This window comes from Thunnus maccoyii, chromosome 7 (assembly GCF_910596095.1).
Source record: "Thunnus maccoyii chromosome 7, fThuMac1.1, whole genome shotgun sequence".
NCBI lineage: Eukaryota > Metazoa > Chordata > Actinopteri > Scombriformes > Scombridae > Thunnus > Thunnus maccoyii.
This window is the reverse complement of record NC_056539.1, coordinates 18,455,808-18,521,907: the sequence shown is the minus strand read 5'-3', so window position 1 is coordinate 18,521,907 and position 66,100 is coordinate 18,455,808. Positions and strand designations below refer to the sequence as shown.

Sequence of the window (66,100 nt, the reverse complement as noted above, 5' to 3'; positions counted from 1 at the left end):
AGGCTGGAGCTCACTGCACTACACTGAGATCAGGGACAGATAATGTGCTGATGATACAACCAGCAGGGCAAATTTATTTATCTTTGTTACGACATTGCTGGTATATTTCCTAATTATACCGTTTTACTGTCAGGAGCTCTCCAAGGTCCTGACCCTGCTGCTGTCAGTGAGAGGGAGCTGGACTAGGATACTGACCCTGGATCACAGCAGCGCTACTTGTTACTGTTAGTGGAAAGTTTCATGCAAATAATAAACCTGTGTATTGATTAGACTCATGTGTTTGTGTGGTTAAACCCTGTGTTTTCTCCACTGTCTGAGTCTTGTGTTCTTCCTGAGTCCTGTTAGTGCGACAGCTCAGAGTTTATTTAAGTCAGCTTCTGTTTGTTGATTTCTGCGCTGTTAGTGTGACGGTTGTCAAAATTCAAGTCTTAACTCTGGTTTAGTTTTTGGTTGAGATGAAAAGAAATCCTGTTTGAGATCATCTTCAGTGTCCTGGGTTTTTATCTCCACTTGGCTTTTGACCTGATCATTGTGTATTGTTATTATTAGAAGTGTTGGTAATGATTGACCACATTATGTTAATCATGTTAAACATTTAACCAAGCATGTGAGTTTGTAATGAAGTATTTGTAATTCAAGATTCAAGAACTTTATTGTCATTATGCAAGCACAATGAAATTGCAATTGCATCAACCTCAAATGGTGCATTTGTATTTAAGACTTCACACATATTTACTTCACACATTTTTACAAAGAATAAATAAGACAGAAGTATAAAAAATATCAATACAACAAAAATCCAACTAACAAGGTGCAAAAGCATCAGCAGCAGAAATACAGTAGTGATGGTGTATTGGGGTGTTGGATGACATGTAGTTGGTATGATCAGGGGCTTAAAGTGATATGTAAGTAAATGAATATAACACATGCCCAGTGATGGCAGCTCATCTGAGTTCAATAGTTCCAAAACTTTTGGGAAGAAGCTGTTTTTAAGTCTATTTGTGTGTGCAGGTAACAATTATTTTCAGTATTGATTCATTTGCACATTATTTTCTTGATTTTCTCTCCGGAGGCCTAGTGGTTAACACACATATCATAAATCTGAAAACTCCCTAGTTTGATTATGACTGGGACCTTTGTTTCATGTCATACCTCTCTCTCTCTCTGTCTCCCCATGTTTCTTGTCCATATTTCCACTGTAAGATTGAATAAAGGCCAAACAAAATGTCAAAACATGGTTATAAAATAATCACCTCAAATATTCTCCATAGCCCAAGATGACATTTTGAAATTGCTTGTTTTAGCAGACAAACAGTCCAAAACCCAAACATATTTAGTTTATGATTATATAAGACAAAGTATCTGATCCTTACTTTGGACAAGCTGAAACCAGTGAATGTTTGGCATTTTTGCTTGAAAAATGATCCAAACTAATCGACAAGTGACCAATCTTTTTGGCTATATTTTGGAAGACATCAGAAATGATTAAAAATACCATGCATGCCAAACCCTTGGGTCATTTTTTTCCTTCTGTCCCAGGTTTGTTTCCAGTCTTGCTCAATGTCTGTGTGACAGTAGTTATGACTGAGATTTTCTCCTATTAGAACTTTCTAGGAAGCCCTGTGTTTCTGTCAGAAAAATGGCAAAACACTGATATTTATACTAATCTCCAGCACATTATGTGTCCATTATGTGACACTCTAGTTCCTGATAGCTTAAAAAGCTTCCTCACAGCTGCGCCACTGGAATGACTTACACGGTATGTCTGGTTTGTGTCACTGTTGACCCTTGCTGACAGCTTCTTGGCTCTTCGGCTTCACTCACTGACCACCAGCGCACACCGAGCATGATGAGATAACAAGCTGCAGGGCACTACGGTATCCTGGACTTCTCAAAGGGCCACCGACTTAGCAGCACGGTGGTCTGTGACAGAGGCTTTTCTACTCCATTTCTCTCTGAATATCTCACCTACTCCAGGATGAGACATTCATGAAGGGTTTAAAGGGTTTACGCAGCCAGGCGTCACTGTTGATGAGTGTAGCAAAGGAATTTTCCTTCCCTTTTATAGGCATGTCAGAAATGAAAAAGTATTAAATTAAAAATAAAAAGGCTCTTGGTAGAGTGCAAATGTCTGCAAACCCTGAACAATTCTTAAACTTGCAGAGCAGCAGCCTCTATCATTTATCATTATCATAGTTATGGCTGATAAATCAAAACTATTCAGTTCAGTTGCAGAAACACTAGGCCCAGATCAACACAAAAATGAACTGAATGTAAAAGCCAGTAATATCAGCAGGCAGAAATAGCAGACATATTCAAAACAGGATCGGTAAAACTGGAATAAAACAGCTTTTAAAAGTCTAATTTTGCCAACAGAAGTTGAAATCATGAGGATTAGAGGAAAACATCTGTGTTATTTCTCCCTGGTCATATGTCAGTCTATCATTCTCTTCATGATAAACATGTACTTTCCAAATTCTACAGAAATAACTGTGGCAGATCCAGACGGTTCTGAGGGAGGGGAGACTCTGAGGAGACTGTGGCAGCTGAGATGATGCTTCACTATTTCGGTCCATCATTCTCATCCTCAAAATAGCATTCTCATGTATTTCACTATAACACCAAAATAATAGATTCCCAGCCTTCTGAACACCCACATATGCACCACAGGCCCAGAGGGACATCCAGAATATTATTATTTAAAATATTTTTTAGAGCATTAAAATTAAAAGGAACATTTGGATGTGAGGTTCTGTCATAGAAGAAAAGTATTATGGTTGATTAAAGTAAAATAGTTTGGTAGTTTATTCTGTATAATAGGCTAAATTGCTGTGAAACAGATGAAATGACTACAGTTTGCTGTGTTTCTATGAATACTAACCCACAGAATATACAACAAGTGCTGAACTCTAATCAATACAGTTTGCAATTCAGAGATGTGGAAAACCTTGAGTACTGGACTTTTAGGATGCTAACTTGTAACCACAAATACCCAATCCTACACAATTACGTTCATTTGGCATTCTGGACAAGGAAATCTCCAGTTGAAGAGGAATCAGACATTTGCACAGTATGTTGTTCAGACATCTTAAAGAACAAAACAATCTTAACACATATTAACAAACATTCCTTCAGAGAGGATGCAGGAAAAACATTGTATTTTAAAATTCAAGTCACAAGCCAAGCCAGGTCGCTCTCTTTATTTAATTGTGTCATTCTAAGCAGCAGCTGCATCCTCTCAGAGTCCTGCCCTGTATAACCTTGAGCTGGGTGTCCTGGATGCTATATGTTGTTCATATGGCCTGACTACATGAATCACTGCAAACCTGATCAAGGCTGGAAACCTACAGAGCATTTATATTCCTTCACACAGGGAATGTGCCTGCAGCACTGGCTGTAAAAGTATCTCACTAAATCCTGACGTATGCTTCACTTACTCCCTGACATTTGGTAAGAATACAGCCAAGTCAGTGGCGCACTAAAGGAAAAAAAGCTTCTTTTTTTTAAAAAAATGATTAGGTCAATACATCAAGTAACACTCTTCCACCAGAGGATTGTTTACAAGAGGCATGTTTCATTTGATTAATTACTTTTCCCCCAACAGTAATGCACTTCTGAGAGGCACACAAAATGCTCCTCTTCTGAAAACCGTGTGGTGCCTAATTATTTCTGCTCAGCTGTGAAGAAGCTCCTGGATTCCCACACTTTTATCAGGACGCTGCATTGGCTCTTTGAAATAAAAGGGAATTAAGTTTGTGATAGGATTCTTTTCAATGAAGTCAAGCTACACAACTGGAATTTGACAATGATAAATTATATAATCTTCTGTTAACAGGAAAAGGGGGATAAGAATGTACAAAAGGAAAATAGATTAATCTTCCACAGACTGGAAGTCCATAACAGTGGTAAAGCTGTCGTCAGCGAGGTTCTTGTGTGATGGTTACAGTTGAAATCTTTGGTGTGAAGCATTCACCTATCAACCCAACACCAATACTGTCATTTTTTCTTCTTTGGTTTCTGTACAAACTAGGGAAATGCCTGTATCTATCTGCTGAGCCATTGCAGCTATTAACTGAGATATAAATCCAGTGACAAAGGGTTTAAACTACACTACTGATGAACAATGAATGAGTAATTCTTTTAGCAGCAAGATTGTTTTTAAATCAGAAACAAAGTCTCTGCTCACTGAGTGAAAAGTATGTTAATAAAAATAAAAATGGCTTCTTCCGGTTTTTCATCTGCATCATCTACACTACAGTGCTATAGAAGACAAAATGTATCACCTCTGTCACGTACTCCCTTAAATCTTACTTTTCTGCAGCCGACAGTATAATTTAGTATATCTGTGTTGCTTGATTTCATTTCTGTGAAAAAGGGATTTTCACATAATAGAGCTCTTCAACAACAATCTGCTGTCTGGCTTGATTGCTGTGTTTTGGCAGAATTTGACAGTATAATTGAGATTCATGCATGACTGACAGGACTGTAAAACACTAGTTTCAAAAATAACTTGGATACACCAATCAAGCTGGAAAGTATGACGCTGATTAAACACATATTAAAACCTCAGAAAACCAGTGAAGGAAAAGTTTCTTTAAGAAATCCCACAATTATTTCAGGCTGTTGGATCCTATTAATGATCCGTCTGAGACAGTTAAATTTTTGGCTGGATTAGCAACGGACCAGCCCTATAACTGCGGTGGTCCATGAGTGAGTGAGTGAGTGAGTGAGTGAGTGATGAAGTTACACCATTGTTTGGCTGGCCAAGTGTTGGGGTTTCCTCATTTGCTGTTGCTCGTTCAAACCGAATCAGTGCAAGATGATGGAAGCGGAGGACAGCAGCACGATGCAGAGTAACTGTGTTTCTGCTCTGAGCTCTGACGCTTTCAGCTCCACTGTTAAATACAGTGAAGTTGGCTAAACTCCTGTTAAATAGACACGTACCAGTGTCTCTACCATCTCTTCCTCTACCATCCAGTGTGATTGACTCTCCGGCTGACAGCGCTGTCAGCAGCGGCAGGAGAGACGCTTCATGCTCTGCTTTTATAACTGAAATAATACCAGGATGCAAGCATTTTTATCTCTCCGACATTTTCACATCACAAATGATGAACAGCAGCATTGAACCACGAGTCTTGCAGGTAGAACATGCAACTCATGTAGCTGTTATATCAGTTTAGTGTGCGGCTGCTGCTCTGCAGGTGCGCTTGATTTGACTGTAACTGCGGTAACCAGGCGGAGATAAAGCCTCCTGAATTTGCAAACAAAATGCTGTCAGAACTTTCATTTACAATTTCCACCACAGCCTCCATGATCATCGACAGGGAAAGAGGCAGAAGAAAGGCACATAGAGGCATGAAGGAGAGCGCACAGTTAAAGTGCCCCACATAACCATCACTCTGACAAAACACTCAGTGCAGAGTGAAAAATGAGAGACATCTGCAAAGTGAAACAGATAATAGAGCAGGGGAAGTTGACAGATAATAAGAATAGTTAGCATTAAAATAAGTTTTAATTCTTTCTATTCCTTTTATGACTCAAACGTAGCTCAGTCATTTCATGTGATATTCTACTTCAGTACACTTTACCAGCAAATATTGCTGGGACCACTACAGAAAATTGCAGATGAACATTTAATATCCTGGAATTCATATTATAGACACTATCACTGAATATACACGGTCCAGCCATATACTAGCTTTTGACCTAGTCTTGTTCATTAATGACAGATACACATATTAATATTTTACTAAGTTTAAATCTACATAATGCATTGTATTAAAGGGGCATTTCGTTTATTTATCCCATTAAGAATTTAACACCTTCATGCTTTCCCTGTGGAGAACAGGGGGTGGACAAAATAATAGGAATACAGGGCTGTTTGTTGGAGGCTCAATCGAATAAAAGGACCATTTTCATTAACACTGAATCACCATCCTTCCTGGTTGAGTGGTTCAGCACTTCAAAACCAGAGACAACAGAGTGAGAAATATGTTCTGCAGGCCAGAAAGCTCAGCACATTGTGAAATAATTGCTGAGTCATTGACTTTTATCAATAATCCTGGCAGTAAAAGTGTTCCTTATTGTCTCAATCATCAGATGGTCTTCCAATATAATGTATTTCATCTTTTGTGGGACATTGATTCTTATAGCCTTCTTCTCTGATGGCAGGTAGTACACATTACTTAAAATATTGATTATAAGTGTCAGTAAATGAGAGGTGAATCATCGTACTTTGGTACTGGCTTCAGTTTAGCCTTCAAATGTCAATGTATGTTCACTGTTATTCAGTTTGACTGCATGTGAGAAAATTCCATCAGGACGGATTAGACCAAATACTTTTCTTCACATTTCAGTGTTTTTGAACTGGCACCTGTGACCGGCACACTCAAGAGAACCTTTGAAATAAACTAAGCTCACATTTAAATTTCAATCACGCAATCTGCCCTTAAAATGAGTCAGCATCCTCTGCAACCCTTGCTTTGATAACAGCAAAGGTAATTTCAGGAGTAAATGCTCCTGGGAGCCATTATGCCCTCTTGGCAGGGATAAATGCAATAAGACAAGCGGGTTTCCAACTTCACTGCAGACTGCCAGACTGAGAGAAACCTGGAAATCCTTGAGATTGGATTGTTATATCTTGTACGATAAGGAATAAAGATGCAGGGGTTGACATTAACATGGCTTGGTCTGCATGTCTTAATGGGAAAATCTTAGTCCCCCCTCCTCCTCCCAATTGTGGTCTGTGGGACAGATTAAAAAAGATAGCAGGATGCACAGCTTTTGTTGGACAGCAGTCAAGACAAAAAACCTCGGAACAGAAAAATGTCCTCCAATTTTGGAGATAGATTGTATTGTTCTGAGTTGATGTCGATGTTGTTTGTCAGCTTATAAAAGCAACATCCACAAAAACCAGAGGGACTTAGAGACTTAGAAACCAGAGCTGCTCTACCCTCAACTTCCCTGACTTCCTCTGCTGAGCATTTCAAAAGCTTCATTGTATCAACTGTCAACCTGCCTGTCTTTATTAGTTTCACATGTCACACTGTCAATAAGTATTATTGCCAGGTGAATTTAATTCTTCCTTGGAAATGCAACAATAAGTGCGAGAAATCTTTCAGTCAAAATATCACTAGATCAATAAATCCTAAAAGATTGTTAGTTCATGATTAGCATGATGGTGTTTAAAAGTCTTTGCCAAGGCTCCAGCAAAAAGGCAGCTAAATAGAGATGATGAAAATGTTGGTTTGTTGCAGCACAGCTGCTGTTTTTGATCCTATACCTTTATTTTGACATGTCTGTGAGGTGAAAACACTCAGTTTAATTCATCAAGAAGATCAGTTTTCCATCCTTTTCCTTCCTCTGAAATAATAGACGGATAATGTGTTTATCCGGGAGGAAAATTCAATTGTAACAGCAGCAGAAAACTTGGATCACAATAAACAACATAACACACTGGTGAAAATGGGCAAACCTGACAGAAACTCGATGTCTACCTATGCTTCAGCTGCTTGGCTTTGTGTTGCCCTGCAAGAACAAAACATAACAGCTGTTTTCCACCCGAGTAGCTGCTAAGAACAGTTGGCATATAGGAAAAAACATTTTAAAAACAAAGATAGTATTGTAGGACAGTAATAGATTGTATCCAGTCCCATTGTCCAAGCACGTACATGAGATTTACAGCTAAACATATTTACAAAGATAGTATTGTAGGACAGTAACAGATTGTCTTTAGTCCCACTGATCAAGCACGCACATGACATTTACAGCTACAGCACAACATCCAAGGGCAGGTGAATAGGTACATGAAAGATGTATAGGTAATGAAAAGTCAGGTACAGTTACTCTAAAGCTATCTAAGCTATCTGAATTACCAGTATGTAAAGAATTTGCCAGGAAACTCCAAGTGGATGGGTGGTCTTGTGTAGAGTGTAGCAGGGTAGCTGTTGGGCAACCATCAGTTTTCAAATAATCCTCCTTAATCATCGTCTTTAGTTGCTGATACCTGATATGATCGGGTGGTGGGTTTCAGCACACTACCACCCAAAACTTAGAGCTGAGTTGACTTAAACTTATATAAAGTAAAACAACTACAGTACCAGTCAAAAGTTTGGACACACTCTCTCATTCAGGGGAATGGGAAGGTGTGTCCAAACTTTTGATTGATTCTGTATTTCAGGGAAAAAGATTGGTTGTATTTCACACAGCGAACGCCACATATTTATTGAGTGTGGCTATTGCGAAGGCTGTAATCAACTAGATCAATTAAACTAAACTAATCACAAGTCGAGATACGTCAGGATCTGGGTGGTTTACCACCTTGGCTAAACAGTTCCCTGGGGGAATCCTGGCATGCATGTATATACAAGGGCTCGGCGATATGGCAAAAAATATGATCACAATACTTTTTTCCATATTGATCAATATCGATACTTATCATGATATATAATTTGATAATGCTGCCAGTTTGAAGAGTATCCTGATAATGACTGAAGCCTGAAGAAACCAGAGGGTTCATTATAGTTAAACTTTAGAATAGTTTATTAACATAAAAAATAGAATAACGTAATGTAAACATTTAACATTGCAAACAGGCTTTATCTCGGGGACGAGGACTCTGTAGTCCTACTAATGTTAGCACTAGCGTAGCCTCGTCGGCAGATGCGGTGGAGTTTGTCCCTCTTTGCCAGCCTGGGTTCACTGTTTACCCGGGGACAGACTCCAACATAGAGGCTATTCTGAGGGTGCTGCAGTATCACTTTTGTGCCACTCAGTTACACTCTTTTTCTTTTTTTTACTCTTTTCCAGAAGACATGCACTCTCTTCACTAGTGGCTCGAACAATGCTTTGCGGTAGGAAATGGGCGTGTACTTTGATGTTCAAGCAAAAAACTGCAGACTGACTGGCTGTTGTTGCATTTATTTCTGCTGTGTGATTGGCTGCTAGATCTATCGAGTTAGAATTGTTCTAAGTTTATAATCGTAATAGACATGACGTTTATTGCAATCCTGTATCGAGATCGTTTTATCGCACAGCCCTAGTATATACAGACACATGAATGGATAATATTTTATAATTGTTGAGGATTTCCCTAAAGTTAACCTCACAGTGTACAGTGCAAATAGAGTCTGTTTATATCAGATTGCTTGTAGCTGACCATTGATTAATTAAATTAAACTAAATCAAGAAAGGTGTGAGCTGGTCCACATATCAAAGTTTTCTTGAGCTAGACAATGATCCTCTGAACTGCTCCCCTTGACCAGGCCAGTGTTATATGTGTGTACGTGGTTGAATATGAAACACTATAAAACACTTTGCACTACTCTCAGGTTAAAGGTACTACATGAATGAAGTCTATTTGCCATCTGTTTAATCCCACATCTGTTGTGCGTCTCTGGCAATGATGAACAAAAATCCAATCTATTTTGCACTTCTGCCTTTGAAAGCTATTTAAAGGCACCCAGGACATTTATGACAGCCAGTCTTAGTGCAGACATTTCAGATGATGGAGTATTTTATTATATTTTATTTAACTTGTACTGCTAAGTTAAATTGACTGACATAAGAATTTTCTGTATTTACACTATGTACTCTAAATATCAAGTCAGTTCTGTGAAATCCTCAGAATATTATTTATCATATTATAACATACTTGCAAAAACATTTGCAATGTACATTTAACTCTAGACGGACAGACAGATCAGACAGACGGTAGCTGTTCATTAAGCAGAGTGTTACTCATTACTCCCATTTGGTAGCAAATGTGCCAAGGAAATGACATTTTGGGCAGATTAATGAATGCCTCATTTCTATTCCTACGTTGCATTACAAAATGTTATATTATATTCTCCCGCTGGAAGGTGTAAAATTGCTGTTATTAAATGGATGTAAGTTAGAGCCGTGACGACAATTCAGGAAATTGTTTTTCCTGTTGTATTATGAAATGTGCGAGGTGCAGGCAAAGGCTCTCATCACAAAAACCTACAAAACAAGCTTGAGCTAATGTTTTTGTGAACCCACCCACATACATATTTCCACTACAGAGCAATAAATGACAATATATTCTATGATATGATATGTGGGATTAATGATGTCTCAGAAAACAACAGGGTAATGTGATTAAAGCCATTAGAGATTCCATAGTCACATTACTGTGAGTATAAACCCGCCTGCGATTCTCCCAGACAGCACTGCTCTTTGTTATCCTCACAGTATTACAATGTTTACTCCAGTATACTCTTAAAGAATGAGGTTTTTGTCTGCTTGTACACCCTCCCACCCTGTGGCCTCTAGTTGCTGTGCTTTTTGAAAACACGTGACCCTAACTTGACCTTACTTGTTCAGCCCTTGCCTGTGTGTCTTGGAAAATTTTTATCAATCCCTGCATTTTCCTGCCAAACAGCCTCCGTCATGATAATACAAGCATGTAAATATGTCTTGCTGTAACACAAACAGTAGTTTTGATTTCACCTTGGAATTAGAGTTGTATCGTTGTAAGTGTACTCATCACATGCCAATGAGTGAGAGCAATCTGACACAAAAAAACAGCATCACTAGTTGTAAAAATAGTCAGATGGATGGACGGAAGGACAGACAGATAGGAGGGATTTAATCACTCTCTGTGGACATTTTGATGCTTAGGATGCTTCATTGAAATCCACTATAACCAGTACAATTTATGCTGAAAGCCGGCACATTTCTTTGTGAAGGACAAAACCACAAACTGACTGCCAAGTTAAACTTCACAGACTGTGATTTAGAGACAATAGGCTACTGTGCTACTTTTCTCTGTGCTTGTACAAGTGTTCCAAGTTGGATTCACTAAAACCTCTTAACTGCACAGACTTTTAGTTTTGGTTTGGTTTGATTTGTTGACAACATTTTAATATATGTGTAAAAAAAAAATACAACATATCAGACTTTGTCAGGAATGGAATGATCCTGGACTTGTTAATAAGTCCTCAACTTATTTCCTAACCAGCCTGATGAATGCTACCTGTTCATAAATAGAGAAAGATTTGATCATTTAGCATAATCAACATGCTTAAATTACTATATAAGTCTACGTGTCCAGCTCCATGTGTGGGCAAGTTTCATTCAGAACTGTCACCCTAGAATAAAAAGAACTGCACACAGAGAAGCTTCACATCCTGCTGTCTGAATCAGATAACAGTGTCAGTAATAGAAATAGGAGATCCAAACCAATTCAAAAATATTAAAAAGCTGCCATTGACGTGTAATCACAGCAGTGCTGTACTGTGATGGAAAGAGGGTGTAGTGTGACATGACATTAGATACTAAAAATGGTCCATGACTTAGATGGGAAACAGTCAACAGCCACAGTGATAAGACAATTTTAACCCATACAGGGCTGCATAAAGACCCTGAGACATCTGCCAGAGTGATAGTGTTTTCTTAAATCACTTGTTTCATGTAAGAAAGAATCTGTTCCAGTGAGTGGTTCTTACATGAAGTCTAATGTGTGGTAAACTTTGTGGATGTATTAGTTTGGAAATTGCCTGTAGAGTTTGCATTGAAACTGGACATTTATTTTTGATAGAATTTGTCAGGTTAAATATGCTTAAAATGAGAAAAATGACAGTTATTATGATACTTTTGTAAGGTCTTTGCAACGTGACCAACTATTGCAACACTTTAACTGGCTGTCACACTACTTCCTTCTGGTTAGCAAGATCTGATGCTGACTTCTCAGGAAAGGCCATCCACTCTGGGACAAGTGAAGTTCAACAGAGAAATAATAAGGGACATTGAACAAACGCACAAATTGGCAGCTGTCCCAGAGAAGTTTTGAGGAAACCTTAAGTACTCTGAATTCACATGAGGCTAAAAATAAAAATTAGAATCAGCTGCGGTACTTCCTCAGACTCTGTTTTAAAAGCATGATGTCTATGCAAGGGGATGCTTGATATGTATGTATGATATGACTACAGAGAAGAGACACACGCTCATACACACACAAACATTAGGATTGAGAAAACTCTCAAGTAGCTGACTAGGTACAAGTGCAATGAGAAAGAGTGCTAGACAGACGTTATTTTTTAAAAATATATATATAAAGTAAGAAACAACAGGGAGTAGACAAGTGCATAAGAAATATCATAAGCAACAAGAAGGTGAGGTGTTCATGGAAGAATTGAGTTTTTAGGTGTTTCTTGAATGCACCAAGGAAGTCAGGAGACTGTAGGGAGCATTCATAAGAAATGCTGTAAGAAAATAAACCCTTGGAGACGTTAAGCAACAGATGTTGTTGCCAAAGTTTGCGACTGTTCATCAGAAAGTCTACAATGAAAACTTCCTGTCATTTAATCACAGCGGGTAGACTTGAGACATCAGGCGCACTGTAGGGAAGAGGAAAAATGACTGATAGTCATTGAGAGGTGTGCATGAAAAAGACTCTGGTGTTATAGATTAATAAGACAGAAATCTGAAATAATTTCCTTCAGAGTAAAGGCATGAAATGGAGCATGTTATGAATCATCTGATAAGCAGTGCTGAAACCCTCAAAACTATATAAAGACAAAGGAAGTTACTGTTACTTCTTCTTCTATGGAATCTAAATATAAAGCCAGAATATTGCGGTCTATTAATGTGCATTTGTGTGTGGGTAAATATGTTTGCTGGCGTGCAAGGTTGTGTTTGGTTACTTATGTCTGTGTGGGCAAGCTTGTCATTTTCTGAGTAAAATTTTTAGTCTTCCTCATTTATGTCCCTTTGCTCATTGTCTCACTTACAACCACACCCTGACACTTTGAAAGTGTCAGGGTGTGGTTGCCACCGTTCAGACGGAGCAGCTTGCACAGCAGATGCTCTTTCAGTTACCCATCCCAGAATCCCCCAGGGTATATGAGTTGTAGACAATTTATATTTATTTTCCCAGCACTGTCACCATTTGCGGGTTGTAGGATTATATCATGGTGCAGACGCTCTGACACCTGCACTACTTATGGTTGGTTATGTCATGTTGACAAGGAACTGAAGCACTTTAGCATCCTTTGTTTACAATTTTCATCACTCTAGTATTCAGTCTCAATCTCCAACTTTTGGTCATTATTCTGTGGTCTTTGTGTGAATATTGACATAAAATTGGGTTTTGAAGTGTTGTATTTACAGTCAAATATATAAAATGACCTTTGCTTGGAGAGAGAGACCACTCAGAAGCGCTGGTTGAAGTGCAGGATGTTTGCTGCCTTGAAAGCATTCCTAATAATAATTAAAAAAAAAAAAAAAAAAAAAAAAGACTTGATTTTTGCCTTAGTTTACCCCATAACCACCATTTTAACCTGTTAAATGACACTGTAGACTCTGTAACTTTGGTTCAGGATCACTTATACTCATTCTAACTTTTTGGTTTCTAAAATTTAAAGAGTTACCTTTCAAGTGAGACCAGGGTTATGAACAGTAACCTTTTTATTTTAGGAACATTATTTTAGGGCTTGTGTACAAAAAATGGGTTGCCTGCTAAGAGGTAAAAAAACAAAGCAAAAACAGACCTTTGTGCTTGTTTTCAGCTAACCATTAGCTAAGTTTTGAATGCGATTCAGTTCTTGGTAATAGAACACAATTAATTGTATAACTATTTGATTAAATGGTTAAAAATACACAGAGACAGGAGCCATCAATCCATATACCACAAACCATCACATACATGGTAAAATCAAAGACTCTCTACCTATATTTCAGGTCTCATGACACAAATCGTGTGTTGCTGGCAAGATGGCTCATCCTATCCTGCTCTCCCACTACCTACTGAGCATCTCAAGAGAACTACATTGACATCAACTGCTGCTGCTTAATTTACAACCTCTTGAACAAGCATCTCAGTGGCCAACTGTGTTTGTGCTGACCAGTCGGGGATAAGTCTTTTCCGTGTCACTTCGACTGTGAAGTAGAGCTGTTTTAAAATTAGAATTCATGTTCAGCGAAATGGTTAGAAAACCTAAAAATGCAGCGATGCTTGCAGCTACCTTCTCAGCCCCATTCTGCAACTGAATTGACAAATCCATATTGACGACTCACCTTTAGCCCTGCACACTCGTGCTACGAGCTATTAATTTCCTGCTACAAGCTGTCCGCACTGCCTTTCACTTTCACTTGTCATTAGCACTGCTTCTCAGTTAGGAGTGAATTAGAGTGGGAAATTACTTGCTTTAGCTAAATGACTCTTTGTTGTGGAGTATCATGGTCAGTATATATGTATATGGACTCTGACGCATGCATACTCACACAGGCACAGCTTGGACTTGGGTCATAAACTGGTAACTAATTTATGATGAGATTAATTTGCTGACACTGGCCTTTAAAGATGTTTCTCTTTGTTCAAGATTCTCTGTAAAACCTGCTGAAATTTGGATTTATTAATTCAGTTGTTCAGTAATTTGTTTTGTTGATTAAAATGTTAGAAGTTTAATCTCTACCCCTACAACTGAATACACACAGTGGGTCATTCTGTCTTAAATAACAGCAAAATGTGAAACAAATGACAAATTACAATACAGATTCCAGTGGAGAGATTGGTTTCATGAAAAGACAAAAACTGTTGGGGATGATTTTCAGCCATGAATTTGATGCACTAAGTTATGACTGTGGGACAGTGCTTGTTGGATCGACTTAAAATAGACACAGGCCTTACAGAGGCCATGTTCATTATAATGAAAGAATATGTCACCCAGCGCAATAGTTTGGCTCACTGCAGTGTTTCTAATGTTTAATGGACAGTAATGGAGATTATACAGAGGAATAAGCTACATCAGGCTATGATAATACTTGTTAGTAGGAGACAGTCATTGTTGTTTTATCACATGTCCTTTTAAGTAAAAAGAATGGTTTGGCTTTCAGTAACACACAAGCCAAAATCTATAGCACATGTGATATGACATATAAGACACTCATTTAGACTCAAACCGGACCAAACAAAATACAGGCATGTATCTGCTTACCTGTAAATCTCCCCCTAGACACATAGACACACCATGAGCATAGACAGATCTGACCAGTCACATCGCTCAATGTGGATAAGAACATTAACCTCTAACAATGCTTGCAACTGAGTTGCAGACGTCACGACCCTGCCTTCACTTTGTCAGCTTTTCAAAAGGAGGATCAGTCAAAATCTTTTAGACAATATGTTTCAGTTGCCTCAGAACCTCTCAGAGAGACATTTTATGAGGTTTTGAGGTTAATGAGTCCTGTGATTGAATTTGAGTGGCTGGTTAGTGCCTAGATACTACAATCCTCCCTCTTAATGTGAGTGGTTTGATTTCAGCAGCCTGGTGACAGTTATAATCAGTAATACTCACTGTGTAATCTCCCACGCATTCTCGTATAATTGCCGTACAATAGATTCTGTTTCAACTACTTGATGTAATTGTGTATTGTAACCTGCAGTGTAGTTCCTCCTTGTGCCTCCCACTTCATTGCTTGAACAGAAATGCTTCAGGGTTTCAAGGATAATGGCTTTATCTTTGTGGCAGCTGTTTGTTTTACTTTAGCAAGAATAATGGACCTCCCATTCTCTCACTTTCAACTTCAAACATATATAGGAAGAACAGAAATGCATTTACTACTGAGAAAATGTCATTTACTTCTAAATTCGATTACAAGCTCCCATGAGAAAAACAGAGTGGTGCTGTAGCCGTTTTCCTTTGGTGAGACCGTATTAGGAATATTGGAAAACCCATTACATCTTTAAGAGAACTGAATTATAGATGCCGGGTGGTCGATATATTATGTAAAACAAATAGAACTGTCATTACTGAGAAAGTGAAAAAAACTCAAGCGAATAGGCCATTTCAAAAATGAACAAACCACAAACCATAAATCAGCTGGTATGTGATCTGACTTTCTAAGTGTATGTGGCTGGTGTATTAACACTTCATCAGTGCCATGTCCTTCAAGACTGATGGGTTTTTTTGTTGTTGTTTTTTTTTAATAATATTTGGTCCTTTTCAGTAGTGTATTGATTTGTGGTGATCCCATGATGGCAGTCATGTGGTGATGTCAGTTGGTCCATCAGTGTTAGTGCGACGCTTTGGTCCCAAGCACCATATTTTGACAACGACTCTCCAGATTTCCATGAAATTTGGCATGGATGTTCATGGTCTTAAACGTATCAATCCTAATCATTTTGAAGACTTACAGGACTTTTGTCTAGTGTCACATCAGGCTAAAATGTCTACTTGTACATGGTTAAAAAAAAAAAAAGTAAATAAAATTAGATTGCCGTGAAGTTTTCAAGCACATTCATGCAACCCAGAGAATGAACATTTTCAACATTGGAAACGCCAATTATTTTTCTGTACAGCGCCACCCTCAAGTTAAGATATTAAAAATATTAACATCAATATCATCAACAAACTACTGTATTGTCAATAAATCAGTCTGGAGTTTGACCCAGAACAGCCAAAATATACAGCACAAGAATACTACACTGACCTGGTGAAAATACCCTAACTGTTCCTCAAGACTGAATAATTATGCTTTTAAATTGAAGTTCAAGATGCCGCAAAACAATTAATCAGAACAAAAAAGGTTACAGAGGGTTAAAAAGCATACATAATGTATGAGCATGTATGTAAAATAGAGCTAATGGAGGGGTAAAGGGAATGTCATTAGAATTACCACTTATTATTTAGACCACTCATCAGCATTGCCTTTGATGTAGGAAAAATGTGAGGGAGCCAAGTGCAACAGATCCTGTATAAAAAAGGTACAAAGTGTGATATTTATAGATTTGAAGTACTGTACACACAATCTACATTTTTGACTTTTTTCCAACTGCCGGGTGAGATCTAAACAACAGATTTCCCAGGACTACATCACTGAATGAGATTTACTACAACATACATTACTAGATCAGTGAAACATCAAGGACGTAGGACAAGAGACTGAATAAGCATTGGCAACATACATCTAAACGCCAGACCAAAACCGTTCATAGTCGTCAACACTGAGTCAGTAGACCGCCAGAGAAAGTTCCAGGAGGTTGTTCACATCTAACACCAAAGATCATCTTTGAACAGAGACAGGGGTGATGATCTCCCCTTTCCATATGCAACCACCTGATATCACATGACCCATGTTGCATACTTGGATCATGTGATGACCCATGGGTCATGCAGGTAGACAGTGAGATATGATTGAGAGGTCCAGAAAAAGCTAGTGGACCCTGAATTAAGATTGCATTGTAGTACATGTATTGTTTCACATTAGATTTTTTTCACACTAGTCTCTTATCTATCTTCATAAAATAAAAACCTACAACTACTAATTACAGATCAGTAGTATGGTATAATGACCCACATAACATTCATAGAGGGAAAGTTTTCATCAGAAACTACTGATGTATCAAATACATGAGTTGCACACCCCTCCTATCCTCCTAGATTAACTGACCACATTAAGATTATTACCCATTTTACAGCACAATTTAAGAGCAGAACAATAATTTTTAAAAATCCCACAAGCAACCACAAGACCCCAGCACAGGATACAAACAATGCCAAATAGGTGACTTGACAACTAACAAATAACAAATTAGAGAATTTCTCATTTCCAGTCAATGTACTCAAGTGGGGGATGAGGGAAGAGCCACTCTGCAAGCTGTGTGTAGGGAAAGGAACCATGGTGTACATCCTGTCAGGGTGCGAAACTGCTTTGACTCAGGGGAGACACTGATGATTACATCAGCCAGCCAAGAGTCCAGAGGGCAAAAGACCACCACAGGAAGTCAAAAGCCAGCAATCAGGGGATTCATGGAGGTCAACAGCTAGCAATCAGGGGATTCGTGGATGACCTTATGGTGACCACACCAACCCATGTGCAGGCAAGATGGGTCCTTGCAGAACTTGGTCACCTGGGCATAGATGACATTCAAGCCCAAAAAATCAAGGTACCTGGTAATACAGAAAGGCCAACCAACAAGCAGATTCAAGCTACTGATTCAAGGGGAAGTGATTAAAACAATGCAAAGAAATCCAACCAAATGCCTTGGAAAATGGTACGATGACACTCTAACGGACAAAAACAGGATATCCCACATAGAGAAGCAAGTGGAAGAATGGCTGGAAAATTCAAGTGTTGGATCTACCAACAAGGCTTGCTTCCGAGACTTATGTGGCCCCTTACTGTGTATGAAGTGCCTATGACAACAGTTGAGGGACTGAAGAGAAAGGTCAATAAGCACCTTCACAAATGGTTGGGGATAACCCTAAGCCTTTCATCTATCAGGCTATACATAAGATCTGGAATGCTTCAGCTCCCCCTGTCCTCTGTAGTAGAGGAGTTCAAAGTTGCCAAGTGCAGACTCTCCTTGACATACAGAGACTCCCATGAGTCAAAACTGTTTTGACCCAGGGAAAATACAGATGGCGTGATGATAGGGTGGTGACAACACTCAAAGACATCCTAGAGCAGGAAAGGAGAAAGAGGCATCCAGCCAAAACAACAACCACTGTTGAACACCATCACCTTTATCAAAGAGGGGCAGAGGCCGGTCATTCAGGGTGAAGCCAAACAAAACCTGTTGCAGTCAACCTGGGTAGAAAAACTGTCCACAACCCTGAAACCAGATTATATGGTCTCCTGGAGGAAAGAAATTATCATGGTGAAACTAACAGTTCTTTGGGAAGAGGACTGTGAAGAAGCGGCAGAGAGAAAGAAGACCAAGTACCAACAACTGGTCCGGGATAGCTGGGAAAAAGGATGAACAACATGGCTGTTTACAGTGGAGGTGGGATGTTGTAGATTCCAGCCCAAACTGTATGGAATCTGCTGACAAAAGTAGGAGTGAGGGGCCACGAGAAAAAAACAGCTCCCTGAAGGCTGGAGGAAATGGCGGAAAGAACCTCCTGTTGGCTCTGGCACAAGAAGAAGGACACTAGCTGAAAGCCTGAAGGAGAGGGGCAGTGACTTGGCCACCACTGCCGAACCGCCAACTGGAGAGTGTTGTGGATAAGGATCGTAACACTCTGTGAAGGATGGATACCACCTCATGACCTCTCCTCCGGGCCAAGGCAACATCCATTTAAAAATGGTTGTAACCTCTCCAAAGCCCTGGCAGTCCCTGTCCATGGTCCTGAGTGAATGTGTGGACTGCACACAATGACAAACCCCGACTATAAACACCCACATTCAGACAAACGAGGAATAGGCTATTATGTTTTATCCACGACTAGCAATATAACCACATCAACAAATGAACCAGGAAAGCCACACAGCTAGCAGAGAGCTAGAGGAGAGAGAGTGTTTTTTTCTCACCTATCGCCCGGTATTTGAAGACCAGGAGGACTCCAACGATGTTTTGTGAAGTGCCCAACTTCTCCTTTCCATGTGTTGGTCCTCGTTTGATGTGAGTTTTGGTGTAATGCTGTGGCTTCCCTCCAGTTTTTTTAAAGAGTCTTGGCTGTTTACAATTTTGCAAGAACTTAGTAATCAGAGATGCCAACTTCTCCTGGCTTTCACCACAGGAGCTGACTGGCATGTACCAAACATGCAGTCCAGATGGACGCTGTTTCATCAATAAAAGTTGGGAAGGTCCATTACTTTCTTGATTAGCATACTAACTTTCAGTAGGCCTACTTTTCATTTACTTCCAAAAATGATTCATTTTAAAATTTTCAATGGTATATACCCTTGTAATGAGTTTTTGAGAATTAGGTTTAATTGGGAATATAATTAGTGGACATTTTGTGACAAAGACACTGAATCTCAAGAACACCTGTTTTACACCTGTGGTGTCTTTAATCTCTCTCTCTCTCTCTCTCTTTCTCTCTCTCTTTCTCTCTCTCTCTCTCTCTCTCTCTCTCTCTCTCTCTCTCTCTCTCTCTCTCTCTCTCTCTCTATATATATATATATATATATATATATATATATCTATTTCAGAGGGAAATATTGTACTTTTTATTACATGTATTTGACAGCTGTAGTTACTTTGCAGATTAAACTTTTACATGTTTTACATTTTATTTTAATTGCTATTTTCACTTAAGTAAAAGCTCTGAGTATTTTTTAACATTAGTGCTTCATAAACTTTTTTCAGGATTGGTATATGGCTCAGAATTCAGACAAACTGTCTCTCATTTCACCATGTTTCTCTATTTATGAGAGAAAACCCAGAATTAATTCCTTTCAAGCCACTAGGACAGCCACCATTTTTAAAGAACCAATATGTTATTTTTGCATCATTTCATTTTCATACTGGCCCTGAAATCAGAAGATAATGAGACTGAAACTCCAATATGGTTGGGAACAGGGTAGCAGACGAGGAGGAAGCCGGGCAGAGTGCTATTATAAAGATGTATGTGGTTGGATTTGGCCCGTTAGTGCTAAGGCAGCGCCAAGCAGACTGGAAGATGCAAAGCTCATCGTTTCCTGAGCCAGAGCCATTCACAAGGCACATCACTGCACCCAGCCTCATGGAAAAATATCACATTCTTATGACTTTTGGGCAGCCAGTTTAAAGATCCAGCAGATTGAAAAAAATGGGAAATGTTTAGTGTTTTGGGGGTTTTTTTAGGAACAGAGCTGGAGGGCCCAAAATGGCAAAAGAATCTTACCCAAAGAAAATACTTGAAGCTGCAATGTAGCACTGAGTGACTGTTATTTGTTGTACAATTGTATTACTGTCTTTATTGCAGTGTTGCCCTGGAGAATATGGCTGTATTAAAATGTTGTCATGATTAGTCTATTATGTTGCTTTATTTTACTGCGTTTGTGTATATAGTCAGCAGGGAGCTATTACCACAATGTTTTACGATGTTTCCACTCTTTTTGTTGCTGAATTTAAATAAAGTGTCCCCCAAGTGTAAACAGCACTGTGTGCACTAGGCTTAGGGAAACCTCAACTTTTACAGATTACGTCCTCAAACATGTTGCACTCATTTGTTTTTATATTAATTCAGAAACTGCTCCATCATATAGTTAAGCAGGGGCTATTGACCACAAACAAGGGTCAAGGGCCCCTAGACGCCACTTTGAGAACCACTGTGCTAGTGGCATGGCTTTAGGGATGGTAATGTTGGCTAAGTATATTTACTCAAGTACTGTACTTAAGCACAATGTTAAGGTAATTATACTTTACTCTACTAGTATTTCTATTTTATGCTACTTGATGCTTCTACTCCACTACATTTCAGAGGGAAATGTGAATGGGAAAGTGTGTCCAAACTTTTGACTACTGTACTGTATGTCTCCTTGTTATGTTTCAGATGTTGTTGCTAGCAGCTCCACCAAAGAGACATTTCTTTGCATGGTTTTAAATAAATAACAGTTTGAGACCCAAAGAGGTAAAACTCCCTAGTATTTCACAAAAATGCAAAGATTAAAGAGAAGTTCTGAAGTTCTTTCCTACCCCATGTATCATCTCAGAGTTATCTTGTGACCCTTATAAAGCAGTTCAAACTAACTAATGATGAAATGCTGCTATAAAAATGTTACATTTATTTAATATATCAGTCACAACCACATTTTCTGCAAAACAAATACTTTTACTTTAACACTTTATATCTATTTAGCTGATAATACTTCTATACTTTTACTTTATAGGATTTTGAATGCATGGCTTCTACTTTTCAACAAGCTACTAAACTGCTCCATTATACAGTAGCTGTTATGTTGTCAGCAGTAAAGCCTGTTTGTGCTGTTTGCAAAGGGAAAACATGAAACTCTATGAATGTGAAGCAGGAGACCGCTAAAATATGCGCTTTGAAAACCCAAGACAAATAAATGTTTGATACGTTCTGCAGCCATTCTGTGCCAGATTATATTACACTGTTAATTTGTCAAAACTTTCCTATTAGTTGAGGCAGTAATACAGCCCAGAACAATTTATTGTATGTTTATGTTATTTCAAACTCCACATTAAAATGTCAATTTTAATATTTTCAGATTTAATTTAACACAATTGGCAGTTTCACTGTGTGGCCAGGAGGACTTATCAACAGGCATTAGTGTTGCCATAGCAACAAACCATGATTCAATACCTACTTGTTGCGTTTCCTGAGAGCATTACTTTACTTTAATTCTATTAGATACCACACTGACAAATAACATTGAGAGGGTGAATAAAATCCCACCTGAGTTGTTTCTCTTGCTGGGTTTGTTTGGTGTTGCTGTTATCTTGATGTTAAATGACACAAGGTCATAAAAAGCTTTATTGATAAGCTAATAAAAAAGACAAACAGAACCTCTTAAGCATAACCTTGTAAGTTGCCCTCTCATGACTCTGAATTAACACACACACACACACACACACACACACACACACACACACCCACACACACACCCACACAACCCTTAATCTGTCCATGGGAAAAGCGTATTTCTGGTTACAATTTAATGTTTATCCTCCTGAACACTGACTCCTTTTTTCCCATCAGGTCAAAAAATTGTGATTTCAGTTTTAGAGACCTTTCATGCAAAATAACCTCCTACCATAAACACAATAACTTTTCTTTTGCATTATTGACACTCTGTAATGGCTTTTTTTATTGTGTTTATTTTTATAGCAGCTGGGTTTTATTGCAGCCATGAGAACTGATACAATAAGGTACAGTGCACCAACGCCCATGCTTTCACAGATGGACAGATTATTCCACTCAAATCTTCAAAATGTATCGCAATGTCAAGCGACCTGGTAACCGTTTCTGCAGCACACTGGATTGCTTAAAATTTCCAAAGTTTTGTACCCAATTATTTGACATTTGCTTTTTTGGAACATTGGCACACAGTTTTAACTCTTGTGTTGGTTATGTAAAAGCTAAAATTAATTCTGTGCAGCAAAATAAATGGTACATTTTTGTAAACATGAGCCTTTGTCAGACTAAACCTCCACAGGAACTCAAGAAGGAGAATAAAGTCAGATGTAATGTGCTACTGCAGTGTTTTTCAATCCTGGTCCTGGGGCACCCCTGTCCTGCATGTTTTAGATGTTTCCCTGCTCCAACACACCTGATTCAAATGAATGGGTTGTTTTCAGGCTTCTGCAGAACTATCACTTGAATCAGGTGTGTTGGAGGAGGGAAACATGCAGGGCAGGGGTGCCCAAGGACCAGGATTGAAAAACACTGTGCTACTGTATAATCAATGTCTGCCTGAGGCAAGAACCACAGATGCTATAGCACTGCAACACTGGCCAGAATCAGAGAGCACATTCACACCGATTGTACAAAAATATATGAAAGATCTCTTTACCTAAATCTCCTCCTTTGTGATCATGTAGATTTAATAAAAGTTTTATAATAGTAAATTGATTCTCCTCATCAACCTGCTTCCATAAAAGAAGTTAATGTCTTTAACATGTAACATATTCAGTATAAACTGTACTGAAGCCACATTAAGAGGGTGATAACTGATGACATTACATTACTACTACACTGAGAGAACGACTGAACATAGATGAATGTTTTTGCTGGACTTGAATTGCTAAGCACATATGGAATGGATTTATAGCTTCATTAGTTTGTGTTTGGACAGCAGTGAACAACAGTGGCAGGCTGTGTGGTAGAAACTGATAGGGGTCTCCTGACCACAGTTCAGTCCATGTTTAGATTGAGAGAAAAAAAATGTGGCAATGAAGTACTGAATTTAAATGCTGTAGTGTATATATCCAAGTGAGAGAGATTGCTGAAGTCACTTGAATTTGCTGAAATTATCTACAGCATTTTTATGCATGTGTTTGGTTCCACTGGAAATCACATCTCCTTTCACTTGAATGATGGGTAAACAAGCTTTACATATCTTTTCATTTCATCCTCATTGTCATTCAGAGGGAGTCTCACGGCAGCTAGAATAACATCCATTCTTACATCAACATCACATACCAACCACTATGTTTGGGGCCTTAATGGATTCATCGCTTGAGGACATACAACCAAACCTTATCCACAGTAATCTAAGTAATTGTGTACAGGGACACGGCGCTGCTGCATCCTTTCTGCGGCCAGCAGGCGACCTTTTGACTCATCCTGGTTGTTTATCTGACCTGAGGATACTTGTCCTTGCACAAAGAACAGCAGCACTGTCTCGTCTTATTCCCTCAGCACACAGGCTCACAACAAAGACTTTGTCCATACATTAAAAGCATAAGAAAGGTAAAGTAGTAGCATCCATCACCAGTCGTATTAATTCAGTTAAAGTCATGCCTCCGCTCCTCTGTGAGAGGCCCTGGAGGAGCAATTATGTCATTTAGAGTTAACAGACATTTATCTCTCTTAGCACAATGGTCTATGGAAGAAGGACATTAAGGAAACAATAATCTCTATAAACAGATATCTGCATATGAATGCAGAATCTGTTGGCGACGGGACAAGATTCTGGTTTCCATTTGTAGTCCACGTAGTATTGACCAATCGCGTTTGAGCGGGCTTTGATTACATGCAGGTAAACAGTCCGTGTAGAGAGCAGAAGAGATGGAATGCATTGGCTGAAATGCAATCTTGGAAGCCACTGGCTGTCGTCTGATGATGATTTAGCTTTTCATTAGCTTTTTTCTTTTTTTAAATTATCTGCATTCATATGCAGATATCTGTTTAGAGAGATTAGCTGAAATGTCGTCTGGACCGTCTCAAGTTGCTAATCGGACTGTAAACAAAGACCAGCTGGCTACACGAGCAGCCCCAAAATAATGACTGTTGCCCCCAGAGGCTAAATCATTGTCAGACAGATAGCCGATGGGTTCCGAGATTGAGGAAAAAATGGAAATAGAGACATATTTCAAGATCGCAGTCAAAAAAAAGTGGGAAATTTTGGGTCACCTTTTGCCATATATTTTAATTAAATCAATGACCCTCTCAGTGAGAATAAAATTGATTCAGACTTGGTGCATTTTGTGTCAGTGATGTGAGACTTAACTCCATTAAACCATCAAAACATGAGACTTAATAAATCATTAGAACATTGTTACCTCACCATCGAGATGATTTACCAAACTAGATACACTTTTCTCTTTCCATGTGCCAGTTCACATTTAAAGTGCTTGGTCTTCATGATTGAACCATTACTGGTAAAAGACATTTCTTGTTATCATCACAGAGGGACACTTTTGCTTCAATCAAAACAAAAAAAGATTACAATTTAAGGAAGCATGCATTTGGAGCACCAGCATGTTTTCATCTTTTAAAATTGCCATTTACAATTGCCTCTTATTCACCCTCACAAGCAGCATGTTGTTTCATTTTAAATACGTATTTTTTTCCGTTTTCCCAGCACTTTTTGACACCCTGCAGTTTGTTCAATAAGTTTTATATCTATAATTGATTTTAACACCTATGTAGCACTGTATGTCATGCTTCAGAAGTACTTTTCTCTGTGTTTTCCTCATAAAAAATATACATCCTCAGTCTATTGAGCTTAACGGTGATGAATAATGGAACAATAAAGCCTTTAATGGGCCCACTAGAATTTATCAGTGTCCTCACTCAGCAATAAAACGACTACATGGTGTGCATAGCCCAGACAACGAGCCAGGTGATTTAAACAATTCATTGCTAATTGAATTAAAGCCTCAAAATTAGTCACAGATGTCATCTGATATAAGGCAATGGAAAGGTCTTTTACCTTTATTCATTAAAGGCATATTGACTGAGCACTTCAGGCTCTTTGTCTGCATCCTACTTCAAATCTTTGTTCTACTTCAAATCTACTTCTAAATCTTCTACATCTATGACTCCCTCACAGCTGGGAGTCAAGGTTTCTGGTACTTAGAGCTTCTTTTCATACTCATTAGTGCTTCTGACATTCAGTTGGAGGCTGCTGCAGCTGAATACAGCGACATACCTCATAAACTGTAACCTTAAGTGGCATTTAGCTTCACTGCAAAATATCAGTTTCACCCTCACTTCCAATGCAAGTATTTCATGATGACCAAAAGAACTAATTTGTAATCACAAAATAAATTAAAGAAATGGAATAATGCATAAAGGAGTGGGAGCCCAATAGACATAATGTTTGCTAAAGTTTCAATACCTCAGTCTCTTAAAGTTTGAGTAGTTTGTATATTTTAAACCCCATAAAAGTATGAATAATTCCTATTTGCTTTGAATAAAGTAATAAACAATAATTTAAAGTTTTCTTTTTGCTCCTCTGCAGAAAATGACACAAATACCCATTTATATGTAGGTCTACAGCAATAATTGTTGTATTAAAACATAAGGAGGAGTTTATCTTATAAACGTTACCTTACTGGAAAGGTAGAGCCAGCAATGTGACGTTTTACATGTTGTTTTGCATTTTTGGCCGTGTTAGCGGCAATGCTTTACGGTTGATAATGTTGGTCGACCACTTTGGTCCAGACTGAAATAGCTCAACAATTATTACGTGGATTGGTATGAAATTTTATACAGATATTCGTGGTCCACAGAAGATGAATTTTGGTGACTTTGGTGATCCTTTACATTTTCTTTAGTCCCATCATGAGGTTAGTCCCACCACCTCTGTGGTTCAGAGTGAAATATCTAGAAGTATTAGATGGATCCTTGTGAAATCTTGTGAAAACAGATATTCAAGGTTCCCAGAGGACACGTTCTCATGACTTTGGTGATCCTGACTTTTCCTTTAGTGCCACCATAAGGTTGACTGTTTTAGTTCTTTATTGAAATATCTCAAAAACTATTGAATGGTAGTTTGGTACACACGTTCATGGTCCCCAGCAGATGTAATAACGTTGATCTCCTGACTTTTCATCAACTGTAGCCTATCAAACAGTAATAGCCAGCAGCCAGTGTCATGTATTACAACTCTAAACATGCTGTTAATGTATATGTGCAATGATTAATTTAATACCACACTGTTTCATTTATTGGCCCATGGGAAACAACGATAGAAGCCTACATATGGTCTGCAGCCAGCAGAATTCAATAACAGTCACATTAAACAGCAGTCACATCAATATCATTTAAATTATTCTCAAATGACAGCAGAGAAAATGAGGAGCATGTAAGATAATGTCTGTAACTGAGCGTATATAATATAAGTTATTTATTTTCTCTTTTTGAGGATGTTTCTGCTTCTTCTTTGGTTAAATTGTTGCAAAAGTTTTTATGTAACAGACATGCCACTGTTTCTTTTTTACAGTTTTAAGGATTTGTTGCACATGAAAGGAATTTTAAAAATAAAAAGTAAACCCAAATATTATTCTTATTATTTTTGTGCTTTCATTGTGTGTGTGTGGGGGGGATAAACACAGGAAATGTCCCCCAGGTCCCAGTTTGGACAGACTCAAACTGGGACCTGGGGGAATAGTGTTTTAGATCACTAGACACCAGGATGATCCAATTCCTCAGTTTTTTGACAATATGTATTTTGGCTCAGCCCAACAAGAGTTCACTCAGGAGGCACGCTTCTTGAGAAAACACTGTATACTCCACTTGCATCAGTTACGAATTAGTATGATATAGAGATTTATACATCACAAAGTCACAAAGGCCCAACACATGTTGAAAAGATATGTTCGTATCCTTTAATAGATTTACAACATTACATCACCACATAAGCCAAAGACTCTGCAATTACAAATGAATCAAAAGTGCATTGCATGTTGAACTGACACAAGTCAAGTAGAGGACAAAGACATAAAGTACTGAAAGGACACTTTGATAGGTAGCTAGATATTCTCTTTTCATCACTGCAACATGTTACATAAGCCTATCTCTGACAGATATATCAAAATATCTGAAGGTACAAAAAAGGTTGCAAAATGTACAGCATTCCTCACCTGAACACAGGGTGAAAAGAAAAACAGCTCTGAGAAATAAACAACAGCCCCATGAACGTGCATGGATAGCCCTCATCTGAGAATCGGGTCTCAGAGTTCAGAGTTTAGAAAAATTTCCATCAGAGTGCACGGAGTTCTTGTTTAGCATTCAAAAGCAGAGGCATAAAGGGAGTAAACGATAAGGAGATGGACCTCTGATAGACATTCAGTATTCATTTACATTCATCAGTGAGGCCTTGCCTGCTGGGCCAAACCTGTTTCTATTGTACTGTCTGCACATGTGACACCATTGTGCTTAACATCTTTAAATAGACTTGAGAAGCAATTTGCTAGTTGCACCTGTCAGGCTGGTTCCTTCCCTTTTAACAATGGGTACATTTAATGTTTGGCTTTTTGTGCCATTTTGAAAATGACTTTTATAAACAAAGCTTAAGACTGTTACGTGATTGAAACTCGGCAGCTCCACATGGCATAGAGGAAACGTAATCTTTGCCTTTCAGAGAGGCGCGCAGAAGAATAAGCTGTGAGTTCAAGTAACAAAAATCAGCTCTTGCACACAGTCAACATTTAAAGTGAACAATATATAAGATACTTGATGAATGTCTTGATACTTAATACTTGATAGCACAGAGATAAAAAAAAAGGAAAATATGGCTGCAGTTTTCCAGTTTTTTCTAGAAAGCACACCTGCTCACTGTTGCAAAAACTGACTGTCTGTGTTGAGCTACTATGAGTGAAGATATCCAACAGCTGAATTTAATTTATGCAGACAGTGAAGACTTACAGGATGAGTAAGAATGGGACACTCTTCTATTTATTTACGCAACTTTAGACTGATAATATTCTCTCCTATGGTTTGTGTTAAATATGTTGGACAGAGTAATTGTTATGGCACAAAAGTGGTCATGAATGGATTAATCACTGGAATACAAAAGTAAATGTAGGATTTCTAAAAAATACTAAAACAAATGTGTAAATTTATCCAACCGATACAAGGGATAAACTTTGGAAAAAACATCTCCCCCTCATGTTTTATAGCAGATATGTTTTGTAAAATGCATAGATAAAAAATATCAAGCACAAATGCAAAGTATCAAATGACCAAACATTTTTTAAACATTTGAAATCTCAATACATTCAGTGAATCCTCAGCTTGTGAGGCAATCAGTAAATCACTCCCATGCATTAGTGACTCGAGTGAGCAAGACAGAGCTAACTGGCAACACCGGATTCTCCGAGCACCATAAAGCCTTTTTCAAATCATTATGTAATTGGACCCTTCCTTCAATGCTGGTGCAGGACTCTGGTGTGTAACTGCCTCCTCATTACATGACCTTTTCCTTTCACAAATTGTTGTCAGACAAACAGCCGAACATTTAAGCATGTGTGCAAAACAAACACTGAGAGTCCTGACAATCAAAGCTCGAATCACGTTCTTAGTGTCATGTCTTCAAAGAGGCTTGTGTGTCACTTTGGCATTAATATGCAGAAACATGTTTTCTAGCAGAACGCAAATGACATTCTGACATACGTCTTAATGAAGCCATAAATTAAACATCATCGGCTTTTGAAGATTACACCTTGCTGATCCATAAAATGGAGACTAGAAGATATTTTCATGTCATATCAGCATGTTGTACTCGTGATTCTAATAAACATGTACTGAAGAATCACAGAAAACACTTTCTCTAAATATTTTGTAGGCGTTTACTAAATCTATTAAGGAGGGTATTATGTTTTCTATTGACAAAGAATTACTTCCTCTTCTTCAATTTTCCTTTCCAGTTTTGGGGATGGGTGGGAGAAAATTCACATCCATGTGAAGTGCCAGTTAGCTCTGAGGGGATTTTCCTTTTTGTAATTATTTTTTTTCTCAACTGAAGAGCGGGAAACTTCAGAGTCTCCTGGACAGAGATAATTACATGACGTAGATTCAAGTGGAAACTGATTGAGTCAATTGTAAACCAGCCATGTAATCATTGTTTTAAATGCATGAATTAAACCCCAGATGTTACTGCTCAAGTGTATATTAACTGCTGCACAAGGTGAACATATGCCTGGAATAAATGCTCTTAATACAGAGCCACAAGCTCAATTAGTGGCGCATTCATTAAAATGAGCACTCCTCATATCGATATGATAGCACTTAAACATTAATGAGACTGACTGCTTGTTGAGGAGAACATTAGCATTTTCACATATTAACAAGCAAGGTATAGTATGTAAACCTCACTACACATTTGTAGCTGACAATGCACTTGATAATTAACACAAATAATGCCAAATGATTGGTTTCTTGGTGCAACACACCCTGAACAGTGTTGTTGTTGTTGTTGTTGTTGTTGTTGTTGTTGTTGTTGTTGTAATGTTTCTTTTCTCTCTACAGTTTTGTTTTTCTCTCACCAATCAAGGTTTATTCTTTGAGTTGCTAAGGCAGGTTGGCTTGACAATCAATATTTGCTCTGTCTCTGTTGGCAGATTAACAATAACATGGAAAAATGTAACGCTTATCTGTCACAAGGCTTTCAACGAAAACAGTTTTCTATGGGATCATTATCACTGAGCTTGTATGTATTTTCACATTTACAAGGCAGAGGCAAGACTGGGCAAGGCAGAGAGTACATGAGTCTGATCTTGTTGCTAGATGTGCTAAGAAGGCAGAGCTGCGGTGTGGCAATGTGAGAGATTGTCCCATAACTCGGTTACCATGAGAGCAAAAGTGTCCATCATTGTGGTGTCTTTGACCAAGAAGCTGAACCTCTTTGAAAACATTTACAGTATGTACATCAATAAGATACACAAGACAAATAAGCAAAAAGATAAAAGGATCATTTACATCACTGTAATAGGAGTAGATTGCCACTGCCTGTCAATATCCCTCTCAATAATGTTTAGTCATTTGGCACAGAGAGCAAGCATTTTCCACCTCATTGAATTGTACCTTGAATTAATCTATGAAAGCTGAGAAATTGCACTGTACACGTTAAAGAAAATCAACATCTAATTCTACTTGGAGGTAGCATCAGGACTACAAGGAAAAAATTTGGCTCATAAGAAGAAAAATTATGGAATACTGAATGACACACTCAACATGTCCGAGGCACTCGCTGCAGAATTAAAAGCATAAATTCATACAGAAAAAAACAACAACAAAAGAACTGTTTAACTTTAAAAACCTGTGTACTGGCAGAATATGACTATTAATGTAAAAACAGAGCATTGTTGGCCTACACACTGCTGGAAGCTTGTAAAGCCGCAACACAGTGTATGTAGCAGTTAAACAAGCTACATAAAACTAAATAAAAGGCTTTTGCTCTTTTAAATTATATGGTGACTTTATTTTGGATAATTTGTGCACAATCTTCTGCATGTGATATTTTTCTGCTAGTCAGTCTTGAGTCCACTCTGTCAACTTAGACTGCACCAATTATTATGTATTTTTCTCCAAAACATTCTGGCTGGTGAACTCATAATTTCACATTGAATGCTTGCAGATGAAGAATATTTTCAATCAAATGATGGAGCTGACAGGAAAAGCTCAACGCCACTTTGACAGCTACAGCTCTATAACGATCAGGCAAACTGATCTCATAATGTTTACACCACAGATCAGTCCTTTATCTCACACACTTTGACATTCATAAGAGTGGCCTTGAAGGAATTTGCTGAGAGAATAACTGCACAGCACTTTAAAAGTGCTTTTCATATTCAGAAGGGAAAGTGACAAACTGAAAGCTTCACATTTCACAGTCCTGGCAGCAAGCCGAGGAACACCACATATAATACATTATCATATTTACAGCAACTGACGCCTGATAGGTAGCATCATCAGCATTCAGCAAAGACACAACTAATTTCATAACACTACAAACATCAATAAATAACCTTACAATCAACAAGTGGCTCCAGTTTTATATTTTCTTCTTCTGAATGTCTGCCCATCCATTTTGAAACACTTTATGTAAGATATGGCAAAGCTATTTACAACTTCATAAGGAGTTTTTTTAATTTAAAGACATTCACAAAAAAGTCATTTATCCTTTAGTTGGCTTATGGCTTCAAGTTGTTGAAAGCAATGACTCGGTTTAGAAACTAAAAAAAGACAAACATGAGATGCACCACTTCTGTAAGTCAGTTTACAGTCACACATATTCAGTTCTTGGGTCTGGTAGATGTTATTAAAACTGAAAACTAGCAATGAGGGAGGTCCTGGCAGCCACGGTGCAGACACATGCAAAAGGTGTCGCAGTCATGCGTCCACATGCTGGTTAGGTGACTTTGAATGGAATGTGTTTTAAGCAACAAAAAAAAATCACCCAGAGCAGACTTGGCTGGTTCTCATTAACACTGCAACAGCAACAACTCTGTCTCCTTGTTTCACAATATCCTCCTGACATGTAGAGACATTACATTCCCATTTTTTTTCATCCAAGGCAATGATGTATCCATTTTCACATCCATCCAATCTGTCCCGACTTCAGGTTCGCAAAATGGCGAATTCCTGTTGTCTTCAAAGGTCGACTTAGCTACTCTGTGGTTTATGAAGGCTGTTGTTTTCATGATTCAGCTTGTTTAGAGCGTCCAGCGCCGTCTGAGTCTCCTTCTGTTCCTCTAGGGAGCAGTTGGACACGGCATTAGCCATGATGCAGAACTTGCGGAGGAGGATCTCCCTGAGGAGCAAATAGACCCATGGGTCCAGGATCTGGTTGAGAGAGGCCAGGCGGATGGCCGTCAGAAAGAAATTACAGTCTAACTGGACATCTTGGCCAGCGGTTTGATTAACGGGCACTACTGTTGAATTGCATTGATGGGAGGATACCTGAGTAGAGATCATCCGCAGCATGAGCACCTGAAGAAAAAGGAAGCAGGCACAAGTTTATACTAACAGAGGCATGTTACATGTCTGTATTATGGTAGTAAAACATGGCCTATAATGTTATATTAAGAAATTAACCATTGGGAATTTCATTATAGGAACACTTATTGGCTATTGGAGAGTTTTTGATTTTGTGTGCTGTCTCTGTGACTGACACAAGACAATCCTGAGCAGCTATCAGACAACTAGGAGGAAAACATAACATTCACACTCTACTCTCTCATCCATTTCTGCTACCACTGTCCTGTGCGCTCTATTAATATCCTTGGTGGGACTATTAAATATGTGACTGACAATGCATGACCTCATAGCACACCGAGCAGACCCTCCAAACAGGACTCGGCTAAGTGGATTGTTCCTTAATGGCAAGTGGCAGCCGTGTTTCAAAGGAATCATACATGACAGCTATAATCTGACTTTCAAGTATGGCCTGTGTTTGTGTGAAGGAGGGCAGAGAGGAAAAAACCAGAGTAGAAGAGGGTGAGTGATTAAATGAGTGATTGCAAAAACAGAAAACTTGATTGCTGTGATTTATGGCAACTTTATCATATTAGTAGAGTAAATAATTTAACATCATTGCAAAATATTTTTTTATGATTTGTGCTGTATCCTCAGTTACATGCGCATAAATGGGACTACTGCTATGCTGTGATGAATGTATAGGCTGCAGTCGCCAGTAAACACATACCAGCAGAGGAGACCAGCATATAAGCAGGACGCACATAATCCCTAACAGCTGAATGACGGTCTCCGTGGTGAGCCGTTCCCACTGCTTTGAAGACTGAGATGTGCCAGACTTTGTTTTACACCGGATAATTAAGCCCCGGATCGTCACCACATTGCAGGAAACTGTTATAAGCAGAGAGAAAATCCCAAGTACAGCGAAAGTGATGGAGAAAAACATATTGCCCGTGACTTCTCTGTCCCCGGTGCTGATAAAGCACCAGGTGCCCGGCCACTGGCGTGTGTATTTCCCGACCCCTGCAATGGGCAGCAGCGCGAAGAGCAACACAACACACCATATAGCAGCCAGAGTCTGCTTTGTCACACTTGTCTTCATGTGATTGGAGTACCAGTGGGGGTTTGTTATCGCCATAGCCCTTTCAATTGCCATGGCACTGGCCAAGAAGAGGGCGCACAGGCCAAAAGTTGTCATGCACACACCAAAAAAAGCGCACAAATTGCCCGATGAGTCGATACGCTCCCATTTCAGATCAGCTCGGTAAACTGATATCACTATTGGACTTGTCAAAAGCTGTCCAAACAGGTCAGTCAACGCCAGCGATCCAATGCAAAGTAAGAAAGACTTTTTCCTTTTATTCTCCTTCTTTCTGTAAGAGATACACACCAGAATTAGAGCTAATGAGTTGCCCACCATGCCAGTGATCATCATGGTTATGGGGAAACCAACTGATACATTTCCCAAACTGGAATTCTTGGTGGCATTGCATTCGCGCAATGATTTGGAGACGTTGGTGCCAAGCATCGCTCCAGCGGTGGTTTGCAGGCCCTCAAGAGAATCACAACCGTCCCAAATCATCCTTTCGGAAAGAATAAGTCTAGGTACCGTACATAGCCCATGTGTGTGTCCGGCATCCTTCAGTGCTCCAACTGAATGCAGTGCGTAAAGGCGCGTCAGGTCCTTTCCGCGCTGGAGGCGGGACTACTTGGAAAAGCGCCCAGATGAAACAAACACCCTGAACTGAATATATCCTACTCACTAAATCATAATACTGATCTCTGGTTAGATTTGTTGTCAGATGATTGATTGTGATTGATGATTGTTTTTTTTTCACTTTCTATTTCTACAGGTATAGGGTAAAGCACTTTAAATAAGTGGCTCACATTTCATGGTCCTGAAATGACGCAGCGGACACACAGGAGCCAAACTGAGATTATCATCATATTTTGGTGAAGTCAGCAGACAGGTGGACTCATCCGATGAGATAGGGGATGAAAAAACCTGCTCAGTTCGTTTTTTATTTGGAAATTAACATGAGTAAATCAGGTTAAGCATGAACTACTACTTATCATGCACTTTTAAGCCAGTACGTTGGGTGGCCTTTATGGTTTATCTCTTTATAGAGAGGCGTTTTGTGTTAGCGTCTTCAATAAACTTGTTTACCTATCAGTAAAACTCGTAGTATGGGAAATGGCTGGATTATATAGGCCTATATTATTTTCAGCTAGCAACACACAGACATATAGGAAGCAGAAAGCTTATCACTAGTGCAACATTGTCAAACTATGTAAAAAAAAACAACAACAACTTTCTGGTCAAACTATTTATTTTATCCAGCCTTGAGATTTTGCCTGAGTGACAGGTGTTGTAGTCTAATTTCGCGTAATGCAACTAATAACCTGACTGAACTTAGATGACTTCAGCATACTAAAGTAGAAGGAAGAAGCGCCACCTGTTGATCAGAAAAGGAACCACAACACAAAATGTGTGACGCATCAACACATTGCTCAGTATTCAAGTACTCATATTAACTAACTCACCTGTCTAACTTAATAGCAGTAGATAGCTGAACATTTTAACTAAGCCTGGCGTCGAAATCCCCCCCAAAAGGTGTACCAGAACTTCTGTTTTCTCTTCTAAGTAACAAAGCTAATGTAACTTAATGTTTAAAGCGAAATGGTAACTGGTCGCGGCAACGTTACCGTTAAGTACGTTAACTAGAAAATTCGGTGACGTGATTAACGGCTGCATGTCACTAGCATAACGATGCTAGCTGATGTCGCCTAACGTCTAATTTACTTCATGGGCTGTTCAGAAATTTCTATGATAGTATCGAAAAATGTCCTTCCTGCATTATTGGAAAATAAACTAAACGTAAATACAAGTAAATGCTTACAAATACTTAAACACAAAAGTTTAAGGAAGCTTACATGAGTTCCGCGTAACGTAATATTACTGTCTCAATATAATTTCCCCAACTGATATTGGTAACCTAAGTAACAGTTAGCTAATTTTTGAGACGTTACCGTTGATTTATATCCTTTTCACTGCACATTGGTAGTTTCACCGGAATGTTCCGTTAAATCTTATCAGACCATCTTATGAAATTTATTACCTTATTTAATACAACTTTGTATTTGAGATATCATTAAATAAGAATTCCTTGTCAAATTTAGCAAGCATCCAAACGGGGCTGAATGTGCAGCTGGGTTTTTCTCATGATCTCTCAAACTTATCAAATCAAAACACAGAGAATAAACAAGAAACAATGTCAACAGGATTTTATTTACACGTGTACATTTTAGTTGTTTCACCAATAAAAAGACAGTATTGCCACATTCTACCTTTAATCTGGACATAGGAGGATTTTTGTTACTCTTGCAGCACTAATTTGGAGCACTGAAATCTATCATTTATTGACTTAGTTGGTTTCCCAAGTGACAAATGAGGAATAACTAAGTTGTAAAATAGGCCACAACTGTGAAAAACAAAAAACAAAACACCTAAACCAAATAATGTTGAACTTTCTGCCATTTATGAATATCAAAAAGTAAAATACTTACCTTGATAACACAAAATATATATATATTTATCAACAAAATAAAACAAACAGCCAAAATTCATTGCTACATCTGTTATTTTAAATTGGTGCTTAGGTACTTCACTTTTTATTTAAAAAAAAAAAATGAAGAATGCATTTACTAAAAAAAAAAAAAAAACGACAGGAAGAAAGAAAAACTGACTTTTTTCAAACACATTCTCATATGTTTTCAATGGCCAAAGAAAATAAAAAGGTAATACATTTTTTTTTTAAATTTCCCAAAGATGGGCAGAATAAAATGTACTGCCACTAATATTGAGAGTAAAATGGGTTTAAAATAGGATACAGCCTCATCACAGTATATTTGATTTTCTTATAGGACCAAACATTTATGTTTATTTGACACCTATAGTTACAGACATTTGTCACAGATTGGGGTGTATGTGGATTTAAAAAAAAAAAAAAAGAAGTGAGCATGTAATGATGGGAAACGGCAGAGAGAAGTATGTTGCTGTCTTTTTTTTTTTGCTGAGGGAAGTAAGACTTTGGAGATTCTATGAAAATGAACAGCATACTGTATGGATGTTGTTGCTTTCCTTGCAACATAACATGCACTTGTACTAAGGTTCCTTTTCTTGTTTGTCTTAAAGGCTGTAATAAAGTTATTTCTTTTTTGAACTGGAGCCAGAATGGGAGGATCCAGAGGAGTGGCCGCGGCGCCTGAAATCACACAAACACCATGGGAAGAGAAAAAAGGTCAGCAGGCTCAACTATTAACATTCAATTATACATACTTGAAACAAGTAAAAGGTCACAAGATGTAAAAATGTAAAGCGTTATGACAAATGGAAAATATGGACATATTTCTGTAAATCTGAATTCCCATAAGCGAGGCGATAGATGGCTAATAATAATCAGTGCCATTGTGGTATTCCACAGAAACCCAAACCTTTCGGACGAACGTGATCTAGAACGCCTCCGTTTTCTCCCTCCAGATGAGGACCTGGAGCGACTGCGCTTCTGTCTCCTCTCAGGTGAGGAGGAAGGTGAGCGGGACCTCTTCCGGGGAGAGGAGCCCTTTCCAGACCTGGAGCTGGATCTTTTGGAGGAATAAACCAAGCACTAAGGTCAGTAGGGTCAAGGCAATAGCTCCACCAGGATGGGTATTTATCAAGCTTCTCTGAATAAGAGCACTGAGCTACAGATTTATTGTACTGGGAAAATTTATTCAAGACACTTTAAGGCTCTGTTTCACTACTTTTAAATATAGTGACATTAACTGAGTGGGCACCACTCTGCAGGGATGCTTGATGAAGACCCTAGATTAGTCTATTTAGATTTCTGAGCCTCTGTAACTCAATTCAGGTACTATTTATATTCAGGCCAAACTTAAACCTGAAATGAACCTACATTAGGTGAATGAAAACCAAAATAAAAGCTTATGAGTTTTCCTTATTGTGATTTCGAACCATATGACTATCTGCAGATTAAGGGAAAAAGTAAATAATCACTATGCAGTCTCTGCTAAAATTTAAGATAAGAATTAAGACTGTTCTGGAGCCTTCTGCTCCATACATACACTCTCTAAAGGGAGAGAGTGCATGTCACCTCATTCACCTGGAGTGGGACCTCGAGCGAGATCCAGATCGGGAACTAGATGAGCTCCTAGAGCGGGACCTGAAAGACAAAAAACAAAACCTTTCCAATATTTTCTTCACAACAAACATAGCTACGTGGTTCATATGGCACAGATGTGATAATGAACTGCACTTTCAGTACTTAATGACACTGAGATATATTTAGAGGAGAAACACTATTCTTTCCTTATTGTATGTCATCATTGTTGAGCATATATTTAGACTAAAGTTCAATGGAGTTCATCTAATTTATCTAGTTCAAGATTACAATATGAACAATGCATTCCTTCCATCTGAACGCATAGACATCCGGAAACCCGACGTTTACACAACTCAAGATTATTCACATCAAGTTTCTTACACCACAGAAGGAGAAGGGTTAAGAAAAGAGAAAACAACAAACAGCAAAACAGGACATTTAATTGATGTTGATCAGTAAATCAGAAGGAAGATTGAGCTGATACTGACATTTTGCCCGGAGTTACCCTTGACCTGTACCCTTTTACCTGGACCTCGACCGTGAACTGGAGCTGGAGGAGCGTGAGGATGAGCGAGAACGGGACGAGCCCGAGCGGCTGCCCTTTTTCTTAGCCTGCTTGTCGTCGTCATCATCGCTGGCGTCCAGGTCATACTTTGATAGGTCTCCATCGTCTTCCTCATCATCATCCTGGAGAGGAAGTTTTTTTTTTTTTTTATATTAATATTGTTATCAGCTAGTATAACAATATTTCTGAATTTCTAGCTTGAGGGTCCAATCTTACATCCAGTTTGTATTTGGAAAGGTCACCCTCTTCGTCATCTTCATCATCTTCCTCCTCCTCCTCTTCATCTTTTGGCACTTCTTTCTTTTCACTTTCTTTTGAGGAGGATGTGCTGTTGGTCTTCCCACGATACTTTTTCTTTTTCCTACCAAACTGTAACAACAAAAAGAGAACATAATCCTCATCAATAAAAATTGTAGAGCTGCAACAATTAATTGGTTGATCGATTAGTTGCTGACTATTAAATTAATAGCCTGCTATCTTAATAATTGTTTAATTGTTCCAGCTTCTCAAATGTGAATATTTTCTGGTTTCTTTAGTCTTATATGATAGTAAACTGAATATATTTGAGTTGTGGACAAAACAAGACATTTAAGGACGTTACCCAATCAACATTTTTAAACATTTTCTGACATTTTATGGACCAAACAACTAATCGATTAATCAAGAAATAATCGACAGATTAATCAATAATGCTTCAATTGCGAATCATTACATTATTGATCATTTAGCACCAGTTGGTACCCACCTCATCATATTCACCATCTGATTCCTCTCGTTCAATGTATTCCACATTCTCCCTTTCATTAAATCCTCCACCATACCCTGGACACATAATAGAGGTTTTAAAAAAAAAAATCAATAACTAGTATTCAAAAGCACACCAACAACTGGCAAACTATTTATTTGTTGGGTTACCTGTTCTCTCTTCAAGCTTGGCATATTTCGGTGTGTTACACATGTTGCACTCTGACCTCCTGGCCCAATTCACATTACCACATCTTTATGAAAAGAACAGAGAAGGAAAATAGACATCGGTGATATTTCTGTAACACATTTAAAACTTAACGACTGTAAAGACAGTTTCATATTTAACCCATTAACAAATCTTTTTCTCTTACTTCCTTGGTTCATTACTTTAAAATTCTCTGATTAAATGTACATTCAAATGCATCACCTTCAAGTAAAAAAACACATTTACTCTAACAAATATTAAAAGTATTTAATGATTGCACTGCAGTTCAAAATAAACACTTACGTTTTACACTGCCAATCATTTGCACTGAAGAGGCCTCTGCTCTTCTCAGCTAGAGTTTTCCCAATCTCTGTTCCTCCTGCTTTCATCATCTTTGCCTCTGTGGTTTTCTCTGTGAAAACAGAACAATGATCTTCAGTACAACAGCTTTTTGAAAAGGATGTATTATGCTTCTGCAAGACATAATCATTTGCACAGAAACGGGCTCACCCCTGCCACATCTGTTACAACTAGTTCTTCTTGCAAAGTTCACATTTCCACACCTGCAAAAGCACAAAACATAATGTAACGTTAGATACAGATTTGGCTTGATCTTGATGCGTACTTAATCAGGCATAAGTGTGTTACGAGCAAGTATTGCCGGATGATGTCTGTTTTATTCCCTTTTCATGTGCTACACCATTTGCTAACAGTGTTTCGTAGAACATCCTGTGTCACAGGCCTATGCACTGACAACTGCAGCTGGCTTATCTGTAATGTAGAGCACTCGCAACCTGATATTGCTGACCCCGAGTTAGGACCGTACACTCATGACATCTTGGCTTCTGCAACATAGTAAACATCCGCCACGACAGTGAGTGGACAATCTAAAACCCCAACCCACACATGCTAATGCTAGCTAGCTCAGCGCATACTGACAATGTTCAAAGTCGGTGACGCGTAAACCCAAAACCGCACCCTTAAATCCACAATTGATATGTCGTGTTTATTCTGTTTAATGTAGATAAAATGGTGGGTGTTAGGTAAATAGTTTACTTATCTAGCCAACATTAGCCTAAACTAGACGCTAGGAGGCCTCGCTAGCTAGCTGACGTTGGCCTGTTAGCACAAGCAGAGACTTTAGAAGTCTGCGACTACATTCAACTCAATATAGGGATTTATTTCATGTTTGAGGGGCACTTACTTTTTATCAGGACAAATCCAGTCCCCGTCGCTGACTCGAAAATTCTTCCCCGACATTTTAGTGCCTGTTAACACTGGCTGGCTCGTTAGCAGGGTGCGCACACTGTGCTCATGCAGCAATAGTTGGATCAGCGCCGCCCCCTCTACTGCTGCCTTCAGGTGCCTTTCGGCAGCTCTTTCACCGTAACTTTTTTTTTCGTAATATGAAAACACGTACTGTCTCACATCCTAGGTACAGTAAAAACGGGCCAACGTTGCGCCAGGTAGTTTTTGAAAAAAACACTTCGTTCATCAGTGTAAGAACACAGCAATTATTACATACATAAGCCAACAAAGGTATACACTACTGTCTGTCTTTACCTCCCGTGTCCTAACTGTCACAATTAATGAACAGTGAAATAGGTCATACTTTAAAAAACGTCATAGCCATGTTAAAAAATATTATTTCTGCAAGTTTACCAAACATGTAAACCAAACAACTGAGACAATAATGCACTTTTTAAACCGACCACTTATATTACTGAAAACACGTGAATGCAACATTGACAAAGAGACCAACCGGTTCTTCTTGAGAAACGTTAAACCATGCAAACTAAATATTGTAATCAGAAGATATCGGTTTCCTGCAAATGCAGTGGTGATGATAGGTTTTGTTTTAATGTGTCAAGTTTACATGTCATGCAAATATCATAGTAAACTAGAGGATAATGTACAGTGCAATGTGACTATGAACATGCTATTGAACACCAGGCACATTTTACATCCCTAGAGGTATAACCCTCAGGTGTGTTTGGGAAACCCTCAGCATCACACATTTGAAAAGCAGAGTGGTTATGTGAAAAGAGTGATTAACACATGCACAAACAAAAGGGGCACAGGGTTGAGTTTTGAGATAAAGACTGATGTAAGCCTTCAATTTGTTGTATTGAAATTACTGGCTTTGAATACATAGAGATATCTTCATATGATATTGAAGATATTGAGATTTAGGCTGTAAATGTCCAGTTGACAACATTTTAGCAAATGACTAATTAAAGATCTGTTTTAAATTATGGATATTGTTGACTGTACACACTTTCTTTAGAAATTCACAATCAAAATTTAGCATCTTTAAATCCTTAACTGATCTTGCCAGTAATGTGTTTTTTTTTGTTTTTTTTTTGCAATACAAGTACTGGCCACTAGATGACAGTTAATGCCAACATTTAACACTGCACATGTCCACAGACCCTCCGGTTTTATTTTGTTCTGGCATCTGCTTGCAGTGTGTATGTGTGTGTGTGAGAGAGAGAGAGAGAGCTTACACAAACTGAATCCCACATACAAATGAATCTTATGTTATGCATAATATACACCATAGTAAACCTTTGAGTAATAATATGATAGCTATGATATGACATTTTGTTAGATTTGCATAATCGGCTCTTCTGGGAGTGTCATTGTCACAAAGAAACACATTTAAGAGATATTTATACTGGCCATGTTTGATAATATTATTATATAAATAAAGTGTAGAGGACAAATATAAGTCAAGTTTTTATCCAGGACAAAGTTGTGTCACTACAGTATAGGTAAGTTATACATTTTGAAACATTGTGGTTGTATGTTGGATGATGCCAAACTTTTACACAAAAATAGTCAAATTGTTTTAAAATCAAATGTTAATTTTAGCCTTTAAAAGAATTTTTTTAAATAGTATGTGACAGATGATAAAATTATATAAAAAAGATTTTTAAATGATATGAGCTGTGATATTTTATAGAATTTTTTACAATATTATTCATACATTTCATAGCCCTAAAATCCTTTGCTAGCATGTTTCAAATTGGTCCTTTTATGGAGATGTGTAAGGAAGTATTAAGGAAGTATCAGGTAGTTGGAAGTGTCTGTCAGTAGCACCAGTCTCACTTGAAATCCAATAAGACACTGATCTTTCACAGAATAGCTTAAAAACCAAAGAGCAGGGAGAAAGTCATCACAAGTGGTCGGTGCTGAAATCATAGAGGTAGATAAGGAGTTCAGGTTAATTCAGAGTAGAGGTAAGACATAGATCTAGGTCTGCTATTCTGGATGAGGATCTGGCTTAAGACTGTATTCCATGATTATAACATTCACATATGAAGCATTACCATTTGTACTATATAATCTCATGAATTGTGTGGGTAAAAAACTCCAAATGATCTGAAATTCATACAAGATCCATTCAATAAGTATTAATGTAAGTCACAAATTGCAACATGATTGAATGCTATTATTTCAAAATTTTGCAAACATGTTTTTTTAACTATCAATCAAATTTGGCCTTGCAAGAACAGGGTCAGTCCAATGACACACAAAATGTTTTATAATTACAGATGAGCTGATTTTATAGCTCTTAATGTTAGCATAGTTAAGATGCAGGAGGTAGCACGCCATATGTTGTTGAGATGTAAATGCTATTAATGAGGGAGGGAGGAGGGGGGGGGGGCTTTAAGTTGCAAGTCGGTTATTCTCCTATGTGATAATACTTAACAACTGCTACAATTTAAGAACACACCAGAGCTTAAATTGCTCGCCCTTGTCCACCCAATCTGCTGTCGGTCAAAGTCAAAGACCCTTGGAGGTCTCTGTCACAGCTGGTCCATGACCCCGATGCCACACCAGTAGCCATTTCAGTATTTCAACTATTACTTTCTCTTCTTTGGCCTCAGTTTCCTTTGCCTGTTTTTGACAGGGGTGAAATGACATTGCTGAGGTTTGTCCTTTATGCCTTGGACAAGATGGGTTTATTTAATTGAGTACACTCAAGATGAACTGAACAAGATTTTTTAATCATACATTTTTTTAATCATCATGTATCTGTTAGGGAGACATGCACTTGATTTATGAGCCCTACACAAGGTTTATTAGGACTACGAGGGGGCGGGGGCAGCAAAGATAAGGTATCAGAGGTAAGAGAGGCACATTTTATGATCCAGCCTCTTTCTGTTAAAGGAAATGACTTATGGCCCTTCATCAGTATAATTCATAATATCACATACAGAGGCAAGACGTTTGATATTACATGAAAACAACAGTCTATACACACACTGTTGGTTATTCGTTCATAACAAGGCATCCCCACTGTGCTGTTTGAGTCCTGTTTACTTCATCAGTCACTTTTCATGAAGGAAGCCTCTTCTCACTGGTTGTGCAGGAGCCATCTCTACTCACTGGTTTCAACTGAGTGTGTACATTCTGCTCGCTTTCAGCATTGCACAGAAAAGAATGAAGAGAGATGTGAAGCAAATGAAGCCATGAATAACTAATAAGGAGACATTGCCAGTGCTGTGTTATGTTTGTTTGCAGCACACAGTTGCATGAAAGATTCAGAGAGAAGTCAGGCAATTAAATAGCACTTAGGTAAACATCGCCTCATTACATTAAAGTGGCTTCATTGGCGGTAATGCTTTTTTAACTTTACTGTGTTCTTTCTGGCCAATGTACAGCCCACCATCTGATTGTGTCCTGGGTCAATAACACTACTAAGAGATATTTTTCATGGGTATCAATGAGGCTTTGGCTAGGCTGACACTGTTTTCTAGCCCAGTGGCTGGTTATGGCTGAGGGTTCATGCACAGCAGAGTCTCTGACAGGGAAAGGCAGTCATGTATGTAGGTTTGGATAAACCTACTGCAAGTCACCAGGGCATTCCAATATTGACAGATGGCAGGGAGCTGTTCCCGAAAAAGGGGTAGAGTGAGGGTGAAGAGTTGGAGGCTGGTGGAAGTTGACGCACTCCACTCACCACTCTTATCTCCATACCATGATTCAGCATTAATCAAGGTAGTGATATGTATTTCCCTATGCGCCAAACTATAGTCAACTGTCTGGCTGTTTGTTAACTGGAAATAATTTGATACTTTGCTGTCTATTTATTTCTGTACATTTGTTAGAGGACGGTCCAACACAGCAGGAGAGGTGATCCTGTGTTCACACTTTAGTGGTGATAGGTGAACTGTAAGGTGCCAGTGAACCCCATCAGAGTTATACAGCATAACACAGACTACCGTGCACGCAGTGAAACAGCTCATGCTGGCAGATGTGCCGCTGCATTGTGTTGTATCTCCTTTCCTCTCATCCAGTCCTTATCACTAAAGCGCATTCATTTTTTAAGCCAGAGAGCATGTAGTTTACAATCCAGTCTCATCCTTTCTTTTAAAAGCAATCAACAAAGCATGATTTGATGCGTAAAACTTGAAAGTAATGAATCTAAATGTTAGCAGTAATAAAATGCAAGATGGAACAAGTTGCATGGCATTATCAGTTTTGATTGTGTAAAATGTATTGTACTTTGTATGTTAAGCACTCACCTACTAGTGCTGATAGTTTGGTCATATTGATATACTTTTTGGACTAATTTCATACATTTCTATATTGATTTCAAAGATAATGTTTATCACATACTCTCACGTCTCAGATTGGCAAAAATCCCCTTTGCCTGGAAGTCTATTCCAAAGTCATGTTTTTTATGGGAAAGAAACATGTTTTTCAAAGGAAAAACAACCATCATACTTTGATCTTGCAGGTGATTTTGAGCATTCCTTGCTGACAGTATGAATGTGTCAAGTCCAGCAGATCTAGACAGGCCTGAGAATCGGAGGAGTGATGTAGGCACGAAGTCTGAGACCAGAGATTGTTCTTCAAATGGAATCAGACAATTCCACAGATAAAGTGTTTACCTGGCGATCTCACTTGATGATTCCTGTGTGTCTGCACAAAATGCAATATTCAAAGCCTTACCATCGTTAAGGCAAGGCCAGCGGGACGTTCTCCGATGTCATTTCTCAAATGGTTTTGTCAGGTCTGTCGTGCAGATTCATGTTTAATTGCCGCACATCACTTTTGGGGACCACTTGAAAAAGAAAGAAATCAATGTCCCTCCTGCTGCGTGACTAAAACATGAATTCTAAAAGCTGCTGAATTAAACAGAATACTAGTTCAGTTATGAAATATCTTTTTGTACTTTTGTTAAAGCTAAATTGAGTGAACAGACATATTAGAACAAATGTTTTCATTCATTTGATAGTAATAGAACAGTGAAGATTCTTCAGATTGGATCATAGATTATGAAACGTAATTCATGAAACAATCTTCACAATTTCATATTTCCTTTTGTATGGGATAATATTTCACTCACCATACAGTCCTGTTTTTTTTTATGTTGTGTATTCTTGTGGCAGCAGAGAGAAAATGAAAATGAGATAGGTAGAGCGAAGGGAAATTGACAGATGGACAGACAAAAAGGAAGAGGAGATGGTTTCACAGTAAACAATACTCAGACTGTAATTAAGTGACCTGACTTCAATTAGAAGCATTATGTGGGGAAAATTGTTTTTGTGGTTTGATGCACTCAACCATGCATTTGATCCCACGGTTCTTCTCTGCTTATCTTTAACCCCGCCCTCGATTCAATGCTCTTTATTCACTTCGAATTTCACATCACAACTTCACTGCTGGGCTGACAGTTACTGAAGAGGTATTCTGATTGCTATATAACAATGGCTAATGCAGGAAAATGGCAAGCAGCTTCAGCGCAGCCCCGGCCTATGCGTCATCTGGCTCTACTCTTGGCAGTGACATAGTCCTGGCAGTGGGGTGATTAATGTGATAGGTGGAATTTGTCTCGTTATGTTGACACCGGCTAATAAATGCCTTGTAAACAGCCAGTCACAGCTGTTAATGCATCATCATAATCCAGGATTAGGAGGTGCCAGGCATGGCCAATAAATGCAATTAGGCACTGACAAAATTAATTCGCCCATACTCTGACTTTCCTGCACCCTGTCCATTCTGAGGGAAACTCGAGTGTGTCGTGTGATTCTTCACAGGGTCACAAGGGGATAAACGCACTGAAAAGCTCCCCATTAAATAAGGAATATCTAACTCAATTTGAGTTCACTACAATGCATAATTTGTGGTATATCAACTCCAAGATAGATTGAAATGAAAACAAATATCCCTGCTTTGCTCCTCTAATCTATTTGGAATTATGGAATTATCAACAGAGGAGTCAGCTTGGAGGGGAAAAATCGAAGTAGAAAGCCGTAACACAAGTGAATAGGAGTGCAAAAATATTATTAAGCTGAAACTCATTATGTAAATGCTGTATTTCATACTTACATCCTAATATCTCTTAGAGGAAATACAAGACAGGTGACTTTTAAATGTGACTGGTCAGTAAAGTCGGTCACCAAGACAGCCATTAACTTCCTGTCACTCATCTCCGTCATGCCTCATTGGTGGAAGTTGTGATGCATTTCTTCATGTTTTTACTTACCTCGCTTATTTTTAGCAACTGGGACTTTGGTCTGATGTTTTTCTAAAGATTTTAAAACACCCCCCAGCACCCAGTCAGCCCGTCCTATTACCAGAGTGATGGTCAATTGAGATGATCAATTTGCATAATGGAGCATTAAATTGGGCCCATCACACCCACCTCTCAGCAGCTTGCTCCCATGGAGGGCTCACTGAGAATGGCAATTGCTCTTGAAGGGGTGACATGTATCCTCTTTGCTGGAGTATCCTTTCACCATGCAGACTGAGGCATTTGGCTGGTGAATATACCAGCAGTCACTGAATAATGTAGACTCTTATTCATGAGTAATCTATTGCCGAAATGAAAAGTCCTAATAAAAGAGGAGTGTAATCAAGTCCAAGAATGAAAAAGAATGTTAAAGTTACAATGTTAAAGTTAGAATCAAATCTCAGATTAAGATTTTTTTACTCACCTTTTCCTTTTTATTATTGTCAAACTGCTTTGCCAGAAAAAAACAAACAAATCAGAGCTCTCATAAATGACTGAAAAACCAAACTTGATATTAGTCTTTTTTTTAAAGGAGCATTTTCTTTTAAGTGTCAAAAATCGTTTCATCCTCTGTGCTCATCCATTCCCATTAGCTTAACGACTTGCTTAATTACAACGTCCATCCTCATAGTGACCAGTGGTCATTTCTTGGACACAGAGCAGATCATTTTGATTAACACCCACCAAGGAAATCTAAGACTGTTATCTTAGGCAGATTAGTTGAGCTTTTTAGGAGCATGTCAGCGCCTAAGGACCTGTGACAAATTGCATTCAGAGAGCTGCACAGATCTGAGGCCAGCAGGCTGTGATTGATGTGTGCCATGTGAGTGGCAGGGAGGAATGAGATAGAGCTGTCATGGCTTTCCTCTCCACCATGTTGCCTTTGTTTGAGGGTTTTTCTCTAGGGAGAATGCTGTCCAGAGAACAATATGGCAGAAGCTCCTTGGTGTGCAGGTTTTGTTAACTGGCCATTAGTAAGTGCCCATTTGGCTTGGTGGGAATTAGTGGCTGGCAGCTGAAGCAGATTTCATGAAATTGAGTGCATCGCTAAGATGGACTCAGATGTTTATACAGCTTTGAACATGTTTTCACTTAATTTTAAGTGTTGTAATGTTAAAAATATCTTTTTACTACATTTACTACATTTTAACTACAGTAATTCTCTGTGAAGAGGACACTGGGCATTCAAGTGATTTGCTCATGAGCAGTACCTAGAAAACTTTAATTCCCATGAGAGAGTGCTACCTTTACCTGCCACAGGCAACCCGCTGGGCTTCTACCAGCCTATCAGCTGTGGACTGACAGGTGACTGACATTAAAGAACTAAGGCAATCGGAGGTAGTTGTGAGGCTATGGATTGATACGTTTTATGAAGCTTTTGTCAGATATATGTGTGACATTGCCATTGAATGAAAGGGGTCTGTGGAGTGTGATTTTGCAATTTGATGAGGTTTGTATTCTCATAGGAGCCAAACCAAGGGCGGTTTAATTAAAAATATTTACAAATAAATTGCTCTACAAAATGAGTTATTGGGTGTCTGAAAAATAATGATTATAAGGGCAAATTGAAAACAAAATATGGATATGATACATTTAAGAGGATGATAGTATGTCTGACAAAAGTACTACATATTTACTTGATTGTCAGTACAGTATATATTTATGCTGAACTGAATTTACCCCCTTCATTATAGTAATGTATGGTTCATATATGGTTAAATGACATTATCTGGCAGGCCAAAGGTGGAAGACATCACACCTTCACTTTAGATTATTTGTTATAAAATGATCTTATTCACAAATAACATGTAGCATTTTTTTGGGTGTGCAAATTTGCCTCTCTGCAAATCTGCACATATGTATCTCTCTGGGTGTGCCAGCAAGCCTGTCTGGGTCTGTCTTGCCTATGTGAGTGTGTGTTTAGAGTCTTACACAGTCTGGTTGGTGGAGGGATTAATTGGTAAGGCTCTGCATGCATGAGTGCGATCTAATCAGTTGATACACAATAGTAAAGGTCCCTAAACAGGCAGTGATGAAATACATCTGAAGGTCTCATTCCTGTTCAATGTCTGGTCTGGTTAGTACAAGTGCAACCTGGTGCCTATACTCAAGGCTGTCACTGAGGCCAGAGCAAAAACATCCTGCTGTCTGACTGGAATCTAACTCTTTCTTCATTCCATTTTAAATGTCACACCCAAAAGACAACATGGCTGAGTATTTGCTCCTCTACGCTCCAGATCCATACCATTAGCATAAATGGGGAATCAATTATTTCAGCCCTGATGGAGCTGATTATGCAGAGACAATAAAGGCAGAAGGAAGGAGTCATAATTACAAGATGACCTATGTCGCCTTTCTACCATCACTAGTGTACCAGCACCATGTTGGTATTTCATGGGTGAGCCGGTAATTACCTGATAAGAACTGCCGGAAAAGTGGGAAAACAGATTGGCCCCTTTTGCACGTCTCTTTCGATGCACCACACTTGCATTGCAACATAGACAAACTGCTGGATCTGTGCCTCTACAACCCACTCACATGTCCTCTCTCAACACACAAGCGAGACACACTCATACGCGTGCACAGCAAAAATGTTGACTCTTCAATTTACATAAGATGTCAAATTTAACCAGTGTGTCAGACTCTTGGTACTGCTGCCCATTTGATGATAATATCCAGTGTAGCGCTCTGTGGGCTGAGGAATACAATTCAAATGACTCTATCTCTTGAGGCAGAGGTGCTGTGATGTGCCAGCCGCTCTGTAGAACAGCCCAAAACCAGCTAGTGTAGAGAAGTGGGGCTTACCACTTTCATGTCATGCCTAACAGAATGAGAGATGGGGTAACAGAGAGGCAGATAGAGTGAGCAAGGGCGATATGTGTGAAAGAGAAGAGGGTAAGGGATGGTTGTTGGGGACCAGCTACATGATTTATCTCCGGTGTAGCTTGTGAATAAAAACCCCTACCTCATGAAATCATCTCTGCTGGATGCCAGGAGAAATGTCACAGAGGTAATATTAAAGAGCCACAAATTACTATTTTCTAAATGAGAATTGTGTCTATATCTTTTATATCCATAAGGGCCACAAGCATCCTCTTACCCCTTTACTGGAATCAGCCTTTAGTCCCATCCCCCATTTATGAATCAATGCTGTTTAACAGACCACCAAGCGTTTAAAGTGGGATCTTACTTTTTCCTTGACTTTAAAGCACTGCCAGCCTGCTGGAGTCATAGTGGGAAAAACACGGGGTAGCCCACTGAATTACGATTGAGTGATATTAGCAAATGTGTTGCAAGATGTTATGAATTTTTTACATCGCTGGAAACACAGCATCCTCTTTTGAGGACAACTTTAAAGGCTTTCCTCTTCCTACCCTCGTAATAATGTTGACTATATTAGTGCAAGCAAGCAGCATGCATGTATGTATCAGTCAGAGCAGGAATCAGTGTGAGATCAGACACCACTTCGTCATTTCTACTCCGCCGTCCCACAGCTTGCTTTGAAGTGCCTGGCTGCAAAGAATAATGAGGATGCAAGGTCATTTGGGATGACTTGGGTACCAGCCCACACACACACACAGGCACACACACACACAGAAACATCTCTGAAATCACCACTGAAGATCTAGAGAAATGGTTAGAGGAGGAAGGATACATATAAGTATAGAAGAAAGTATAAGATACATGGTGATCTGACTGTGTAAGAAATGGTTATCTTAAATGAAAGATTGGATCCAAAAGAATGTATTGCGTTGCTGAGTAACATGCATGTTGTTGGAGTGAATAAAAAACATAATGTTGTGTAAGAGAGAGACACAGTTGGCTGTTCTTTTATAATTTAGCTGGTCAAGATTGTACAAAACAGAGGTGGCATGCTTGTTTCCTTGAGGGACATACGAATAAATATGACCTAATGGTGTACCATCCAACTGTTGGAAACTGAATTTTCTTCCAGCACATCCTCAACCCAAAATTCCTTGCAAATCATGCCACATTGCTGCCACCTTTCGGGACAGCTGGGCACAATTGTGTCTGGCAGATGTCAAGGCATCCTGGCAAAGCAACACAAATCTGGGACAGTTGGACTCAGGCAACAAACAGACGGGGACATCTTCTAAATCAATGCCACCACAAGAGGACAGTGTTGATGTATCAGCCCAGAGGCTTGTTTATTAATATTGATGTCCCCACCTTTTTTATAATTTCAGACTACTTGAGTTTAACATAACACGTTTTAGATGAAAAGGTAAGTGGGAATATGTTTTCATCATCATCATTAAATTGGGTTATTAAATAGTTGAGAGGCCTCTTATTTCATACTCTATCTGAGAGCGAGTGTGTGCGTGGAATATAGTGAGGGGCTATATGGCTAACTATTTCACTCTTTAATAACCTCTGTTGAAATGAGAGTTTTGGGGATTGAGATAACAGCCGATTATCACTCTGTGTTATTGTGATAAGCTTGCAAAGAAAACTACACAGAGACACAAGGCATAGCCAATTATGAAAATGAAAACCTATTCATTGAGTCAAGCCCTATTCTTTTCAGACTGTAACAGCCTGACACAATAGATATTCTCCGCTGATTCCCAAATGACTTCCTGTCATGTTGATACAGATACAGGTTTATTTGAAGTCCATGGGTGTGGTGAATTATAAATACGGATTCCTAAACACTAAGCTAACATTATTAGTCTACAGTGCATTACTTCCCTCATTCCCATAAACATTCATATTAATACCGATTCATGCTTCATAATAATTGTGTGGACACCTAGTCACAGAAAATATAAAGAGCTTAGACAGAGTATTCTCTGTGAAGGTTTTCTCATATACACAGACACCTTGTCTCCTTGTATTTCAATCAAACAGATACCAATGTCAGTATTCAGGTGGTCATTGTAGGCGTGTGATGACTGAAAAGAAGGAGCAACAGCACTATATTGTCTACATTTCCATAAATATTCTATCATACTGACACAAACTAAGTTTAGTGGACATGTGTGATTGTGGAGAGTTATTGGTGTGGACACTTAAATACAGTGGCTTCTCCCAACAGTGTCATAAACTTACACTTATACTGATGCACACAGAGGTTCATTGGATATTTGTGGGTTGGGTAAATTGTCAGTATCAACAGTTAAATACAGGTACTTTCTCTTTCTCTAAAATGTCTTATATTGACACAGAAGAGGATTTGTAATTTTGAATGTGAGAAAGTATCATCATAGAAACTTATTAATAAAATACAGATTGGCTGTGTCTCATTCCATACAACAAATTATATATTCATGTCTAATTCTCATAGTATACTGTTTTCACAGTATACTGAAAATCTCTGCACTCAGTTATTTGTACTAATAGGAAAAGATGCCATACATGCACTGACATACATCAATCAGTCTGCAACTCTAGCCACTGACTAATTGGAGTCTCTGTTGGTTGCCTGGCAACCCAATGGTGAAAACGAGACCAGGAGGTCACTGTGCCCAGCCAATAAATAGCCTGGCAAATAACCCCCATCAAACTGAAACACACTTCGGTTTTGTACAGATTAAACAAAAGAGATACAGTATAACAAGCCAGGATACAGGGGCTGTTTCGTCCATTTCTAAACTGTATGCTAAGCTAAGCTAACCAGCTGCTGGCTATTACTCTTTTATTGCACAGATATGATGATGGTGTCAATCCTCTCATCTAACTCTCACTTTTACTGTGTTAATACAATATATAGCTGCTTAAAATTAGTATATAGTATGGAATTAGGATACAACGAGTAATTATTGTAAGAGTACATTCCTAAATTGGGTTCTCAATTACAGTAGAGCATCCAATTGAGGACCCATTACATACCCATTAACATCCATTTAAAACAGATACAGATCTGAGTATAGTGGATTTCTGCAGCTGTTTTACACTACAATTATGGATACCAACCAACCCAACTGAGACAATGTCCTCTCTCCCTGCATTCCCATCAACTTCCACTCACATTAATGCTGAACCTGAAATTAAATGTCAGGATTCAACAGATATCTATTGCTGTCACCACTGAGGAAAAATAGAGGAATGTGTTACACTTTTGCTCTCTAACCTCTGTATAATACTCCATATGCCTCCAATCCACTTTCCACTCGTGCTCCCAGCTTCTTTTCTCTTCGTCACAGAGCAGACACCCATGAATGCATGCTGACCCCATATGCCTCCTCAGTATGCAGGAGATGTATGTGTGTGTGTGTGTGTGTGTGTGTGTGTGTGTGTGTGTGTGTGTGTGTGTGTGTGTGTGTGTGACGGTGTGTGCACAGCAGTTAGTGGGGTGAAGCACAAAATGTGTTATATATCTAGATAGGTGTTGGTTTGTTAAAGAATTTCTGAAGGCTGATACATGTCAGTGATGATTTTAAACTGAAGGTACTGACAACTGATATTTGTGCTATACATTTCTTTCATTGGTCATTTTGTAAGAAAAAATTAACACAATGTCACTTGACCTACAAACAGACTAATGCTCTTAAAGGACTTAAAAGGATATAAGTCTTATCCCTCATTAGGCTTTCCCTAGAGAATATAACAAACATAAAAAACTGTTCAGTGCCTCCTTGACACTTCTATTCTCTGAAACAGCATTGACACCACTGTATGACAGGACACAAGAGTGTCCAAAATCACTCCCTTGTTCATGTATTCCCCATTCACTACATCAATGGTTTCCAGCCTGGGGAATGACCCCAAGGGGTCCCAAGATAAATCCAAGGCATCTAAAAATTCTTCAACTGAAACAATCTGACAAGGAAAAATCATCACTTTTGGTTGAACTACTTATAACTCAAGTGCACACTAAGGACCAGGTTATGTTCAAAAAGAAGTAGCTTGTATGCTGTGCTGTCCATCCTTGTTGGAAATCAAAAGTGTATATAGTTGTTCAGAATGGCCACATTTGGAGGCAGAATGAAAAGCTGCTTGTCTTAAAGAGAGGGGAGACATGATATCATTTACAGCAAACACGGTGGTAATGGTGCGCATTTTCCAGTCTCCTGGAGTACATACATGGTGTTGCACTTGGTTGTTGAGAGGGAAGTTAAAACCCTGGCTCCTTTTTCACCTCAGTACACTTGGCCAATCAGAGCGTGAAAGTGGGTGTGAATGTCAGATTGTCAGTTACAGAAACTGTCGGACACCTTCCCTATAACCTTCCTTAATCCGATGCCGGCAAGGTGTGGGGGTAGAGGGAAAGCATACACCAATGTTATGGCAATAATCTGTGGTGTGGGGTCACAAACAGGCATTGCTATCTATCTATCTATCTATCTATCTATCTATCTATCTATCTATCTATCTATCTATCTGTCTATCTATCTATCTATCTATCTGATTCATATCTCGCTGTAGCTGCACTATAATTTGTGCTATAATCTTTTATCTGTCCTATTCAATTTTTAGCTTATTTTTATTTTTCCATTTAACTCTTTCATTTTCTATTTAGATTTGTCTTCTTATAATACCTTCTCTCTTTTACATTTTATCTTAGTGCAGGTTTTGCAGACTGCAACTCTGATTTTCCTGCAGGCCATTATAGTCTCTATATACAGTATTGGTTGAACCCTATATATTGTATTGTATTGTATTGTATTGTATTGTATTGTCCTGTGTGTATGTGCTTGTGATTGTGCTTGTAAAGCCTGTCTGAATACTAGCACAGAGTGTCTGTGTTTCTCTCTGGCTTATCATTGTATGCGTGTGATTTTGAGTGCTTGCATGTTTGTGTGTACCGCACAGAGCAACTGATGTGGCTGTCAACTTGGCCCAGGCCCAGGAAGCCACATCCAAACATTCACAGCTGTTGTGACTGTCCTCTGTGGCAATCCTGACACACTTTCATTCTGAAATACACACTCACAATTAATTTAGTTTCCATTATGGGCTAACTTCATATCATGTTGGTTATATGAGGAAGAGCAGGAATCGCTGAACGTGAGAGAGCATTGGTTCCTCACATCTCCTATTCATTACAATGCCTTTGATGAGTTCATCACGTCAGGGTTGGCTAATGAGTTTGAAAGGCGAGTGTCTGCTTTGCTCAGGGCTTGCTGACAGCAATAAAAGCCTGTGAGCCCTCTGCAGTGATGCCTTAGATGTGGAGTGGCCTTGTCAGGGGTTGACAGCTCTGCACGATAGAAAAGCAATGCCGAAAACACTCTTTGTTATGAGCTAATCAATTTGAAACTGATCAATAATTTAGTTTCAGTCATTACAGCTGGTCTGATTGCTCTCCTTAGTCGTCTTTGCTTCTTTCTTGTGTGTGTGTGTGTGTGTGTGTGTACAATATTTACTATGTAACTGTCACTGTATCCCTGCCACCTTCTCTTTATATCTCTTTTTATCTGTCTTTGTCTGTTTTTGATCACATCTTTCTGTGTGTTGTTTTTATGATGTGGTGCTAAATCTCTTCCAGACCCACTTTATTTGATTCTCCATCAAAACTATCCACTATCCATCAAACTTGCCATGTATGTCGTAATCAACCATTCTTACTACATTCTCCATTGACTACAGATCGGTCGGTCCTTGTTAAGAGCATCCGTCTTGAAAGGGAGGTTTGTCTTAGTCCATAGAGGTGGTTAGGTCACTTTGACACATTTCATTCTGGGGCACTTGATTGCAGTATACTAAGCAATCCCCATGGAAATAATCTAGGATTATCCTTGTGCAATGCTTATCCCCCACATCTCTGAAATGGATTTTCCCAAGACATCAACCAGCACATGGTCACAGACTGCTTAGACTGCAGTGCCTGTCATCTGTGATTCCATTTTTGTCCATATGTGAGAGTGAGATGGTTTATGCCAAGTGTGGCCCCTGATGATTTCCCTGTCTTTCATGACCAGAGGCAATGGGCAGTGGCGCTACGCCAGTCACCATGGCATATCATTATGTCCATGTGTGAGACCTCAGAGGGTTGCCTGCCAAAGGGCACACACTATGGGCAGTGGGTATCTTAATCACAAAGCATAAACACAAATCCAACTTCTGCCAGCCTTCCTCAGATACTGGACCATGCCAGACACTGCCAGTCAGTACCTTTGTTTTTAGCCCAGCTAGGCTGGGCTTAGATATTAACTTTATTTCCTCATTGTTTTGGGCCTCACATATCCCCACTCCTATATTTCTGGAAATAATGATAATAATTGCAAAATCAACTAATTTACTTCCTTCAAATATATTTAAATCCCTATATATAGAAAAGTATTGGAGTGAAAACCATTCCTTATGCCACAACCTGGGCTTACACATTTGATCAAGGTAACAAAGTACAGTAATGACTGTAAAACATTTACACCAAATAGGGAAATCTTTCATGCTCTTAGGTTATATGGTCTTTGCACAACTATTGTTTGCCAAAAAGTCATTCACAAACAAAGACATGCACAATATGTTATCCTACATACTGACATTATTTCTGTTTGGGGTCAGTTAGACCTTAGAGATGTCCAACTCCCTCTCAGACCGTTCTTATGAACAAATTGTATGTACTGTCCAATAACAGAAATGCAAATTTAATATATTTGGAACTGACCTATTTGGAATTTGGGAGGGATATTGTAGTATAAAAAATATGAAAATCCACTATATTTAACCATTTACTGCTGGGGTGCCTGAGACTATCTATCTATCTATGAAAATGTGTCTTTAATATCAAAGAGACAGTGTCAACCTTTCCAAGTGGCATGGTACAAACAGACGGCATGACTGTTTGTACTGTCCCTTGAATGACAAGTCCGAGTCAAGTGACCAGTGGGAACAGATGGATTGGGTTTAGAGGGGGCCCTGATGAACTTCAGCAGTGTCTCTGTTCCTCACAGTCATACGTCGTCCTGGCAGTCGTGCAGGGATTGTTCGATTTGCGTCATCGGTTCCATGTGGAGGATAGGGGAGTTGATGTAGATGTAAGTCTACTTGATTCCCAACAGTGCTAAATATCTGACCTGTACTGGTTCTGTCAGACTGATTGGTGTTGTCTGCTGCCTCTCACGAACCTGTTTGCGATGGGCATTTTACAATCATGCTGAGAGAATCAGGCCTCTCTGCCTGACACAGATGAGCTCTGGAGCCTGGCCCAGGTAGTGGATGATGTAGGCTAGCCACAGGCCATCGATGAGCAGCTTTTGCTCCCAGTTCCCTCCTTCCATGTTTTCCATTTTCCCCTCCCTCCCTGTCTCTTGCACACTCCTCCCTCCTAGTCTCCTAGGCATGCTGCACCTGTCCCTGCACCAAAAATACCCAGGGATGCCAGCAACCCTGCAATCTGTCACCTCCAGGGCCTCACTGACATTTTTAATCAGAGAGTGATAGGATCACAGGTATAGACGATATTTACCCCCTTAGCAAACACACTCCCCATACTCAAGGCTTAGCTAGGAGTGTGATTTGTGGGGATCATTGTTGTGAGAGTGGTACACACTGGTTTTGGAGAGGTAACAAAAACAGGAGCTGTGTTTCCATCGGAAAGCTTTTTGTCTCTGCATGGTCCGTGGGGTAGACACAGCTTTGTGGTTTTGAAGACAGAAATACATCAAAGGATACATGTGATGGAGTCCAATTATTGGAGTGTCAGGATTAAAAGCCAATATGTAAAACACACTTTGACTTTCCCACCCTTTCATGCTTTCTTAGTCTCACACCAAGGGGGATAATGATTTCTCCACAGCAAAAAAGAGAGGCTGGTAATGGGTAATGCTGTGAAAGCAATACAACAAACATTCAGGATATTAGTGCTTTTAATAAAGATAGTAGATCAGGCTCCAACAGTGTCCATGCAAGTAGCAGAGAGTGTAGGCTGATGAGAAATGTTTTGTTCACACCTAACATACCTCCGTATCTACTTCCGCCAAAAGTTTGTTACATCCCATTGGCAGTTTTTAAAAATGCATGCTGAAGGCAAACTTCTTTGGCCCTCACCATAAAACATTTCTTTTGTATCATGGGATGCTGCAGCCTCGGGAAAAATAACAAAGGATCTCTTGAGCAGGATAGTCCAAATAAATCCCAAAAGGAAAATGCATTTTGTTTTTTACCTCAGTGATGATAATGGATAATTAATGCCACAGTGAACAAGAGAAATGTCCTATATAGTCATTGTCAGGACCCTGCTGAGGAGAAGACTCACACACAGGCAGATGTTACCCTCAGGCGACTGATCTACAATCAGATTCCTCTCTCTTCCCCCATGTTTCTGTGGACAATAAGAGGCAAAATTATAAAATCATCTATATATCTGTGAAAGGAACAGTATTCACCTTCATCAGTACAGCTGTTGGCTGTTGATGCAGACAGGTGAACAGGGTAAGTAATCAAATGAGAAGTTCAAAAATCCACCAAATCCACCAGAGAGATAAACTTCGCTCCTCAGCCGAACTTAGCTGCTGTATAATTAATGGTTATGGAGTGTCTCTCATCTCACTATTTTCTATTGCTCTTTGTCAGGGGCAGCCTATATAGTGTGCTGTGGCTGTGTCCCATTTCCCAGATAAAAAATGTCTGGGTAAGGGAATGGCTGCCATCCCCTCTATGGTTGAATAATGGTGTGATGCCCTTGCTGTGCAGCCCCTTGGGGATTATGTTTCAACAGTAACCTGCCAGAGTAAAGGTTGTGGCAGTAATTAAAACCAAATATTTAAGAGTTGGCCAGCGGTCCAGCGCTGAATTTTCAGATCAATGTGGGCCAAGCCCAAGGACCTTGTTGCCTGCCCAGGGCTCCATGTGCCCCACAGAGAAAGTCAAACAGATTGAGTCAGCTCAACTGCTGGCTAACTCACTGAGCTGTAAGGCTGCATGCCTGCTGGGACCTCTTGTTACAGAGCTGGTTTCTTTTTTCTAATGTTTACTAAGGAGAGGAATGGGATGCACTGCTGACAGCTTTGAGCACAGGGCTTGTTCACTGTGCTGAGTACACTGGATGCTTAAAGTTAATAACATTTTTTACTTCAGTACAAGAGCATTCTGCTTCAAACAAGTTCTTCCCAGCAACAGCAGGAGAATTTCCTCATGCATCTCTTGAAATGCTGTCTAAAAAGTCTCTCTCATGCTGCCACTAGCATAAGGCTGAATGCATGCCAGAGCTGTTTAAACCTAACTAACCCAGACCTTGGGAAAGAGATATTTCACACGCCACTTTGTGATACGAATGCTTTTCTTTTAATGCATTCACAACTCCTTCATACCAGACAGTTAGCAGTGTTATCCCACTGCTCGTTACAGGTCACATAACACCCTGGTCTTCAACCGTAGTTCCATACATATCACTAGTTTACAGTGCAGACTGTGCAGAAGTGGGCTCATTTATTTGGTGTCACATAATGCAACAAACTACAGTAACTACAGTAAGTATTTATTTTTGGTTGAGAGAAGAAAACAACACAATTTGGTAAAATATTATAGTATGTAATAACTATAAAACCTTTTAGTGTAAGTTTCTAGCAATCCTGTGGAAGCTTATGTTCTCCCCCTCCAACCAAAGTGCAGCATTGCCAAACCTGCATCAGAAGGTCAGGATCAGGGTAACAAAGCCAGGTTAGAATTCAGACTGTCCTCTCCACATGTGTCACAGCATTGGTCTGACAGAGGTATAAAAGGCACTTTAGCCATGAGTTTGCTATCTCTACCTATTACATTATTAACTCAAAATGTTCCAGTTATTAATAGACTCATAGAGCATAGTACACGTCAAAGCCAACATGAAAAAGTGCTTAATTGTCATGTGTAATAATGAATATTATGAAAAAAACATCCCAAGAAAAGAGCTTTAGAGATACACTCATCCTAGTCTTCCAGTCCCTTTTGAATTGAGTTGTTCTCTTGAATCACTCACCTTTGTAGTCAAAAGTAATCAGAATCCAAAATCACAGAACAACTGCCAACTCCACTCCCTGGCAGCCATCTCCTGGAGGCACTTAGTGGGCTGGCAGATAACATTCTTTGAGGTTCATCACAACCTCTCCACCATTTCTTCAAGACACTTCCCTTAGGCCAAAAACTTAAGACCCTAACAACCGAGAATATTTTTTTTCAATCATTTATACCCTGTGCATTCACACACCTACAAGCGATGAAAACTGTTGGTTACAACAAACATGCATTAATGTATGATTCCTCAAAGTATTTAAAGGACTTCTGGTTCATTATTTGTTAAATTTCCAGTATGTTAGGTGATATTGTATTGTGTCCATTGTATGCTGAAAGATGTCAGTGAAACAAATGTTGACAAAATGTTAACAAAATCCTTGATAGAAAAATATTAATGAGTTAATTCTCACTTTTATAAGCACTTTGTATGGAATCAACATGGCACATACTGTTAGAAGAACAAATAGTTCGGAATACCATGAAAATGATAATTTGAAGCTGCTGTAGGGAAGTGTGGTGTATGGGTGGATTTTGGGGGAAAAATGAAAACAAGTCCACATTCTTTGTTGTTTAGGGGCTTTTGAGCCTTTTCCTCAAAGCCTTCTCACGAAAGAAGTCCATATGCAAATGCAGGCTGAAAGCTGAAACGCTATGGACTATACAAAAGAAAGAGCAAAACATTATGTTTATGATTAATAAACTACCTGATATTTCATTGAGCACAGTTATTCCTTAAACAAGAGTACATTTTCTGTTTGATCTTTCGTTTTGTCTTTCTTTACAGTCATACACTAACATGCTCCTGTGAGGTGTAACTCCAGACAGCAGGTACAGGTTGGATTCCCTGTACCAGGGCCATTTTTGCCATTTTTGCCTATTTGCATTATGAGTGATTGCAGTGGGCCCCTGTGAGGTGGTATTTTTGGGGGGTTTTTTCACGCCCTCTTAAATGGCTATATTTTATGTAGCACTTTTATTCTATATTTTAGGTTAACTCATGTGCCTGTCAGACTGATTTTGTTTACATTAGTTTATCATTGGTTATACAGCATAGCGGAAGTTCCTGTTGGAGGAAATATGTTAAGTCCTGCTCCTCCCCCAAACTTTGTGGTGAGGAGAGTTGATGAGAGCAGACACAGAGAGGAGAAGAGTGTGAAGTGAGTGAGAAACTCTGTGGATATCATAAAATATAAAAATAATAAAAGTTAATAAATGTGTATGTAAAAACCAAATTTGAGTACAGCAGACAAGTGGAGTGACCAAGTGACCAATCCAGGGACCTGCATGCTGTGGGTTAACTATTCTTTCGTAATGTCATAGTTAGTCAATTTTTCGGCTAAGCTAGTGTAGCTACCTCCTCCATCAGCGGTCGACATGTGGTACTGCAGGGACAGTGTGTATATTCTATGCAGTATGCAATTATTTTTTAATGCTGTTATATTGAGATCACAAGTTAATTTGTCTTGTTATATCGAGAAAACAAAAGGCCCATTTCTCGAGATAATTTATCACAAGATTTATCACGAGTGGAGCTCATTCTCATTTGTTCAACTGTCTCCTCTCCATGTTTTGCTCACATAGATGCACCTATTTAGATCAGGTGCAAGAAGCCTACAGGTGGCTCTCAAATGTGCAGTGTGTAGAATTTAGTGGCATCTAGCGGAAGGGAATTGGCAGAAATGGGATATAATATTCATAAATATGTTTTAATTAGTATATAATCACCTGAAAATAAGAGTAGAGAGTGTGAGGGTATGTCACGCTTCATTGTGTGTTGGGATGGGGGCGCCATCTTTAGAGGAACACACTCTGTTACCTGCCTGTGCCTGCTACGGTGTTATGGTAGTTGCCAGCTTACCTTTTGTTTTGTTTGGCTAAAAAGTTGGTTAAATCGTCAAATAGTTTAAAAGTTACAAATCCCTAGAAGCTCATGAACAGTTTTGCAGTGGCTGGGTGCAAGATATGCTAATTCACAAGCTGGCACACTGCGAGAGCACAGTCATACTCACAAAGGTAAGTTGGCACTCCTCTTTTTGGCTCAATTGTTAAACCAAACAAAATGCAAAACTTACCAGACAGTCAAAGGACAGACAGCAATGAAGTGTCTGTTCAGCGTGAAGAACAATAATTATCTGAACTTAACTGAAGTGTTTTGTGAAGTGACAATAGTAATCATACTGAACAAAAGGGGAAAGTTAGTTGTCTTTTGTATTTCAGTGGTCACATATACTTACATTGAGCTCAAACTGACCTATATAAAATTAATTTACACATGTCATTGTATTTACAGAAGCAGCTTGTGCCACAGTACTGTGCAGCAGATGAGGACACCTCCAGCTACAACATCAGACCCTCTGTTGCTCTTGTCCACTCTGCCTCAGTCTTTGAAAGAAATGTAGAGATGGACAAAAGTTTGAACATTCACAGAAATCAAACATGTATATTTTATTAATGTCCTTGTTACCTGAGCAGACCTGACTGTGATTCTCTCTTCTTTTTCTCAGTATTAATGTGAAAAGTTAACCCCGTATTACACATGTAATTGTTTGAATGTAATGTACAGTAACAACATTAAAGCCAGTGTAATACAAGGCCAGTAGACTTGTCATCGTCGATTATTATTACATTTTTGGTTGATGTGGACACCTGGTAACACAAAGAGCATTAGATTTTTTTCAGTAAACTGTTGCAAATAATCTATGTTCAGGTTCTCTGCAACCATGTTTACACAGAAGTCAAATTCAACACTTAAGTACAGGTAGTGTATAATATGAAGGAAAACCACCACATTAGAATTGTATAGAATAAAACTTTACTTTACAAAAGGAGCATGTGACGGAATACGCTAATATCCAGCAGCCAACCCCTGGATGCTTCTGTCTTAAACTACTGAACAAGCTGAAACTCCCATCAACACACCAACACAGGGCGCCATCACACTGTCTCTCCTAGCTGGGCAGACTGAGTGGAAGATATTCATCTAAGGAACGGTTGCTGGATGTCCTGCAGCTTCTGCTTCAGTTCCACATCAAGCGTCGCTCTCTTCAGGTGTCCCATGTTGCTGCCGTGGTCTTCACTACTCACTGTGATGCAGCTCTGCCCCTCGCTGCAGGCTGTGCGCCTGTTGATGGACAGAAGTATAACACAAGATGTTCCAAAGTTTAAATATTACACATTTGATGTAGACAGTGTAGTAATTGTTCATGAGTAAATATATTCTAAAATGCAGTGGGTCTTGAGTATTGTTCAGTTATATCACTGGTTATCAACAGTAAGTGTCAAATAGCAGTCAAACATTCAAGAACTTCATATTTTTAGGAAGCTATACTAATCTGGTGGATTGTATAACATTGATGGATGTGAATTGAGAGTAAATGGCTGGACATAAAAAAGGTTGTAATGTTACTTTGAGACAAAAAGGCAGACATTTATGAGTTACCAACAAGCAGTTACTAACAGCAAACTGATAGCTGATTACTAAAGCAACCAGGATTAGCTAATGCTAAATCTCAGCCAGTTAGCTTGAGTGAGTTTAGCTCACAGTGAAGCTCTTGCTCTTGGTCCATTCTGGTGCAACATATTTATTCACAGGGGTTACCTTTGCAAAACATATCTAAAACAGTAGTCAGCTTGTTATTCATATCATAGCGTTAGCTCAGCTTGCATCAGCTCTACTATCTCTGAACTGTGAACTTCACTGTAATAACTTTAGCTTACAGCCTTTATATCTACATAGGGAGCAGATCCTCTTCCACAGAGGCTGCCATGTTGTGCTGCCATGTTGCACTGCACTCCACTGTTTCTACAGTAGCCCAGAATGGACAAACTTGAGATAACAAAGCTTGTTTTCTTGAGATAAAACAATTAACTCATGATCTCAAGATAACCCCTCTCAGCTTCCATAGAAATGTGTGAACTACATCTATTAAATTTTACTGCTGTGAGATATTACAGTTGTTGACCTTAAAGGGAAATTCCTGTGGTATTTACTCTGAATGAAAGACTTGAGATGTAAAATGTAGCTCATTTTAATTTGCTAATTGAGCACTTCTGCACTGTGTCATAATGGTGTTATGTGCATAGCAGCATAACCGTTCTAGTTTCTTACTGCTTGTGTGATGAACAATTTTATTTGTGCATAAAGAGATAATATAGAAGTTAAAACACTTATATGTTACTTCTATTATAAAAATTATGACGTGTATAAGAAATAAATGCTGTGTACTCAGTCCATACGTCAGTCCATGATTAAAAATTAAAAAGAGAAGAAACACAGTTCATAGAAGAAGATACTGTACAGATAAAACTATTGAACTCATTGAATTGCTATTATGTTAGAGTGGCATATTCAGAGTTGATTTACTCTGACCATAGATGATGGAGACTTGACCTAAAATAGTAGCCCTGTTGTTATACAGACTAGTTTTTGAGAAGATACTGTTCCTTGGACCTTGAATTCTGGATTCTCAACGAATGAGATGGTCAAGCCACCGTTTGTTCTTCATCTACCCGGAGGAAGACACCTCATCCCTTTATGTGGTCACACTACTGTGTTAGGACTGTGTTACAAGCCCCACAATCCCTTTGCTTTTATTACCAGGTGCACCCAGAACTTGAAACTGACCTCAGAACTAAGAACAGATCCAAAACTGACTGAACCTGACCTAAACACTGAATAGACAGACTACTGACTGACTGCCTAGGGACTGAGGAAACTTGAACATACCAAAGAGGAACTAAGGACATCCGTATGGTTTATTAAGAGGCTGAATAGATTTAAGTTTGTCTGTTATGGGTTTTGTAAAGGCCTACTGTGAAACTGTTTCATTGCACTTGAAGCAGGTTTTTTTTTGTTAAAAATGCTAGCTAAGGCTATATCATTTTATTTTCTTACAAAAGAAAAGTTTTAATATAATCGTCTTTGGAACTTACTCTCTGGCTCCAGCCACTGTCCACTGTTGAGTCCTTTACTTATCTTCAATCCCTCGCTAAGAACTTAGACACTGGTCCAGTATTCATTTAACTACTCTGTGGTCATTAGGCATTGCAGGGGTTACATAACCAAGCATCTTCAGCGGTCTTACCATAATCAGTATCAATCAGCTGTCCTATGATGACATCACTGATGACTTCACTTCTAAAAAATCTAGGAAGTGAAAGTTTTGAAGATGGTGATGACGATGATTATAATAACAATGCAGCTAACTTGCTTAAATTAAAATACGTTTTTTATGTGTAAAAAGTAGCATTTGGTCTCATTTATATGCATATGGAATATAATGCAGATTTGTTGTGTATTCATGAGTGCTTGAAATGGGGGTGAGGGGCAAACAAGAGGTCAGTTAGCTGTGGTTGGGCATTAGCATGCAGGCAGTAGATTTTTGGCAACCCAGATACATCATTGGGAGGAGTGACCTGATTTTATTCGCTCTAAAGGGAACAGTACTGTACACTCTGAGTGACTCTCTGAGGGACAGTCCCTAAATCAAAATAGGGCCATCTCTCCCACAGGTCTGGGGTTAGGACTCATTTTTACCCAAAGGTCACATGGCAGTAGCAATAGAGCTAATGAGAGAAATCAGAAGGGCAGAACTCCATCGACCAGACAGGCACTGTCTGGTCAGTGGAGGTGAGCTGTACAAAGCCATTTGAATTGACCACAGGCAAAAAATGCGTACGGAAGTGCCCCATCAAGGCACACACATACCCTAGTTAAATAAATGTTTTTATTAAACTGGCACTCAAAAGGGCAGCCTTGCCACCCACCACCCTGGAGCCCACTGAATAGGCATTTCAGCAAATATAATAAAAATGATGTTGAAACAACATTACCTCCAGCTGTGTAGCTCCAGTACTATGTGAGCCTAGTTTTGTTACATGAAATTATTTACATAATATCTGGGTCATTGTCATAAATATGGGGCAATTAATTGGTTTGATTTTAGGTCTCCAAAAGCAGACCCAGATCGGAAAAACAGGATATATGGCTATTCCTCTGGGGCGACTTATAATAAAATTTAAAAAAAGCAAAACACTGTGGTTTGAGATGTATGAAGATGCACTTGAGCCTTGAAGGACCATTTGAAAAGGACAATAAAACTGTACATTCATACAATGAGCAACTTAATAAATTAGTCACACAAGATCCATTATTCTTCCACCACCACAGAAGTATCTGCTCATGTTCATGAAGTGTGGAACTCACAAAATTGAGAATATAAAAACATATTCAATTTAACCATATTTGTACTATGAATAGGCTGTACAGAGGTAGCAAAAGTATGAGTCATGCCCTTTATCATTCAGTGTCTACACCTGTGAAATCATTTATCATTTAACAATTGAACTGGCAAATGTTTTAATCACAGCATGTGCCTTTGGCCTGTAGCAAAAAAATCTGAAAAAATCCTCCTGTAAAAGTCTTGAAAGCTT

General features: G+C 38.9%; 2 protein-coding genes and 2 long non-coding RNA genes across 5 annotated transcripts; 2 read left to right on the top strand and 2 right to left on the bottom strand.

Moving 5' to 3' along the window:
- Positions 1-31,724: 31,724 nt before the first annotated feature.
- Positions 31,725-34,552, bottom strand: ptger3 (prostaglandin E receptor 3 (subtype EP3)). The gene is made up of 2 exons (XM_042417887.1): positions 33,292-34,552; positions 31,725-32,576 (listed from the first exon to the last, which is right to left on the bottom strand). Exons 1-2 carry the CDS (start codon positions 34,141-34,143, stop codon positions 32,250-32,252), a joined length of 1,179 nt encoding a protein of 392 aa, XP_042273821.1. The 5' UTR covers positions 34,144-34,552; the 3' UTR covers positions 31,725-32,249.
- Positions 34,553-35,093: 541 nt separating this feature from the next.
- Positions 35,094-37,132, top strand: LOC121901168. The gene is made up of 3 exons (XR_006097191.1): positions 35,094-35,175; positions 36,757-36,862; positions 37,046-37,132. It is a non-coding gene; the product is annotated as an uncharacterized LOC121901168 (long non-coding RNA).
- On the bottom strand, positions 35,832-40,596 carry zranb2 (zinc finger, RAN-binding domain containing 2). The gene is made up of 10 exons (XM_042417888.1): positions 40,445-40,596; positions 39,751-39,803; positions 39,544-39,652; positions 39,204-39,286; positions 39,034-39,110; positions 38,505-38,657; positions 38,250-38,410; positions 37,724-37,783; positions 37,056-37,205; positions 35,832-36,826 (listed from the first exon to the last, which is right to left on the bottom strand). The coding sequence occupies exons 1-10, from the start codon at positions 40,498-40,500 to the stop codon at positions 36,769-36,771; spliced, it is 960 nt and encodes a 319-aa protein (XP_042273822.1). The 5' UTR covers positions 40,501-40,596; the 3' UTR covers positions 35,832-36,768.
- LOC121901169 lies at positions 37,151-62,264 on the top strand. Of its 2 annotated transcripts, XR_006097193.1 has the most exons (3): positions 37,152-37,233; positions 60,453-60,825; positions 61,959-62,264. It is a non-coding gene; the product is annotated as an uncharacterized LOC121901169 (long non-coding RNA). The 2 variants fall into 2 exon arrangements; XR_006097192.1 differs by lacking the exon at positions 60,453-60,825 and having other exon boundaries at positions 37,151-37,233.
- The last annotated feature ends 3,836 nt before the right edge of the window (positions 62,265-66,100 follow it).

Bases quoted from the DNA above. Each gene is read 5' to 3' on its own strand.
- ptger3 (XM_042417887.1), bottom strand. From the start codon at position 34,143: ATGATTTGGGACGGTTGTGATTCTCTTGAGGGCCTGCAAACCACCGCT. The intron at 32,577-33,291 runs GTATGTGTTTAC...CTTTTTCTTCAG, and splicing joins TATGCTGGTCTCCTCTGCTG to GTGCTCATGCTGCGGATGAT.
- zranb2 (XM_042417888.1), bottom strand. From the start codon at position 40,500: ATGTCGGGGAAGAATTTTCGAGTCAGCGACGGGGACTGGATTTGTCCT. The intron at 39,804-40,444 runs GTAAGTGCCCCT...GTGCTTTTGCAG, and splicing joins TGGATTTGTCCTGATAAAAA to GTGTGGAAATGTGAACTTTG. The intron at 37,784-38,249 runs GTAAAAGGGTAC...TTTGTCTTTCAG, and splicing joins AGTTCACGGTCGAGGTCCAG to GTCCCGCTCTAGGAGCTCAT.